The sequence below is a fragment of the Balaenoptera ricei genome, chromosome 11 (genome assembly GCF_028023285.1).
Source record: "Balaenoptera ricei isolate mBalRic1 chromosome 11, mBalRic1.hap2, whole genome shotgun sequence".
NCBI lineage: Eukaryota > Metazoa > Chordata > Mammalia > Artiodactyla > Balaenopteridae > Balaenoptera > Balaenoptera ricei.
Window position 1 is genome coordinate 18,384,712 of NC_082649.1, and position 72,089 is coordinate 18,456,800.

Sequence of the window (72,089 nt, forward strand, 5' to 3'; positions counted from 1 at the left end):
GCAACTTAACTAATATGCAACTTTAACTGAGATTTATAGTAATAAGTTAAATTAATTTTAAGTAAGAGTCAACATGTAGAAAGTGGTCAAAAATACATTACAGAGCACAGTTTGAGGTCAATTTCAGTTAAAACAAACATGGGCAACACACATATTCTACTTGCTTTGAATCGTGTACCGTCTTATTAATTATACAACTATTACTTATAAATTTAACATCTGCTTAAAATTAATGTGAAGAGAGATGCTCAGAAATAATAAACAATTTCAAAATTGTTATTCATGATGACAATCCTCTCCTCCCTTTGCAAAATGTCAGAATGTTTCTTTTGTGATACAAAAACTTTATGCTTTGGAATAAGAATGATTTTGTGATGAGAAGGAGTGTTGGTAAGGGATGTATTGGTGCCATGGGAAATGACTATAAGAAATTTTCTGAAGATAGTATGGTGATTTTTCTACCTAAAAATAATTGAATTTTGATCATGACCTAAAACACTGCACCACTTTGATGAGCTGGATATGAGTCTGGCCAAATCATCATGGTGGTCACACTTGGGACACAGTCCTAAGAAAATCTCTTCACTTAAAATTTCTCCCTCAGATCCTAGGAAGCAGCTGAAAGTTGGCATTGCTCGATTGGGCCCCTCAGCTATTGTCTGGGATTCCAAATGTCCTCAAAGGTACCTTCTGACCCCAGTGACAGGTGTCTTAGTCATATCTACCACATAGATTTAAACAGCAAATTAATTTCATATGTTTGGCTTGTAGCTTGTTTGTTTGTTTAGTTCCCTTGTTATAGCAGGTCTGTACTGCCAAGGCTACAATGATAAATATGTTTTTTGCCCAGCACAATAATCTTTATTACCAACAAAGATGATCATTTATTTCACACTTCATTACAGCTATCATTTAGTGAATTATTCTCAATTCTTATCTTAAAGTATCGGTAGATATTTATAAACACACACAGGGTGTAGAATACCGTCTTTTTTTTCTCAGCAGACTATCTGACATTTCTTAGCTAATGAGATTAAATGAGAAATCTGATCGCTGCATGGATCATCTCTGCTGTAAAGTACTGTTGATACTCTCAATTCCAGCATCATCTCAAAATGACACTAAAGCCCCAGGAGGGGCATAGCATGAATTTACAAACTGTCAATATCACATTTTTTTATCTTACATACACAGGCTTAGTTACCCAGAAGTTTTCTAAAACTCTTTTATGATTATACTGTTCCTTCCCTCCAAAGTCTGCAATGGTTGCCATTGTTTGAATTGAGATGGTGACCATTACTTTCTTTGAACTAGAATAAAACTTAATTTCTGAATCAAGTGCTAACCATCTAGTAAATATTGAAACTAATATTTTTAATTATCATTGCATATATATATATATACACACACACACACATATATATATATTTCCTGTTTCTCCAATTAGATTATAGACTCATTGAAGCTAGGCACTCTACTCTTTAGGCATCTGGAAATAGTTAGAAAGATTAAAATTCCTAGTGCTCATTGGCTACTATTGAATGCATTTGGCAAGATATTGCAGGAAAAAGAAAAGATCATAGGAAAAATCACCATTTTGTAAGCAGAAATAAAAGGGAATGGAGAAAGCCTAGAACTCTGAGACTTTGAAGAATGAGAATATCCTATTGCTCCAAGATGCAGGAAATAAGAGGAAAAAAACATTCTTGAGGGACAAGAGCTCCTTGAATCCCAGTCTTGCAATAAATGTCAAATTGAGGTTATGGTCTTATAAGTCTGTAGCTTCAAAATAGCTACCACTAAGGAGAGAAGGAGATGTGGTGGGGTTGAAGGATACAATAAATAGAGCAGATTTGAGAACTCCTTCTAGGAAAAAACTCTATGTGTGAATATTGGTACATGGAACTAACTGGTTTTTGTGGGATATGTATTGCCTAAAACACCAAAATCTGGCACTAAACATTTTTTTGTTCAAAGTTAAAATACACTTGAGTTCTCACCCTTCTATAAACAGGAACAGGTTCCAAAAACTTTACCATCCTCAGAAGGGGTACATGTCCTGCTGCACATGTAGCCATGGAGGACAGTGAACATAGACCCCTTCCCTGCTGAAGTCAGAACCCAGAACTATACAGATAAATGGAAAACAGAGTCTATTAGAAAGCTTCCCCAGTGCCAGTTTAGGAAGCTTTATAATGCCTGCACCATAGCGATATTGCAAACCAGCAACTGCTGAATGTCTTCCATTTTTTCTTTTTCAAATAAGAGTTTTATGTGGCTGATGTCCCTACTCCCTCACTGAATATTGGTGTATCTGATAAAAAGGGGCAAATAAATGTTAACTCTTTAGTACATGTTTTCCTCTCTAGTACACCTGCGTTATTTTCCACACATCCCTCAAAAATGTTGCTCTACTTTATGATTCCAATATGATTTAATTTAACAATATTCACTGATACTGATAGTATTTCACCAATAGTTCTTAGTTTTTAAAATTTCTCAAAGAGTTCCCCTTCAATCAGTCTTCCAAAATCCACAGGTACTCATTCATATGAATATGCTCATTTAGATGTTTCCAAGACCATACAATCCCAGAAACAAAGTCCAGGTCCAGCAACACAAAAGCAAACTCTACAAAACCCATCAAGCTCACTCAATCCAAAGCAACCACTCATGTGACAGGCAAGCTGTTGGAAGCCCTCATTTTAGACACCATGATATTGGGTTCTCAGTGTCATGCAATCTCATATTTACTTATTAACTTATCATTTAAATGATATTAAGCACTTACTGTGTGTCAGACATTGTGTTCAACACTAAGGACATATTGATGAGTAACACAGATTCCATCCTTTCTAGAAGTCTTTCTAAATGTTGTTGGCAACGCACTGCTGGATAGTAAATACACATTTGGATAGTAAGTCCTCTGCTGGCAGTTTGATAGCTTTCCTGGAAAACACATTAGAATATTTTCTATACCTTTCACAAATATGAAATGTAAATTAATTATGATTTTCACAAATATTCTCTGATGTTACATTTTTAAGGTTTAACATAACTGTAAGGAATGACCTGGTCAGTTTATCTTGACTAACATACTATTAGGGTAGAGTTTGTCCTAACTAAGTGTTATAAATTCAGTGCTATTCTTTTTATTTGCTAAATTTATTATTACTATTGTATTGAATTTTATCACAATGTCATAAAATAAACTAATGTCTAATAAGTTATCCACTAAAGTATAAAAGGCATCAATAACAAATATTTGAAAATAAGATTTTTATTGGAGACTCAATCCATTTTTTCCTAACTCTTCAGAGTATTGTTTATTATGAAGCTTTGTCAATGAGTGACATAAATTCATCAAAGATTTCTTGTCATTTTCGAAGTATAATAACCTTTCTTATATTCCAAAGAGTACTTCCAAAATAGGGCAAAATAATGCTTTCAGCGTGAAAAGCTGTCATGCAAAAGTACAAAACTAGATGCAAGTCATGGTATCGCTAAGAAGTTGTAAAACCTGCACGCTTCATAAAAATTGTTTCAGAGAGAGAGCAGAATGATCAACTGGCAATATTCTCTAATCTGAAGGCACACTTGGATATTGTATCAGTGGCATACAAAGTGGAGGTTTAGTTACTCTCTATGTGCTAGCAGATATTTTTATATTGCAGTTGGATAGAAACAATTGGCTTTTCATTTAAATAATGATTATTTTAAAAAACAATATAAACTGGAAATAACATTTGGTTCCTAATTGACATAGTTTCAGCTATCTGATCAACAAGGAAAGGCATTGTCACATGAACAAAAAAAGCTGCACAAAGATGACAATCCACTTACCACATTAATTAGAGAAAACAGTTGGAAGTCGATAATATGTCTTTGAATTTTGATTCAGTGGTGAGGAAAAGAATTAAAATTGAAAATACAATCAAAATTTGGACTTCTCTGTGGCGCAGTGGTTAAGAATCCACCTGCCAATGCAGGGGACACAGGTTCAAGCTCTGGTCCGGGAAGATGCCACATGCTGCGGAGCAACTAAGCCCGTGCGCCACAACTACTGAGCCTGCACTCTAGAACCCACGAGCTGCAACTACTGAGCCCACATGCTGCAACTACTGAAGCCCGTGCACCTAGAGCCCATGCTCCGCAACAAGAGAAGCCACCACAATGAGAAGCCCACGCACTGCAACGAAGAGTAGCCCCAGCTCGCTGCAACTAGAGAAAGCCTGTGTGCAGCAACGAAGACCCAATGCAGCCATAAATAAATAAATAAATAAGAAAATACAATCAAATTTTGCCTCTAAAGGTATGCTTTTTAAGCATGATATACACATCTATGCTACAGTATGCTGACTATCAATGAAAGGTACACACACATAAGTATCTGATAGGAGGCAAGAGAAGATTTATTTTAAAAAATAACTTCTTTAGGTGACTTATAATGCCAAAGAAATATTCAAGATTCTGAGTAACATGACCTAATACTTTAGAATCAAATGATCATGGCTCTAAGTGCAAGACTATCAGGATTTCTAAGAACTGTACTGTCATCTAAATGACTTCATTGCCAAGAAACTGACTTTTTACTACACTCACTGGAAGAAACAGTCAATCATGTATTACCGGACGTATTTTGGAATATCATCCAATTTCCTCAACAGAACGTAAATGTTTCCCAGCACTGAGTACACTGAAAGACTGATTAAAAAGCAGTTACTATTATCACCCGAGTTAAAACTGTCCAACAACTAGCCTCTGAATGTGATGTAGTCAACATTTGGTCTCAGACACACTGCTGAGTGGTCTTCAGTAAGGGAGAACAGGAACTTCTGGGTTTAATCCAAGTAGCCAGAACTATCTGACAGATACATCAACACTTGCAGCCTTTGTCAAAGGCCTTCAGTTGTGAATTAGTTTTCTAATTTAATGGAAATAGAGAAGCAAGAGAAACTGATTTGGTTTAAGCCATCCATTATCAAATTGAATATAGAACAAACAGTAACAGTTACTAATTTAAAAATAAGGTGCTTATTTATTATTTAATATTACGATAGACTGATTAAAATATGAACAATGAATGTTTTATTTTTGTCAAGCTGTAGTTAAGGAGTCTTTAGATAGATGGCTCCTGACTGCCTCCATCCCAGACCCTAGGGGCCTCTGCAAAAAAAAGTCTTCAGGCCCAGCTGTGGCAGCTGTCTAGCTGACTTTCAGACTCTATATAGCTCTATTTACTTCCTATTCTTTCCCGGTTCCCAGAAGCTTAGATAAGTAACCAAGACTCTAGAGCAGGAAAGAACCAAGTCTACAGTTATCTAATCCAGTTTGCCTTATGTCACATGATCTGTCCTCTTTAGGTAACTTTTTAGTTTTGGACCAGGCTCCTTATTCTCATTTCCCTTAGGCTGGGCCACTTGCTCTAGCCAGAGGGCCATGCCCAGAGGCTAACTGAGGTGCTCCAAAGGGCAAGAGTCTATCAGCCCCGTTCTAGTTATACAGTCATTTGCCAAAATTTTGGGAAAGCTTAGGTGCCAGAGGTTTTGATGACAGATAAAACCACACACCCTTGAGTAAACAAATGCATTCCAATGATTAAGAATGCTCATTAGTTCTTATTCTGATCTAGTACCAATTCTGATTAAAGTGGGTATTTCAGAGGAGGGTCAGAATAGGAAAGAGATAGCATATGCAAAAGGATTTCACGGAAAATAAATTTACTAAATGAATCACATACAGAGGTGTGATCAGGGTTCCAGAAGGTTACATGGTAAGTCATCTAAGGATCAGCTTGTAAATGATGGACACCAGGGATTTCTTCTGGAATTCCTGTTGACTAGTCTTTCGCTCATTCTGATACAGGAAATCACATTTTATGATCTTCTCTTTCTCCGTGAATTCTATTTCCTGGCATTTTCTTTGTGGGATAATATCCAATATAGCTATCCATGTCCATTCACCATTTACCATTGAGAAACTTACATTGTATGGAGTACATTTTCAGAAATGGCAACTTAGATAGTAGAGATCTCTGATGACACTCTGTTGGTGGCATACTTTAAACCTGTGGGTTTGTATTTATGTGAAGTACACAGATGCAGAAGGGATGGGCTCTGTGCAGAAATATGTAAATAAGTAATGCTTAATTTCATTTTGAGAGTCCAAAAACTTATTTGAAGTTAACCACAAATGAGAGGACTTCTTCATAACCTATAAAAGCCTGTTTAAAATCCTAATTATGCACACTTTTAAAGAAATGCCAAATGGTGATTATTTGGAAAGAGCTAGGAAGGAACCAAACCTCGAAAAAGGGCATGTCCTTCCCTAAGTCAAAACTGACTGCACATGCACATATTTAGTTTTAATTGCAAAAAAGTCTCATTTTCTTATTCATAAAATATGAGGCATTCTGACGTTGGTTGTTTTTTTTTTTTCTTCTTTTGACACTGAGAATAAAAAACTAACTATGACTTAAGAAAGTCACAGATATATACCAACCTTAACTCTCCTGCTAATTAATGCTATCAAAAGACCTAGCAGGAGATTCTGCAGCCTTTTTATCTCTGCATGATGAGTAGCTTCAAATAGCTCCCATCTCCCATTACCAGTTGAATGTCATCTAAAAACTGAATAATAGCAGCAACTGTTCTTAGTAAAAATACTGCAGCCTCTTCCTCTAGAGTATAAAGTAAAAGAAAATGGTCAACCACATAATTATCTAATGACCAGTTTTTTTTCCAAGGTAGTTGTGAGGTCAAGATTAGCTGGGAAAGGAGCACCGGAATATTTTTCTGCTTTGACAGTAAGCAAAAAACCTCTTTACTTGAAACTCTTTCCTATAACTATTTTTCTTCTACACACACACACCATCCACACTCACACACAGTTCTTGCCGATCATTTTAATTTTAGAAAGAAACGTTCTCTGCCATGTATATTAGCAATGTCTGAAATGTTTCAAGGTGAATTAGTTTTCAGATTGTATCACACTGTACTATAGGAAAACATGGTAGAGTTTTTGGTAAAATATCTCCAGAATCTTTATAGACTTTGCAGTAAAATTTCTTTGCGAGAATAAGCCAAAGCGTACATGTCACTGTCATACTCTATATGACAGTTTATGCTGTATATCATCAGATGACACACTTAAGTTTGTGCAGATACATAAATGACTCTTATCTTTTCCAAATGTACTTATAAAATCATGTGTTCTGAATGCAGTTCCTGTCGTTTCCAAAGTATTTTATTTTTCCATATTGCTATTAAAAATCAATTTATCCTATAAATGACAGTTTCTAGTCTTAGTAAATTGATGAGTTAAATCTTTTTATTTTAAGAATTAAAGAATAGATTGCATGGTTTTGTTTCCATTATTATAAAAGATAAAGGAATACTATAAGTAAATACATGCAAGAATATTTCTAAATGGCTTGTGAGCTAAAACTTTTCTAGGAATGAAAATGAAAACATACAAAATAATTCCACATGTTCCATAATATTCCAAAGAAGAACTAAAGTGAAAAATTTCTGACCAACTCTAGCAATTAAAGAATATGTATTCCACTATAATTTTCAATAGGATTTAGGGGAAAAAAAAGTCACTGGTATATGATTTCATTCTCATCACAAATCAAGAAACGTAGTACCATGGTTTGAAATAACAGGGTTTTTTTTTTAAATTAAAAAGTCATATTTTAATATGGCTTATAATAGCTATTGAATAAATCATCAGTATTTGGGAAAATATTTTAAAAATCTTTTTCCCTCTTTTCTCACAAGCTACATTGTTTGGTATTTCTGAGAGTAATACCATTGTACTTGTTACATAATTTACAGTAAACACACACCCTCTTAATCACATCACAGAAGCTTAAATAGATTTGTAAAACCATTAAAAAATCAATACTTAGCTTTTAGGTGATGAATTAATTAATAGAGTGTGGATGCTTGAAGTCTGCATTACCCAGCATGCACTATGGCTTTTTATAACATCACTGTGGATGAGAACGGTATACACAGTAACATAATGTAACTAGTTGGGGAAGTGCTGATAAAAATATATCAATCTCTGCTTCCCAATGAGAATATTCCAGTAAAAATTTCCTTTTGGTAAGAAAGGCAATTCAGTATTTTTCTGTTACATACAGTGATAGAAGAAAGAAGCATTGTTGACAAATGAAATCCAGAGAAAGAAATAATCAGGAATGTTCCAACTCTTTTCAATTAATCAGGCAAAAGGTGAAGATACATGCAATGGCAAGATATGAAATTATGGAGGGCTCTAAGATTGGGGAATGCTATTTTACTGTTTCCTCCGTAAGAGTTTTTAAAAAGTCTTTTTCTGAAAAATAGACCATATTTTCCTATTTTGATTTGGTTTTATTCTATCTTATCCCTCTTCCAGTGCTTCTTTCCACTTCTTTTAAATCTTCTTCCTTAAAGATACCAACTGAGATTTCTACAGGAAAGTGTAGTCAAATATTGGTCCCTGCCTTCAAGAACTTACACTCTAGTTGGATAACATTATAAAGTAGACTGATATTAACAACAAAGGAGTAATTGAAACAGAGGGACTTGTATGTTTTCAGGTGGCAAAGTGCATAATTTTGGTGATGATTTTTAAGAATACCAAGTTACAAATATAAAATTAAATTTGAAGGTTTTTAATTGGGCTATAATTTCAGCCAGAGTTAGGCTTTCGCTGAGAACAACCAGTAAAGCTGAGAAAATTTTCTAAAAAATAGTCTATTTAAAGGAACTAGGAAATTATTGTGGCAACCAAGACTTTTGGACAAGTAATTTCTGAGACGAGGAAACCATACAGAGAAGAGAGAATCCACTATTAACTTCAGAACATTGCTGATTCTGGATATAGGGCAAAAGACTTAGGATCCAACGTTTTGGACAGAGGACCTCTACTAAGAGGCAGATTAATAAGTAGAGATTTTGGCAATCTTGCAGGATCAGAGACCAAAATTACAGTCTTGAAGGCCCTAATTAAGCTAAAAATCAGTAAAAAAATATAACCAAAAAGTACTCAACTTTTAGCAAATTAAGTTATACACTTCTAAATAATATACTGGTCAAACAAGAAATCAAAGGGAAGTTAAAAAAATTTTTTTGACTATGTGATAATGAAAATAAGACCTCAGATGATTAGGATGCAGCTAAACCTGAGTTTAAAAGAAAATGTACGTCTTTCATTTATACATTAGAACATTTGAAAGGCTGGAAATTGATGACCTTACTGTTTCAAGAAATTGGAAAAACGAGAGTAAATTAATCTCAAAGAAAAGAAAAGGAAGAAGAATATGTAATAGCAGAAATGAATTAAATAGAAAAATCAACTACCACTTTCTGATTTACATGCTATGTTATTATAAGTATTCAATTCAATATTCCTTTTATTATCCCTACAAAGTAGTTGTTATTGATTTATACAATTAATGTTTATTTATATTTACCCAAATCTTCAACATTTTTTTTCTTCATCGTTTCTTCTGACATACTTTTTTCTTCTTCTTAAACGGGCCTTTGGAAGGAACATTTGTGAGGGATCTTTTTTTGGCATAAAATCCTCTAAATGTCCTTACTTTGCCATAACATTTGAAAGATAACTGGGTATATAATTCTAGGTTGTAAGTTATATCCTCCTAGCACCTTTAAGATATTGTTTCATTGCCTTCTGACTTTTACTGCTGATATTTTAGTCATTTATGACTTTTTTTTTAATGTTTTTTTTTTTTCCTCACTGTGTTATTTCTGAGAAAGTTGTCCTTCAGAATTCTAAGTTTTACGTAGTGTTGGAGGGAAGCTTGTGGTAGAGAGATGACAGGGAGAGGGCTTCCTCTGCTCAGCCATCCACTTTGATTGGTACCATGTTTTTTCTCCTAATTATGTTTCTGTCGCCAGTACAGTTCAGGATCTGGCAGCTCTCAAGGAAAGCACTACTTCCAGAGTTTGTTTGCCTTTCTTGCTTCACATTTTCACATTTTTGCTGGCCTTGAAGATGTCCTTTGCTTTTCTGCCAGTTAAGCAGGGCGTTTGAAGAGAAGTTTACACAAAATAGTTTTGGATCAATTGAAGTGTTTTTTGTTAGGATAAAGTTTCTGGAAATCTAGTCTGCCTTTTTACCAGAAAAGGTAGTATGAAAAGGACTTGTGTATTCTGTTTGTGTATGGGTTTGTTTACCCTCCTAGACTGTGAACTCCATCTAGTTTGAGACTCTTTTAGTTATTTTTGATTCCCTAGACCCAGCATATCATCTGATAATGTAATACACATCAATGGATACTCGAGTTTTTAAAGGACTGTGGCCAAAAAAAAAAACAAGGTTGGTATGACTTTTGAGAAGGAGTGAGGAGGAGTCAGGGACCAGGAGAGGTCATTGGACATAGACATTAGAAGGTAAATTTGAAAGCATAGTTTGTAAGGTGGTAGAGGGAAAAGGTGTAAAGAGATGAGCAGAGGAGTGAGAGTTAAATGGTGAAGTGGCTTCTCCAAGTAGTGTGTAGATGATGGGAAAAAGATGGAGAGGGGGAGCTCGATGGGGAGGGAAGATTCAGAAAATTACATTCTTTTGAGAAATAACATTTTTAATATGAAAGATCTTTAATCAGTGCTTAGAGGGGAAGATCTGATAAAGATTGAAAAATTACAGGAAAGAAAGAGTGAATAATTGATGGAACAACTTCACTGAGAAGGCAGTAAAAATATGTGATTAAGAGTAAGAATGGTTAGCTTCAAAACAGAATAGAGAAAAAAAGAATGGGTGGTAATAAAATTCAGTTAAGAGTAAGAGGCAAGAAAGGTAAAGGGAGATTTTACCTGATGGAAACGGTTTTCTCATTTATTTATAATGTATTTCCCACCTATTACATAAAAAGGATTAAAAGCATGTGGAATGTAGGTAAAAGGGCAAGAAACTGCATCCTGAATAATTTAATTGGGACAGCTGCAAGAAAATTTGTAACAGTAGATAGCTAACATTGAATTCCATATGAAAAGATAAAGAGAAAAGATTTGGGAAATAAGCCCATGTGATTCATAAGAAAGTATCATCTATACATTTATTTTCATTTAGAACTCTCATCTGAGAGGTTCAGGACATGAATCTTTTACTGTGTAATGGTTATCTCACCTACCAGACTAGCATAGATTTGTTTACAGCTAGGATTTGGAATCCCAAGGCAAAAGTTGTGAGTCTCTCCTGAGGCCAGAGTGGAAACATCCCTATCCCTTTAATTAGATGAAGACAAGAGATGAGACTGAATCTGGACTGATTTTTCCTCCATTTTCAGCTTTGGAGACCTGGGGACTCAATGTCGAGTTTCAGTCTATGTGGAAACTTCAAAACATGGTACCATATCTGCTATCAAGGTACTGAATCATGTCATGAAAATAATAACATAAATTTCAGGGTTTCCCTGGTGGCGCAGTGGTTAAGAATCCGCCTGCCAATGCAGGGGACACGGGTTCGAGCCCTGGTCCTGGAAGATCCCACATGCCGCGGAGTAACTAAGCCCGTGCACCACAACTACTGAGCCTGCTCTAGAGCCCACGAGCCACAACTACTGAAGTCCGCACGCCTAGAGCCCATGCTCCGCAACAAGAGAAGCCACCACAATGAGAAGCCTGCACACCACAACGAAGAGTAGCCCCTGCTGGCTGCAAGTAGAGAAAGCCGCATGCAGCAACGAAGACCCAACACAGCCAAAAAAAAAAAAAAAAAAAAAAATATATATATATATATATATATATATATATATAAAACATAAATTTCTATATGGAGCAGACCTAGAGAACATTTTTATAATTAGAATTTGCTACAGTCTTCACTAGCATTCCAGGTATAATTGTGTTACAAAGTTTTTTTCCCAACACAAAATATTGTATAATATTCAAGTTAAGTCATGTCCAAGGCAGGTAGGCCTTCTTTGAATCATTGACAAGAAAGCATATATTTTTGGGACCCCCCTCTCCTACCCTTAGATTTTCACAACTGATTGCTTTAGGTAGAAAAATCCACAGCGCTGAATAACCACTTACTGAGTCACTGAGAGGCAGTGGCCCAATACAAATATCATAATAAAAGATGAAACTAAGAAGGAGCAAAGAAGAAGCAAGGATCAAATGGAAAATGCTCTTTCCAAAATGAAACACTTAGTCCAGGAAAGCCTCGGGTGTTAAACCTTGAACCTGAGAAGAGCTTGGCTCTGACGTCTTGGCCTCCAGTATATGAGTGTATCTGTTACTCTCTGTGTGGCTCCATGTGACATATACTCCTCAAGTGTGGAAAAGGAAAACAAATCCCTGCCCTGAGTGGAGGGCTGTCTAAAGATAACATCTCATTCATCAACCCCGTCGCCCACCCCCTCACAGGGTGCTGTTATGTAACGTCCTCTTTCCAACTCCAGGACCAGCGATCACACTGTTCTCCAGAGGCCATGAAGGGGGCTCTCTCTGCAGTGTCCCTTTGAGACACGCTGCCCTTTACCCCCTTATCAATTGTGATACAAACCTTGTTCCCCATTTGCTCAAAGTATCACCAACTAGTAACTAGGACTCCTGTTAGTAAAGGCCAGTGTAACTAATTCCTCTTACGTAACACGTGTTATTACAGGCATCTTTTAAGGGAAAAAATGCTTTCGTCCAAAAGAGTGGCTGTGATGAAGGTAATGTCAGCAGCTGGGATTAACCAGTGGGAAAGCATGAGTTGAAACCGGTCTTGTGTCTCTTCTCACCCCAGACTTTCAGGTGAGGAAGAAGAATTTCTAATGTTTAAGGATCTCGAGTATGTCCTTTGTGCCAAACACTGTGTCTGTTGCTTTCACATGCATTGTTTCTTTTAAACCTTCCAAGAACAAGTGAAGAAACAAGCCAGAGGGGTTCACAACTTTCCCATGGAGGATTTAAACCCAGGTGTGCTTGAAACTTAAGTCATGTTAATTCCCTGTTCATGATACTCTGATGGTTTCTAATCACACTTAAAGTCCCAAGTCTCTACCATGTTCTACAAGGTCTTACCTTTCTGGCCTCTGTCTACACCTCTGCTTTTATCTCCTATGGTTACCCCCCCTCCCTATCTGTGGTCACGTGGCCTTCTTGCTCTCCTTCTAACACAGCAAGTTTGCTCACATGCAGGATCTTGGCATATCCTGATCCCACTGCTTGGAAAGCTCTTCCCTTGGATGTCTGTATAGTCTGCTCCACTCAAATGCTTCCTCCTCAGAAGAGCCTTCCCTGCTACCCTATAGAAAAGAGCATCTGCCATCCCAAATCGTTCTGCATTCCTTTATCCTACTTCGTTTTCCTTTGCGGCCTTTTTCACTCTGTGTTAGCAATATTCCATGATGTCTTGTCATATATTTTTATTGTGTTTCCCACTAAAATGTAAGTAAACTGTGTGGGTGGAGACATTTTATAACATGAATGCTTAGAACAACATCTGGCACTTAGGAGGTGCTCAATAAATGTCAAATATATGAATGAATTATATGATTAGTTTTCTCTCCACAGCCCTATGCACCGTTTTTGTTTTTGTTTTTGTTTAATTAATTAATTTATTTATTTATTTTGGCTATGTTGGGCCTTCGTTTCTGTGCGCGGGCTTTCTCTAGTTGCGGCGAGCGGGGGCCACTCTTCATCGCGGTGCACGGGCCTCTCACTGTCGCAGCCTCTCTTGTTGCGGAGCACAGGCTCCAGACGCGCAGGCTCAGTAGTTGTGGCTCATGGGCCCAGTTGCTCCGCGGCATGTGGGATCTTCCCAGACCAGGGCTTGAACCCATGTCCCCTGCATTGGCAGGCAGATTCTCAACCACTGCGCCACCAGGGAAGCCCCCTATGCACCGTTTTGATGCAACAGTAATGTTGGCATTTTATAGTTGTTGCTAATGTTTACTGGGTGCTCACTGCATTTGAAGCATGAGCTAAATGCCTTACAGAGTTTATTACATTTAATTTTCACACACTCACATAAAGGCATATGAGTGAGAATTTTTATTATTTTTTTTATTATTACCCTAATTTTGCCCTAATTTACATGAGGACATAATATGCTCAGAAAAATTAATAAGTCACAAAACTAAATAAGTGAACAGCTGGATTTGACTCTTGAATCCATGTCACAGCCACTGTTGACAGACATGCCTGTATTGTCTTATCAGTGATTTTGTTATATCCATCCCCTACTAGAATCAGTGATTTAGCCCTGACCCTTCTTGTACAGATGAGAAAAGTTGAGGCCAAGAGTAATTTAGAGAATAGGAAGGACAGCAAGATCTAGAACCCATATTTCTTCACACTTTCCTGCACATACCAAAGCAGCCTGGGACTAATAAAGAATCTGTTGAAGAATATTAGCTACCAATCAAGAAGGAAAAATGTTTAGGTACTTCCTGACAACACTAATCAAAATAATACATTCAGTGGCAAATTCAGAAGAGAAGTATGTGAAATTGACATTTGGAAGTGTGAACAATATTTGGATGAAATAAGAATCCTTTGGATATAAACTTGAAATTAACCCACAGTATGTGTGAGATTTTAGCACATCCATGTGTGACAGAGTCAGACTTTCAATCCCAAATAGACATCCGATCCAGTTTGTAACCATGTTTAAGATATTTAAGTAAGCATAACCTGGATGACTAAGAAACTCCCTCCAGCACTTATTTCTTCACAGTGTACACATTTGAAGATGATTGTTCTCAGATGTTGGAGAAGATTTCAATATATTTTACTCACAGAGATTGAAAATTACATTAACACTCTATTATATGGAAGGGGGAAATCATCAAAAAAACATAACTACTGAACTTATTTTAAAAATGAATATGGATGGATGGATAGATACCTAGACAGAGAGTGGTACCCGTACATTTTTTTTTTTTAACCTCTGCAGTTTTGTTTTATGTTTCTTTTTACCCCCCCGCCATTGGATCAGGGGTTAAAACAAGATTTTTTTCCCTTCTTTTAATTTTGAACTAATTTTAAACTTACAGAAAAATTACAAGACTAGCACACAGAACTTTTTCTGTCCTGAGCTATTTAAGAGTATGTTGCCAGCAATATGCCCTGTCACCTATATAAATACTTTACGGTGTGTAGTTCCTACAAACCACAGTATTCTCTTGCAAGAAGTACAACACAACCATTAGAACCGGGACATTGACAATGATACTTCACTACAATCTAACCTACAGAGCCCATTCAGGTTTTGACAATTGTCCCAACAATGTCCTTGCAAAAGAATCCAACCCAGGATCATACCTTGCTTCTGATTTTTCATCCCTCTTTAGTTACCTTTAGTCTGGAACATTTCCTCAGTCTTTCCTTGACCTTCATGACCACTTTTGATGATAACAGGCCAGTTATTTTGTAGACTGTCCCTTGATCTGACCCATACATTTTTCGCTCAAGTTGATTGTTTCAAAATATAAGAGCATTTCCATCCAGAAGGCTCCCATTTAGCATTTGTACTGATTACCTACCAGCATGGCAGAAGTTGAACTTCACATTTCTCTCTGTTTTTTCCTGAAACAACACAGAAATGACATGACAAAAATAAAGGAAGCACAGATTCCCAAGGAAGAAGAGAGCTGGAGGGAAGACAGCATCAGAAAAGAAAGTGTTTAAAAAACTTAGGAAAGAATAGACATGTAGTAGCTTATTTACAGAATAGAGAATCCAGCTAAGCCTGCAGAAGGGGAGGGGCATGGTGGGGGAGGGAACCAGAAGGAACAGGTTGCATCGTGGCAGAATTCTGGGCTTGCCCAGGAATCAGAGGCAGCTCCTTCTGCTGAGCGTGGGGATCGTATGGGGCTATAACCAGGCAGAAAGATGAAAGGTTTAAATACAAAAGCATTTGGTCCTCCAGATCATCTGCCTGGACTTCTTCTACTCCAGCGGAGGACTGGACATTTATCGTGTGGACAAGCTGACCCACGTAGACTCTGGGCTTGGGGACATCAGACCCAAGCAAAGGCAGGAGTAAGGATAGGAGTCATCTTTCTGAAAGAAGACTAAATAAATATCTATCTACGAACTGACCTTCAGCTCCTTTCATGGGCTTAGTGTCGCCACTAAGCCCAGTTGGCCCAGTCTAATTATATCCACTTCCAAGCCCCACCACCTCACCCTCTCCTTTCCAAGTGGGAGATTTCTTTTTGGGAAAACTGACCTGTTCAAGAGAAGAGACCGACAGATAACGCCATTGGGGCTTCCCCCAATAAAGTGCCACAGTCGTCAGGATCACGCAGCAGCGAAGACTGCCACAGAACAAGCCTCACTCCCACTCGGAGACTTTCCAACCATCATTCTGAAACAAGGATGGAAAGACATCACCACCAGACACAGAAGAGAAAGAACCCAACATAAAAGATGGAGACCAAAATAAACAGAAAAAGAAATATGCTTGCAGTCAACACAATGCAGAGAGGAGAAAAAAATTCAAAAGAACTATGATTAATATCTCAGAGAAAAAAGAGAATATATCATATCCATTAAAAAAAAAAAGAAGAACCAAACACTATATAAAAGAAGAGTCAGAATTGGAGAGAACTCTCATAAATTAAAAAGTACAGAAAAAATAAATTTAGGGGTAATCAACCCAGAAAGTGGAACAAAGATGTGCTCTTTCTTACATGCTCTTCCCTGTAGGGCCCACTTGCTGGCCAAGAGTCAATGATGAGTGACACCTGCACGTGATCTGGAAGGCTGAGGGGATGCCTAATATTACAGTGGTCAGCAAGTGCTTGGGTTTGGCAGGCTGGGATTGCACAGTGGCCTCTAGATGTCTTACTGGGAATTACCCACTTCAGTGCTGGAGGAGCTGCAGTTTCTCAGACCCCTAGATTCCCAGAAATCTAAGAGGGCTTTCACCTGTCCAGATTCTTCTAGTCCTTCCACTGATTTTTAAACACTTAATTCCTGTATCAAACTGCTCTCTACTTAGAATACCTGGAGCAGTTTCTGTATCCCAAAGAAAAAGAAATTCTCACATAGCGGGAAAACAGGAATGAGGACTTTGATTAGAGTGCACACGTGGGTGTGTGTGTATGTGTGTGTGAGTGTGTGTGAGTGGAGATTTGGAGGCAGTCCAGGTGTTTGTCACTAGGGAAATTAATAAGTGAAACACTGTGGGTATAGTTAGTGGTGCATAGTAATATGTATCAGTTGGAATCACAAACTGTACATGTATCAAATAACGTGGATCAATTGAAGACACAGAAGATAGTATTTACTGGAAACGGGATGAAATGAGATTGAGGACACACTACATTCATGTAAATCAAAACACAGAGGCAAAATAATACTGCACATTTTACATTGGGCTGTGCGTGTTTATGAGAGAAGGAGAAGGGAATTGGAAGCAAGTGTGGATGAAGAGGAGAGCATAATACTGCCCTTCCTGTTGACTAAGGAGCAAGATTAACTCAACTCTCCACACCTCTCTCTCTCTTTCTCTCTCTCTCTCTCTCTCTCTCACTCTCACTCTCACACTCACACTCACACTCACACTCTCACTCTCACAAACACACACACAACTAAAACTGGGCAACCAATTTGGAACTAGTACCCACTGATGCTTAAGTCCAGTAGTGATCTGTGACAAGGGCAGATAAAGGTTAGATAAGAATATTTTTTAGCTGTAAGCTCACTGAAGACAGGGATTTAGTTGAGTTCATCATCGTATTCCCTGTACCTGTAGATGCTCATTAAATTTTTGTGAAACTGACCTGAACTGAAATCAAACTACCTCCTACCACGGAGTCCAGGTTCCAAGGGTAAAATTCCCTGAATTGAAGTAAATCATAAAAATTATCAGATCTTTCTTTTCAGTGCTGCTGCATCAACAGTGTGTAGTAAGCAGTGAGTAGCAGGCTTGCAGTTACCTTAGTTGTGACAATAATAGTATTAAGTGCAGGGACATAAAGTGAGACTTCTGCTTCCTGACCTTCAGCTTTTACGCCAGCTCTCTAGAGAAAGGTTTGGATTGGGGTGGACTGGGGTGAGTTTGGTCAGAATTCTGTCTCTTAGCAATGTTTGGGATCTTAAACAGCCACATCTGGAATGAGAAGACTCAGTCAATGACCATTTAAGAAACAGAATTATTTTTCATGCATTTTAAAAAATCTTTGTTTTGGACTTACAGTGACCCTGAACTTCATATAATTATGGAATCCCCTCATCGTTTAGGAAGATCAAATCACTATGTAGAAGATATCTCGATAAAACTGGTATTCAGTAGCACATGTTGACAATTATAACAAAGTTTAAGAAATATAGTATGTGTATATAGGTATATATATTTACATTTATATTTATACATACATGTACATGTACATGCATATTATACATATACATACATATATATAAATATTTCATGGACTTGACCCAGAGAACATTTGCTCTTATAAACAGCTTTATTGCTTAATTGGTAATTAGGTCCTGCTTGCTTGTATGTGGCATTAACATAAATTGATAGAGAACCTCACCAGGTGCATTCAATTTAAAAAGTTTTAAAGTGAGGTATCATGTTTTACCACTTGGTTGCATTTTGAAAGTATATTTAATAGGTTTATTCCAATGTCAGGGTTGCAATAAATGGAAGTCAAGCTGACTTAAAACAGACCTGTCTTGTGGGTTAATCTTCCTGTCTCCTGATTTCCATCACCTACCTTGAACCTATTTAGTCATCCATTTGCAGACCTTGCCAAAGCCTGTGGCTGAAGCCTACAGTTGCTCTTTTCTATGCACAAGAGCTACATATTTACCTTCACTTGAAATGTTATTAGTCTGAGTCAGGCTAACCATCAGAATTAACAAGGCACAGGGCCAATTATATCCATTATTTCTGTAAAATGGCTGGATGGACATTGGTGCAGTGTGAATAAGAGAGACTTAAACAGAGGCATTAAATAAACTGTGAGCCTATTTTCAAAATGTCCTGCCTCGGGGCTTCCCTGGTGGCGCAGTGGTTGAGAATCTGCCTGCTAATGCAAGGGACATGGGTTTGAGCCCTGGTCTGGGAAGATCCCACATGCCGTGGAGCGACTAGGCCCGTGTGCCACAACTACTGAGCCTGCGCGTCTGGAGCCTGTGCTCCGCAACAAGAGAGGCTGAGACAGTGAGAGGCCCACGCACCGCGATGAAGAGTGGCCCCCGTTTGCCACAACTAGAGAAAGCCCTTGCACAGAAACGAAGACCCAACACAGCCGTAAATAAATAAATAAATAAATTTATTTAAAAAAAAAAAAAAATGTCCTGCCTCTGGTTACCATTCATTTACTGCCTCTTGGCATGTGTGATGAACCCCTAGGTCAGACCCTGACGAGCAGGTGTCAGAGGTATATTAGGGCATTATGCAATGCAATTATTTTTAGGATTTCTGAGGATATGAATAGTTTATGAAGTAGCTTAAAGCTGAAAACTCAGGCAGAGGGAAGTAGGATACACTTAGCTTTAGATACTGGATTTCTCTGGGAAATGAGTGAATACTGATCCAATTAGTTGTTGCTAATGCTTTCCTGGAAGAATGTTCCTCTAAATGCAATAACACAGTAGTTATACTCTTAATATTTCTTAGAGGACATAGATATGTACACACATTTCCACCTCTTGCATCAGCTTCTCCAAAATTGAATGACTGCTGGGACAAGTTTTTATGTGAAACTGCTAGGACGCCTCCTAAAATTCTCTCTCGATATTCCCACTTGACTGTGTACCCAGAGGTCTAAAATTTAACACACTGTCTTTGTAGCCGTCAAAGCCATTAGTGGAAGGTACATAAACCACATCTTCAGGGCACATAATAAAGTGAATCTGTAAAGAATTAAAATTCATATATTTCGTGTCCATTCAAATCTTACTCATTCCTTAAGAAAAATCTCAACTCCTCCTGCCGTGTGCAAAAAGCCTACCCTGATTATTTTTGTATAAATGGCTACAAGTTTTATTTTTATTAGAATCTCTTTTGTATTCTCTAAATGTTTCTTGCTAGAATGTTTCAGGTTAGAATCTTTTCTCCTCAATTAATTTGCAAACTGCTAAGGGGAAGGGTATGCATGACATTTTATAACTTCCTGATACCTAATTAAGATGTTATAAATTCATGCTTTGAGACCTTCCCTTTTTGATCCAACATATGGCAAATAGCAGATAAAATATAAAAGATACAATTAAATAACTTTCACGTACTAAAGGTACTGGTAGACCAGAAATGGAAGGAAATGCAAAATGTTGAGAGAAACTAACACTGCAGGTCTGTTAGGATCTGAGGCTGGAAGCAAGAAGAGGTGGAGTCTGTGGGGTAGAAGGAAATACGGTCCCTCCCTCGTGTGCTGTGGTGAACTAGAGCTGGGCCACTGTGGAGCTTCCTGACCCTGAAAAGGCAGCTGAAAAAAGCCCTGACTTACTCATTTGGGAGGATACAATGTTTATAATGTTGCCTCTTACACAGGCACAAAGAAGCGGACAGCCTCGCAGCCAGGCAACCTTGAGCCAAACCACCACTTGGCAGCAGGAAATGAACTCATGACAGATTAAATGAAAAAAAGAGAAAAACATCAATAGTGGTTTTAAAATAAGTATGTTTAGAATCTCTAAAGGGACAGAGACATGAATAACCACGAAAAGAATGAGAAATTATGAAGCCAAAACAGATATAAATGAAATAATGTAAGGTAAAAATAAAAAAATTAGAAATCCTTAGAATGAAAACTACTGTTTTTGAAATGATCATAATTGGGATAACCTTTAAATGAGACACAAAGAATAAATAAATGGCAATACAGTTTTGGGAAGTTTGACAGAATGGAGCACAGTAGATAGAGACATAAAACATGAATAAGAGGTATGGGCTATAGATTGAGATACTTTAATGTAATTATATGTGTTCCAGAAGAGAACTGAAGAAATGTCTGAGGCTATATTTAAAAATGTAAGAATTTTCTGAACTGAGGACAGAGATGAGTTCAAAGTCTCCACCAAGTATCAGTCATAATATATGAAAATAAGTCCATACTCATACACATCTTAATGAAACCGAAGTATATCAAGGATAACGAAGAGAAAGACATGATACTTGATAAGGAATGACCATCACACTGATGGCAGACTTCTCAGCAGCAATAATAAATGCTAGAAGAACACATTATAATGCCTTCATAATCTTAAAGGAATGAAAGTTTAAATATAAATTATATACCCAGCTAATATACTGTTTAATAATGAGGTTGTAATAAATACATCTTTAGCTATATAAATCTAAGAGAATTTATCTAATACTCCATACCCTCACTAAAACAATTACTAAGTGACATATTTCCTTTAATGAAAGTAAGGGAAGAGTGTGTAAGAAATTAATGATAAAATATCTGAATAATTGTAATAAACTAATTGTAAAAAATAACTATTATGAACTTTTAAAAATATAAAATTTTAGACAATTACAAAGTTGAGTGTTAGGGCTACTAAAAACATGCTCAAGTCTTTAGATTTGGTTAGAAAAATTTATAGTTCTGCATGTTAAATAATAATTACTGAAGGAAGAGTTACCAACCAGCAAAGGGGAACCAGCAAAGGGGAACCAGCAAAGGGGAAAACAATAATAATAATGATGATAATGATTATGATACTAACTTTATCGATCCACTGGAAGGTAGAACAGCAGAGAGGAAAAAAAAAAGAACACTGTGAAGGCATAATAAGTCACAAAATGAGATGGTAGACATAGAATTCATCACCACATATTAAGAAGGTTAGTCTCTTGATAAAACATTAGATTGAAAGCAATCTACCCATACAGTTGGGTTGGCCCTCCACATGGGGTGGAGGGTAGGGCTCGGCATCCACAGATTTGATCCACAGCTGGTTGAATCCACAGATGTGGAACCTGGAATGTGGGGTGGGGTGGGGGGCGGGGGCTACTGTACTGTGCCACTTAATACAACAGACTTGAGCATCTGTGGATTCTGGGTATCAGAGGAGGCAGATGCAGAGTGTCTTGGAACCAATCCCCTGCCTATACGGAGAGACTGTATACTGGTTTCAAGGGTATAATTAAACAAAATGGCATAGAAAAATTAAAGAACTATTGACTATTAACTATTTTGAAATGCTAATCAAAAAAAACTCCTGCAGCATCATTAATACCAAAGTAGAATTTAAAGCAAAAGCCTTCAATAGGGCAGTTATTTCATTCTGATAAAATAAAGATTCTAATAGACGCAAAACAATATAAAAATAAAGAATATGCAGGTACTTAACAATAATAGAGCCTTGAAATGCACAAAGCAGAAACAAACCTAATTTGAAGGAAATTGACTAATCTAGAAATAATCCATGGAAAATCTTTACATATTTTTATCTTAATTAAATAAAATAGACAAAATATTGGCAAGTATATAGAACTATTGAACAAAATAAGACTGCTCATGTATATTGATAATGTATATATTTTAAAAGTGTGTAAATTATAAAAACAGTTCACAAATAATGTTTCAAAATATATCAAAGGATTGATATAACACAGACCACCTAGTATGGTTAAAATATTCTACACTCATCATGTCCTTCCCACAGCACTAGCTTTCTAGTAGCCACATGGTAAGCACTCAGATATGGATTACCTGAACTAGTGTCCTAAAAGATACATTACATTTTAGATTTCAGTTTTTGCTGTTTTCTACATATGTAGCCTACAAACTCCCTGTCAATTCATAGGAGTCCTATAAAGTGAATAGAAGAAAAAACTGAGAAAACTGAGCAAAACCAGTTTAGTCTTTCCCAATATGATAAAGCTATATGCTTTCATTCTTTCATTTTTTTTCCAGTTATATTTAAAGTGTGAAGCAGCTAAAATTAGTGAAGACAAAAGAACCCAATTAATTACTTCAAAATTATAATAGACTGAAGCATCATTAATTAATTAATTAATAATTAGCAGTACATTGTTCAATTTAACAGTTAAGCATTTTGTATTTATCTGTTCAATGAAAACTTTATTGATTTTGCTTTTACTCAAAGAGAAAACAGCTTGGTCAGCCATCATGAAACAAGATGGTAGCTGGTAAAAAGCTCAGAATATATGCCCTTTGAAAACTTAAAAGATTCTCTTACATGGTTAGAGTTTACAGTTACAAATATCTGAGGAGAAAAAGAAAGGCTGGATATTTTAAAAAGTAGATATTTTATCTATAATACTTATATTGGAGTGATATCATGTCTGTACCATTATTGCTTGATGTGTGGTTAACATGGTTTTACCTTTATAAATATCTGCCAATCGTAGATCAGCGGTATAATTACTGTTCTACTTAGATGCATTTCATTGTGAGGAACAGAGGCTCACTCAGACACCCTTAAGATGAAATCTGCACCCTTCATTTCTCCCTCGCCAAACGCCATCATCAAAGAAATACATATTTGATATACTATTTTTAATGTAATGTTTTTAATGTAAGGATGCATGTAAACTGAACTCAAATTGTAACAGGAAAAACCTCAGGGACTGAAATTGCTCTCTGAACTGACAGTTTTCTCTGTCTCACTTTTATGATCCTTCTAGTAACTTACTGTTCATGACATGTCTGCTCTCTTAGCATCTGCTTCACTCTTCTCTCTTATTTTCTCCAAACCAACTTCTCTGGTTGCTTATAGGTTGCATTTCCTCAATGATTGTGCTCACGATGAATAGATGGGCAGGCAAAAAAAAAGGAGAAAGGCAGTAGAGCAAAGTGTTTTAAGAATTGAGAAAATAAAGTGCTTACAACAGGGTGTGGCATATACGTGCTCAATAAATGGTAGTTAAAAATTAGTTCTATTGTGATTTTACTTATGAATATATTCCCGTTATGGTTGTACCTTGACAAGCAGAAAACAGAGTATTGGCTTTTGTTATATCTGATTTTGAAGAGCAAAGATGACAAGACTATATCCTGTTTTATTTAAGTATTTCAATTTTACAAGTATCCAAAATACTGTATTTTGTCTAAGAAGAAATTTATTTTCACCATGAAGAGTGACCAAAGAGAAAAGTGATGATAATATTTGTTCAAAGAGTCATCATTTGTGTTATACAGGACATTTTACTGAGGCATTTAAAAGTGTTTTTATCATCAACTCCGTTTTTAAAGTAAATTCTAAAAAAGAGAGGCGTTGCTTGTTGAAATTTGAGCCCAGATGCTGGTTTAGGAAAGTTATGTTGAATTTCTACTGTTCTGTTTTTCTTTTACTTGACCTCTACTTCGTGCTTTATGAGTTTTTGAATATATGAAAAACCACTAAACTAACTCCTTAGAGTACTTATTTATTTATTCCAACAAATAACATACATGTTCCCTAGTACAGAAAAACCTAATCTGTTTGGAAGGCCAAATATTTCTTTTGCAATGTTTAAAAAGAGAAGGTCATCCACCTCCAATAATCCTCTGGTTAAAGGATAACTACCAACTCAATACAGATATCGCTAAACTAAAATTAAATGAAAAATTAAAGTCATTTTGTAATAATGAAATAGGAAAATCTTGATAAGTCAAAATGATTATCTACCTCCACATACCATTATCATTAATCAAAATTAGACATCTTGGCTTAAAAAAATTTCCTCCTTTTCATTATCATGCACACTGTTGATGATTTCCTTAAATGGAAATTGTATAAATTATTTATTCCCAAAGATTAATATTTTGGTAATTATATCAAAAGCTAGGAAACTATTGGAAGGAAGAGTAAGACAATTGAGGTGAAGACTGAAGTTACATCATCAAAAACTTTAGCATGATTTTCTGAAAACTTTGGTCGTTTTAACCATTTGTATGATATCTTATTATAATGGCAAGAAGTATAAAACTGAAATTGCAATGCCAAGTCCATATTTGCTTACAGAGATGACGTTGTTGATCTTGGATCTTTAAAAATGTATTTTTAGTGCATGAAGAACACACCCCCTCCAAAAAATAAGAAAAAAAATATGATTATAATAAAATTAAAGGAACATTGGCAAGGTGTCAAGCTAAATTTAGAACCAGAAACAATCTGAGGGAGGAAAAAACAATAGTTACAAGAAAAGATATGTATCACATACTGCAAAAAAAAAAAGCCAGACAAACAAAACAAAAACAAAAAAACAAAAACTGCACTTTAATAAAATAAATAAAATAGAGCTAGTACTGGCTATTTTAATAGTAATGGCTAATAGTAATTGAACACTTAATAGGTACCAGGCAACATACTTGACACATTGTTCTGTTTATTTTAAGCAGCCTTTCTCTCAAATGGGTACTAAGATGATCCACATTTTAGATTTAAGGAACTGGGTTTCACATAGGCTAGTAAATTACCTATGTTATATATTTTGTCCTGCCTTTCACTCAACTTCATATTGTAAGCATTTCCAAGTTACTAAATTATACTTTAAAAACTCTAAACACACAGAAGATGGCCATTTAATTATATAATTATTATGTAAATAGACCATGTTATATGTGTCCAATCCCCAGTTATTGAATACTCACCAGCATTGATAACTTGTTTAAACTTTGCTAATTATGTAGATTTAAAAAAACCTCATATATTTTCAAGTGGCAGAGTTTGACTAAGTATCATGCAAGATTCAAATTACAAAAATATTCAGATTATTTAACACATTTTATTTAAGTTTTTTTCCAAAGGGTAGTTTTTAAAAGCTTTAAGTGCTCCCAAATCAGTATAATGAAATATTATTCTTAAGCAGCCACATTTATTCATTTTAGAGTGGCAATTTTCTTTCCATGGCTGCTAAAACAGCAATTTTGCAAACAATTCTGAAATCTCTCCATTTGCCCCCTGCTACACCCTACCCCATAACATTTATGATTAGCCAAGGGGGCCCAAATGACCAGCACACATACAGCACTTGGAAAATCTGCACTCTCATCTCTCCCCCACCCCCAATCCCATCATCAAGTTAGATACAGATTTGACACACTATTCAAATTGATAATGATACAGCTCCTTGGAAACATCCCTTCAATTATCCTTTAGCTGCCGGACATCCCCACTGATACCAAGTTTATCCCCACCCCCAGCAGATCCCTTGGATTTCAGAAATCCCTGAGGCTTTAAAGGTTAGGCTAAGTGTACGCTGATAAAATGTAGAGGTGACAAAATATAGAGGTAGCTCACCTCCTGTGACTTTTAAAGAAAGGAGGGTGGGGAGATTTTCTACCCATGGTCGGATAGGGGATTTACTTTCTGTGTAATTATGTCTGCTAGAACATTTTAGAAAGAAAAGCCTGAACCCAAATACCAACCATGTATAAACACTTCTGTTGTATAAACACAGAGGCGGCTACTATTTTTTAATGAAACAAAAGCACATAGAAAACAATTACATTTATTTTAAATCATAGTTTATACCAAAGTAATTGAATTTAAAACTAATTAAACAAGAAAACATCAATTGGATATCTATTCTCTCTCTTGTACAATTACATTGTTTTATTGCCCATGTTTCATAATTGTTGCCAAGCAGCTTTTAAATCCTATCATTAGTTTTCCAGAAAAGAAAACTGTGATGTGTTACCTGTTCTGGAATCTAAGGTGTTTTGATAGGTTTGCTGCTGCTGCTGAAATTAGGTCCTTTTTACAAACAGATGGTCTTGGTACTTTTGATTTTATTCGAAATATTTGAGCTCAAGGAGATCTAGTTTCTGAAAATTAATAATAATAGTTGCTCCTGAGTACTTTGTTTATATACTAGCCAAATCTAAACCTAACCAAGTTACCATGAACACTACTTACCTACTCTTCTCACTTTGAGCAAAAGAGAGACAATAACTTTAAGAACAAGTTGGTTTCAAGGGTAAAAGAAGCAAAGATCCTACTATTTAATTGCAACATGGAGCATGCAAGTGTAAGAGGAAGGGACTATCTGTGAAAGTGGTATCCAACTCTAAACGCATTAAACTTTTTGCTCAACCTTCCTCTTATTCTCCCCTTTTAGTTTTGTTTGTTTGTTTTTTTAAATATTTATTTATTTATTTATTTTATTTTGGCTGTGCTGGGTCTTAGTTGTGGCATGCGGGCTTCTTAGTTGCGGCATGGGGGCTTCTTAGTTGTGGCATGTGGGATCTAGTTCCCTGACCAGGGATCGAACCCAGGCCCCCTGCATTGGGAGCGTGGAGCCTTACCCACTGCACCACCAGGGAAGTCCCTCTCCCCTTTTTGGAATTAGCTACCATTAGGTGATAAATCTAGTCGAAGAATGCTGTTTTAAAAATAATATTTCCAAAGAACAAGAACTTTTATGTTGTTTCATACAGAAGTTGTGCTGGATATGTAATTCCATATGTAATATGGAATTACATGTGTAGTATAGAATTTGGCTGGCGGATAACTTTTCTTCATTCTTCAGTGTCCTTATTCATGACTCTACTCCTTTTGACATATTTTTCCTTCATTTAACCTAATAATAATAATAGCCTGATCCCATCCATAATGAAATTCTACGTCATACTTGTTAGTACATCATAGAACTTTATACCCATTGTCTGGACTTTCATACCCATAATCTCATTAATATATATAACAATCCTGAGGGAAATTCTAAATATTACTTTAAACATCTTAAGATCATGTAACAGAGGCTCAGAAATATTATCTATTCCCAGCTTTACAAGGCTGGTAAACAAATGAAGGATACTAGGATCCTTTCTATTACCTCTCCTGCTACTCCTCCCAAAAGCCTTGCCCTAATAACCACACTCCCATTGGTTTCTCCTAGAATTCCTTCAATATTTATGTAAGAACACATGATTTAGCACTTGAAGACTAGCTTGCATTTCTCTGTAATGAAGTCCCTGATGCTTTCGCTCTTAAATTATATTTTAAAGTCCTCAAAAATCAGCATCTTTTGTGCCAGCCCTTAGCACCACACACAGAGTATTAGTGGGTAATGGGTAGAGGTACAAAAATGACACTCCTTTGCCTAATAGAATATCTATTACCCTTTGCAGATCTGGATCGTTCTTTACTAGATCCTCTTGCCTCTACTTCCTGACTTTTTGTTTCCGCCTCAGATCCCTACCTGTTCACCTGCAGTGATTCAACTACCCAACAATCTTTGATGTTTGGCTTATACCCATGTGATCCTTTTGCCGAAGATCACTCTCAACGAGAGCAGCTGTAGTCGAGGCCTTCCGACTACAATGGCACAACTAAGTACCCTTTCTGGGCATGTGTCGATGTTACTTAATTGGTAAAGTTGTAGATATTTGTGGGGCAGATAAGCACTCTAAGAAAATGGCTTGACAGAAGAGCTAAAAGAAGTTGTTTAGAATTATCAAAGTCTATCGTACTTGTTTTGCCTTGTTGGGAGAAGAGAACTTCTTCTGCCCAGAACAGGTCTCCACCACCCAGAGGTAAAATGGCTGATCCAACCCAGCAAACCAGAAACAAATTTGAGTTATATTGAAATGGGTTAGTGGTTCTAATTCTCCGCTGGTCACTGTTGGTTACACTAGGAAAAAACATCTATGCAATTAAATACACAATTGATATTGAAAGGTCTTTGTCATAATAGCCAAGAGTACTAGTACGACAAAGCTGGCTAGGTTTCAGAGTGCTCACAGCTAGCTAGCAGGACTCAAAACAGATGCAGACAAATGTGTAATGGCTGCAGTTACAGGGAAACTCCCATAATTATCACTTAAGGAGAACAAGTCTATCCTTAAAATACTCTCTCAGCTGAAATGATTCTTTTTTAGTCTGTAGCCGCCAGGAAGTTCTAGATAATAACAAGATGTTTGATATGAGCAGACCTCTACCTAATTCTTAAGCCCAATTTTCCCCTCTCTATGAGGATACTGAGAGCATTTGACATCCTTTCCATGTTATAACCACCAAGAGATAAGAGTCTTATCTCTTAAAACATGCAAGAATCAATGAAAGGGTAAGGGCCATGTCCAGCATCCCATGTAAAGGAGGAAATTTTGACATGGCTGGTTTGACATGGTCATGAGGCTGCTCTATACATTTTGTGATCCCCCCCGCCAAAGTTTAGGACACCGGTTTCCAAGAGATGTCAGCGTTGCTGACTCTATTCCTTTGCCTCCACTCTATTCTTTTTTTTTTTTTAAGATTTATTAATTGATTGATTGATTGCTATGTTGGGTCTTTGTTTCTGTGCTAGGGCTTTCTCTGGTTGCGGAGAGCGGGGGCCACTCTTCATCGCGGTGCGCGGTCCTCTCACTATCGTGGCCTCTCTTGTTGTAGAGCACAGGCTCCAGACGCGCAGGCTCAGCAGTTGTGTCTCACGGGCCCAGCCGCTCCGCGGCACGCGGGATCCTTCCAGACCAGGGCTCGAACCCGTGTCCCCCGCATTGGCAGGCGGATTCTCAACCACTGCGCCACCAGGGAAGCCCTGCCTCCACTCTATTCTTGAATCCCCTTGCAGGCACCAGTGTTAGCTCTCAAGGAAATCAGAAAAGGGGTGAAACCACGGACCCAGGCATCTCCTGAGGCAAGAGTGGAGTTTTCTGTAATGAGCAGATCGGAGTCCCAACAGATACTGCAAATCTGCGCTAGCCTGTTACTAGTTTCATCGAAATGTGTGCTAATCGTGTCACTGCGTTTTCTTGCCACCCTGCCCCATCTCTCCCTTGCTAGGCCACTCTGGCTGACACAGTAAACGATGCCACCTTCACAGCCGGGTGCCCTAGCGATTGAGCCACAGAGGATCCCCGTCAGCACAACCGCCACCCGGGATACCCAAGCTCTTGGCTCTGTCGTTCTAGAAACCCCGGCGTCGACGGTGGGGCCCAACGAGCTTTGGGTCTCCGAGATAACGCACGCTTCGCACTAGAACCTTCTCAGGGCGCCCGGGTGCTCCCTCGGGGCGGGGCTTGCGCAGCCCGAGCTCAGCGGCCGCTAACCCCGCGCCCCGTCGTGGGTCGCCCTTTCCGGCCGCTGCCGAGGCCGGGTCCGCAGCCATGGCGCTGTTCTGCCGGCGCAAGTACAGGAGCGGGGACTTGGTGTTCGCCAAAATAAAGGGGTACGCCCACTGGCCGGCCAGGATCGAGCAAGCGGCCGAGGTCAACCGCTACCAAGTGTTTTTCTTCGGGACCCACGAGACGGCCTTCCTGGGACCCAAGCGCCTCTTCCCGTACGAGGAGTCCAAGGAGAAGTTCGGCAAACCCAACAAGAGGAGGGGCTTCAGCGAGGGGCTGTGGGAGATCGAGAACAACCCCACCGTCCAGGCTTCCGATTACCAGTTCGCCCAGGGGAAGAGCTGCGCCGAGGGGCCCGAGCCGGAGGCCACCGAGGGCGGTGGGGACCCGGAGAGCCACACCGACGGCGGCGGCGGCGCCGAGCCGGGGGAGCCGGGCGTCGACCCGCCGGCCAAGAAGGAGAACGAAAAGGGGCCGCTGAAGAGGAGCGCCAGGGACCCGCCGAAGGACATCCCCGAGCGTCCCAAGGAGGCTGATTCGGAAGAAGGGGAGGAGATGGAGGAGGCGGCCACCGCGGCGGAGGATGCGAAGCCGCTCCTCGTGGAGCTGGAGAACGACCGCGCCGCGATCGGGCCGGGCCCAGCCTGGCGGCCGCCCCCGGGGGAGCAGGAGCGAGAGGAAGAGCCTGCCGAGAGAGAGGCCGAGGCCCCGGGCGTCGGAGGCCGCGAGAGCCGGTAGTCACCAAAGTTTCCAGAAGAGCCCCCGCCCCATTCCTGCTGCGGCCTGGCTGTTACTGGGGGAATTGGCCACGGCCTGCAAACTGGCACCCCGCCCCCCCCCCCCCCGCTCTCCACCCACTCTCCCTTTCCACCCCCGGCCCTTGGGGACTGAGCTGCATGGGGCAGGCCACCAGGCCCCCACCTCTGTGCCCTCACACCCCTGGGATCTGAGTCGGGGCCTCTGCTCCCTGGGATGAGATGAGACCACCGTGCCCCCTCCCTGCCTGCAACTGTTTGCCAGCGCTTCTGTTGGGGCCTGGACCGGCCGTTTCCCCCTCGCGACATCCCTCTGTCCCTCCCCTCGGGCATTATGGAGCTCCGCTTTGGAATCAGGGGTGGGAGTTTCGGAAGGGGTGGAGGAGGAGCAGGGGGTACTTCCAGGGGCCTGGCAGGGGCAACTCTCAAACTGTGGTGGGGCGGGGGTGGCGTCTCCCTGAGCTCTTGTCTACTCCTCCCAGGCCTATTGTATCGGAGGCCTAGTTGCTGAGAAAGTGGGACAGCTTTTGCGGGAGGGGCCTGCCTTTTGCCGAGCCAGGGAATTATGGGAGTTGTAGTTTACCATCACATAATTTGTGCGCTTCCAAGTTGTTTGTGCAATCATAAGTTTAGCTGTGACTAGCTTCTTGGATTGGAAGGTTGAGGAGCATCTGTCCCCATTTAGATCTTTAGAGCCACACGGGATGTTCTGAGAAGACCCGTGGCCACCCCTCTCCCTCTTCCCACAGTTCAAGGCCACCCTACAGTCATATACATCACCCAGGCATAAAAGAAATGGGCACGCCTCCATCCTGCTCCTAGCTCTAACGTTGCTACCCCCATTTCTGAGATGAACTAGGAGGTTCCCTTTCTACTTGGGGTTTGATGACTTGTTTTGTAGTTAAGGTTCCGTCGGTGTTCCTTTGCAGTGTCACTTCCCATCCACATCCCCCAACCTGGTCCCCTCAGTACACTGTCACCAGATCTGATACGTAACTGACTGAGAAGACAGAGGGAAACAAGGGGCTCCTCCCCACCTCCTCCTAGTGGTCTCTCTATGCCTTCCTTCATCTTTGGTCTCTTTCACCCCTGCCCTTCTCCCTTGGGCTCTGATGAAAAATTGTTGACTGTAGCTTTGGAAGTTTAGATCTGAATTCTTTCAGTTCTAAGGAAATAAAACACGTTGATTACTTCAAACAAATCTCGGGTCTGTTCCTTTGGTTTCTGAAGAATTGGCCCTTAAATGTAATGATCCTCTTGTTTTCTATACATCCTATATTAAAAGCAATTGTTTATAATGTACGGTATCTTTTGGAATCACCCTCGATAAACCTTTTTTATCTTAAGGTCTGTACCCTTCACTCGGTCTGTGATAATCACTGCCACTGATTAGAATGAACAGAAATAAGTCAACTTAAAATGTTTGAATGGTGACACCTGGTTTAAAACTGAGTTTAAAACTTAAAACTGAGTTTCTAATACTCTACATGCTTTGCCAAACAACAGATTTGGTCCTTTTGTTGTTGCTGCTTTCCCAGATCTTCTCACTACTCTTCTCCAACACCTTTTACAGGAAAAAAAGGCAGTTGCTTTTTATTTCCAGTTCTTAAAATAAGGTAGTAGCTGCAGAATATTTTGTGTCTTTTCAATGCTTTGTGCAAATATCTGGGGATATTTAGATCTACTTAATGATAATCACATGCTGCGTTCCAGTTTCTGTATTTGTCAACATTGCACGCATGCAGAGACTTACTAAATACTGGAGTCCTTCTCACAGAACATGCCAGGCCATCGCTAACCATCAGGGTTAGCAACTGAAGACAATCCTATTTTTCTATCCCTGTATAAAATGGTATTATTTTATTCCAACACAGACACATCAGATGAATCCTTGCTTTTCAACTACTGCTGTTACAATAATATTAATACTAAGAGTTACTATTCAATGAACGTTTACCATGTGCTGAGAAGAATGGCCTCATTCAATCATTGTAATAATCTGGCAAGGTAGATATTAGTGTTCAAATTTCCCATTGGAAGCAGCTCTGGTTCAGAGAGGTTAAGTGATTTTTCTTACACTTCACAGAACAGTCAAGATTCAAATACAAACTTTGCTGGTCCAAGCCTAAGCTTTTTCCCCTGGATTGCACATTTAGAAAGCACTAACTGTAAAATCAGAAGTTAAAAAAAAAAAAGTTATTTTAGTATCAATAACAAGTAATCATGAGAGTAGTTTATATTGAGTCTCTCAAGTGAGTCAGGCTGTATACTATATTCTACACATAATGTCTTTATTAATACAACTACTCAATTAGGTACCTACTATTATCTCTCTTTCAAAGCTGAGGGAGCTGCAGTTTAGAGTTGTTAAGTAATTTTCCCAAGGTCAGACAACTAGTAAATGAACCAAAATTCAAAGGCAGGTCTTTCTCATTCTAATCATAAGTGCTTTGTTTTATTATATTTTATTGTTTGCTATTGTATAAAACTTCCTATTGAATAAAATGGGAGTGCTTGCCCTCTACTATTTTGAAGTGAACGTTTAGAAATTTGTGTGGCAAAGACTATATTAGCAAACATTGCTTGTGGCTTGTAAGAAAAATCATTTGGGGCATCTGACAATTGTCATTAAATGACTTCGGGAAATGATGAGGACAACTGCACATTCAATATTTTTCAAGGAGTTTGTGACTGTAGGAAGTTTGAATATGGATTGGTATATTTGCCACAGACAGGCATGTGATTTTGATAAGGTTTTTATGGAGGCACATCTTCCGAAATGATTCAATAACCCGAAAGATAGAAAATGAAATTATCACCATTTGAGTCTCTCTCTTTGTATTATTTCTTTCTTCCTTTTTTTTGTTTCAAATGTTGAAGATAGGAAAATTTAGTGTTTATTAGGGAGCAGCACACACTTGCCTCCTTGGTGACTATAATATTGTAGCTAAAATGGTGATCTAAATAATAGTACATCTAAAGGATGATTCACAGAGTTAGTAAACACAAAGAAGACCCAATAAAGAAAGGGAAACATGGAAAATCTGTATTCTCAGCCCTCTTCTCCTGGGCAGTAGACCCTATGTGTATGCTTTGGTGGTCAAGAAATATTTTGTACAGACTGAAAAAGAAGCTGTTTTCTAAAATTTTCTTTAATTTTAAAATTCTCCGTAATTCCAGTGCTGTTTTTTGTTTTCTTCTGAACAATATATGTCTCAGTGACAAAATGACTGATGAAGAATTAGTTACTTTACCAAACAAAGAGCACCGCCTGGCCTTTTGCTAATGCTGTGTTGGGGGTATTCAGATATGTTCATGAATGTTCTGAAGATCATGTTTAAGCGTTCCATGTAAATGTGTGTTCATCACGTTGTCAGTGATCTGCAGACACATTTAGTGTTCTGGTCTCTGTAAGCCTTTCCAAGTATTTGATATTTCACACAAACATCACAGATAATGTCACTCTGGCAAGGGATTAAGATGCCACTGGGGGTTGTAAGTTTTGTTTCTTTTTTTCAGCTCTCACCCCTCTGCAAATTCTCATCCACGGTGCAGGTGCAGATTCTTCCTTGTGGCTTGTATGTCCATTTTATGTTTCCTGAAAATGTGGTAGATATTCAGGGCACATAGAGCATCTTCACTTCATTGTCAACACTCTTGTCAAAGAAAAGCTTCTGCTACACATGCTAAGCACACATGCTGCTCCTTGTGTTTAGACAGAGCTGCCTCTCTCTTTGAACCTGGCCAACTAAAGGTAAGAGCCACCCCTGTGTGTTCCTGTAGCACTTCATGCACACACTGGTCATATTCTACTTTCTTGTTTATTTTTTGCCCTTTCACTAGACTAGAGGAGAAAGAAAATATGTTTCATTAATGTTTTATCTCCATTCCCAAAACATGTTAGTAAGTGCATAATAGAGATTTTCAAAATGCTTCAAAGCCAAATAGTCCTTATAATCATGGTGATGGAGTAAAAGTCATAGGTGAGGTTGAACATATTCTGACTCTGAAAACAAGGAGGCAGTGTATACTGGCCCATAGACTAATGACACATGCAGGTTGGGTTGATTTTGAGTCCCTGTAAGTAGCTTCCTAAATTAATTAGGTGACTCGAAGAGCATTGACAATTCTCAGAGACCCAGAGAAATCTTTGCTCTCTGATGCCAAAGCAATGCTATTTATTTTATCTAGGTTTTCTCAATATTTGAGTCACTTGTTAAACCACATAAAACAGGGCATCGTTTGCATAATACCTCAGCCCCCAGGTAGGCAAGAGAAGATTCTGGTTGCTGCCTTCTTCAGACAGGAGCCATATATTAACCATTCAGCCCAAAATTTACAACAATAAAATGTGAGTATGCCAAGGAAAACTTGGATCTTCCCTTCCTTCAGCCTCTTATGGTGTAGACACCTCACCCGGTGTAGACATCTCTAAGAATTTAATGTATTTAAAGGAACGGGATCTCTTCACCACTCTCACAAGCCAACTATCTGGCTTATATATAACCACTTATCTTTCCCACTCTTGGTGGAAATATTGATCATATTAGACTTTGAGATCTCTAAAATAGAGACCTCCCAAGTGGTTTTCTAGAGTAACTCTGACATCAGACGATTTTCTCTTTGTGGTCTGATTTTCCACGTAAACTTCAGCTTCACTGAAATGGTCTTAAGAATGCCAGAGGATACACAGAAAAAATCATGGCAAAAGGCTCCAGATGGCCAGAGGCAGCTTGGGGCATCTGTTGCTCAGGGGCAGTCCTAGTCATGGCACGGCCAAGTCTTTGGCACGGGGACCAGTGAGTAACAAACCACCTACCTCCCGTCCTGGTGTGTGGTCAGTGCCTGAGGACTATGGGTCATTCGGTGAGTGCTGTTCTCTCTCTCGTTTTTTATCACTTTGGGACAAGCTCTTCTTTCTGCCCAGAAACTGACAGCTCCACTCCCTTCTTCCCTGATGAGCTTCCCCTAAATTACTGCTTCAGAATTAAGTATCACTCCAGTGTGTGCCAGTCAGATCCTGGCTTCCCTACTTCATTTCCATTTACTCCACTCTCTTACGCTCGGTAAACAAGTAACATTCCTTTACTCGTTTGTATCAACCAATAGGGTGTACCTTCTATATAGACAGGAACTATGATCATTTTGTTTATTCTAAGAACCTAGCAAGGTGCCTAGTTTATATTAGGCACTCAATAAATGGTTTTCATAAAGAAAGGAATGAATGACTAAATCCTTCTGTCTCTCCTCACCCTCATCCCAGCCCTCAGAGGAAAATTTGGGGAATTTTGTCATATAATAATGTCATGTCATGTTTGTAACAAAACACAGGGAGGGTAGTCTAAGGATTTTTTTTAATGGGTGTGTACCATTTTTAAATCAGATTGTTTTGTTTTTATTTATAGGTAGGTGTTGGTCTCATAAAATAACAAACCTTAGCAATACTGAAGCCCAAGGAGGATAAGTCAAATTATCTAAGGTGGACATCTGAATCTGAGTGTGAAGAAGCATATTAAACGCAATATCCAGATCCTTAAGTTATATTTTTCTCTTTAGTAATTTGATGCTTCATTATAAACTTCCTTTAATGCAGGAGGCAGCTGGGTGCCATCCGGCTTTGGAGCTACCCAAACTTAGATGTAATTTCTGGCTCCACTATTCAAGAACTGTGTGATCTCAGTTTCCCTCAACTACAAGTTGTGATCATGACTTTCGTGTGACAGGTTTGTTGTGTGAAGCCAAATAGCTCATATATGTTAAAATGTCAAACAGGACCCAGCACAAAATCAGCATTCTATTCATGTAGATTCACTTGCCTTCCAAGTAGTTCAGAGAACTCACCATACCATTTGAAATAAGTAGAGCCTAATGCATCACTTTTATTTAGGAAAACACTGGCGGCCTCTGTCTGATGCCCAAGCAGCTTCCTGGTTGTGATAATCCTGTGTTTACCCTGTCCATAGACAGAAACTGAAATCCTATCCTCCCATTTACTCATATGGCCCTTCAACTTGTTGCTTTAAATTCCCTCACTGTTAGCTGAATTATTTTGTGCAAACATGTCCCATTTTATATATTTCTCTCTTTTAGCATAACTCATCCAGCCTGTGGCCAGTTTTATTGCTTCTGTTATTTCCCTGGGATCCACTTACTGTTTTCCAGTGGGTATTTCTTCAATGCGTCTCCTCCAGTCTCTCACAGTCCTGGTTTTTTGCATCTGTGGATATAGCCATTGTATTGCTCTGATTCTGTCTTGGCTCCCTCGCCTTTTTGCCAGAGTTATCTGTTCACGCAGAATTTTAATGAGCTGCCCAGTTGGATTACTAAAAGGCATCGGAGTGTTACGAGGGATGGACCGTTCTATCCAGAAGCTCTCTCAGGTTTCATGTCCTCCTGTGATTTACCAAGTGTCACTTAATTTTGCTTTTTTTTTTTTTTTTTTCACACCCTGGCCAACTCTTCAGCACAGCCATTACCCACCTCTCTGGGTGATCTACTTAACACTTCATTAAAAAATATGTTCAGCTCAGCTACTTTCTCACCGCTCGTCACTTGTCAACAAGACCTGCTTTTTCCCTTCCACTCATGATTCTCCTGGTGCTCAGAATTTGTCAATCATTCCTTCTGCCCTTGGTGCAGTTTCTTCACACATTCTCCTCGGTGGCATTTGTATTTCAGCCTGTGCCTACCATCAACATCTATTCTTTTCTTTTCATCCTTGTTTTTCCCCTTGGAGGTTGAGATAAAAGCACTAATTTGAGTCAGTGAATACTTTGATGACTACACCTCAAATATCCATTAAAATCAAAAATAGAAAAAGACAAGAGTCACTGTTCCATGGTATGAGAATCACTGTTTTTTTTTCTTTTAAAAATTTCAATCTGCAGAATTATCAGAAATGGAGTAACAGCTTGGCTTTCACAGTTTTGGGTTTGTTAGAGGTGGGTGCTGAAGGGGAAAGCATTCTTACTACAAATAAGTGGGTGTGGCTGCATTGCCCCAGGGCCTGTGGAGAGCCCTGGGGACGGAGCAGCCAGTAAGACAGACAAGCTGTCTACCCTCAGGAAGCTTATGTTCTATGGGAAAAATGGAGAAATAGATAAGGAATAAATACAGTGGTAACTTCAAAATGCAATAATACTGGAGTGTAAACAGAGGATGACTGCGTGAGGAACATATATTTTCAATTCTCTTAAAGTTAAACTTGGTATATTGTAAGGCTCTTAGGAAGTCTATGGCTCATTTCAAATTAAACTGTTTTAACAAAACTAAATATTTCTGTCCTACTGTGAGTTCACAGCACCAGTGCTTGTACTTACTAAGGATGCTCAGTCTTTCTAATGCATAGAAAGAGATCCCAGAGACGTTCATGCAGTACACATTCCTATACGTGTTCAGTAACAACAAAAACAAAATAGCACCCATTTATTGAGTGCTTACTATGTGTTAGGGCTGGAGATATATCACCAAACAATATAAAAAGAGCACCTGGCTTCTTGGTGCTTCCATTTTATCAGGTAGAGAAAGGCAATTAAGACTATACGTAACAAATAAGGAAACTATATTGTATGTTAGAAAGATAAATACCACTGGAAACACAAAGCAAGGTAAGAAGGGCTGCACAAGGGAAATTATGTAATATAAGTAGGGCAGTGAGGGTGGTGGCCAGGTTTAGATGTGCACCTGGGGCTTTCACTTTCCCTGCCCTTCCATTTGTCACATCAGAATGTAAGTGTATAGAGTGGCATCCTTATGTAGATGACCTTGAATTGATATAATTATGAAAATATAAATAATCCACAAACTCAAATACTCATTATTTATAGTAAATTACTAGTGGCACACCTCACAGCAGAGAAGACACACAAATCCTATAATATTTGAAATGAGAATTGTTGCCCAAGAGCACGTTTTGTGTATTTATCGTACATATCCATGTGGCATCTTTTGCACTGTGGTATAGACCAAGATTTTATCTTTATGCCATTTAACATTTTATGTGTTTTTTTTTTTCTCCCCAAATACAAAATACTCAACCACAGGGGCCATGAAATGTTCTGTATCTTCTGCAATACCTAGGAGAGCACTTCACAAAGAATCATCCATTTTTATCAATTAATTTAAATGAATGGAGTCAAAAGTAGGTAGACGTTAGCAACACACCTCAGTATCCTGAGAGTTCTGTGCACATGTGAGATAAGTTTCATGTGCAATGCCAGTTACCGTAGAGGTTGGATGCCAATGTAACCTGATGGAGTATTCATGAGGCACGTGGTGACTGCATGCCTATAGATTAAGGTTTGCAGGGTGGGTATGTTTGTCAGAACAGATCCCTATCCCGGTCTTTACTAGCTAAGATCCCTGAGTAATTCACACTGGAGTCTGCATAGGGAGGGAAGTATGTGTGCAGGTGGGGAATATTCTAGAGACAAATTTTTATTGTTAACTCTCAAGGTCAAATTTTTACTTAGATTGCATAAGGATAGTTTGAATTGGTAGTGTTAAGTCATCTTAGGTTTTGAAAGCCATTTTTTTTTTTTCTGGCCCAGAATCTGAATTGTTGTTTCATGGCAGAACAGAGTTAGGAATTGATATAATAGATATAAATCAAATATGTTTCCAGGGTCCTATTTTCTATTCAGTCTCCCAAGGAGAGGCTTGTAGTATCCTGGGTTTTTGTAAAACATAACTTGAAATGCCAATCTTTTAGATGAACAATATAAGCCTGGGTTGGGTGATGGTGCAGAGTGTGCAGAGATAGATTTAGGAAAAGTTAAAAGCCTCCTTTCACACTAGAGAGAAAACCAATAGTTTTGCTCTTTCCACTTGATTGGCATTTGTAACAACTACTCACCTGTTAGCAGGCATTGCTTTGGGTCTGAATGTCAGAGCCTTGGAAACAATCCACAGTAAGGTTCCTTGGTGAGGCCGAAAAGGGCTGCTAGGCCACATCAATTAATAAGACAGCTGAGTATCCACCTTCTCATATTTCTTATGACTGTCATGAGAAATGGACACTCTAACTATATTTTAATCACATTGATATATGTGTTTGAATGCCAAGCAGATGTCATTTAGTGCAGGTACTCTGTAATATTTCTCACTCTGTGGGTTAAAAAGAGGGAGAGAGAATGAGGAAAAGGATATTTTACATCCCAAGTGCGAAGTGTGGAACAAAAAAAAAACCCAAAAACAAAACACAGCCCACTTTCTCCCTCTCAGCCCTCCTCGCCTCCCCCAGACAACATCACCTATGTTGGTTCCCAGAAACAAATATTACACCGGGCAAGAGAACGATCCTCTGGCCCTTTGATTGTACTCACCCTAGGAACTGGTTAAGGAGATTACCTCAAAGCCGAATATAAATAATAACGAACACGTTAAAAATGGTGGACAACAAATGGCCCCCAAACCTTCACGCTGACAGCATTGCCATGTGTGTTATCACGGAGAATCGAAGAGAAACTTCCTTCATAGAAGCTGCATATTTAATCTTTTTTTTTTTTTTCCTGATCTCGTGGGACCAGAATGGATACCACATATTTATCAAATTTGAAAAACAAACAAACAAACCTCAAGCCACAGATGGTTCTTGGCAAGGTGCCTCCTGCTACACTTGAAGGGCTGTCTTCGCTGTTCAAATGAAGAGATGCCCCCAAGAATTCTATCGCAAAAATAATTAGCATAGCGTATATGTGCAGGGCTGCTCTTTCTGCATTTTCCGTCTGTGGCTCAGGAGGACAGACAGCGGTGCATTCCTCCTGCTGCCCCCACCTCCCTCTAATAATGGCCATTATTCATAGCAGGGCACTTGAGGTCACTGGTGTGGTCTTTGTGCACAGGACCCTGCTATTCATCCTGTACCATCCCCTAGGTTGTGAGCTATGGCAAACGGATTCGAAAACCAGTTTGTTCTTTGTATACGAGATGTAGATTTGACCTTGTGTTGTCCTTCTGCGTCTTCTATGATCTCGCAAACACTAGACACAAGACTTTCAAGCAGCCTTGTAAAAAAATCTCCAACTGTGCTTTGGTTTTGAGTTTAAATCACAGTATTCCAATCATTTGTTGGTTTTGCTCTAAAGATGCCTGGGGCATCCAGCTGCAGCTGAGAGGGCAGACTCGTCATTGTTAGTAATTAGAAACAGCCTGCTAGTGATTCAAGGTAGCTCAGAATTCATGCTTTTTTTTTTTAAACCAAATGTGTTAGTGAGATGTAGTTTGCTGAATTCATTGTAGCTGTCTGGCTGCCTTTTTAACCTTGCTGCCCTGCTCACTATACATGCGGTCAGTCACCAGAGACCCTGGTTCCCTGTTGTGTTCCTGAAGCCTGATAAAATGCATCAAATATTAGCTGAACCTCCTGGTCTTCCTCTCTGTTGGTCACCATCTCTGAGATTTCAGCTACGCTGACATAGCTATACATTGAAATAACTTTCTAACATTTAATATGTACGCTAGGGTTCAGTAGGCACAGAATAAATGCCTAATGAATTAATAAATGATTGAATGAAAGGATGTTGCTTATGGTATTTTGAAGAATTATTATTTTTTCTAAAGAAATTGAACGATAGAAGATTGCCGAATCTTGCACACCCAAGGACCACTTCTCAGGGAGGCAAAATTCTATGGCTGCTTTTCCGTTTTTGCTTACTTACTGTGTTAAGGGGCCCCTAGATACATAAAAGAGTTTCACTGTACCTAAGGTCTCATTTCAGGAGTTATTTTATTGTCACTAAAGAAGGTATTAATAGTCATTAGCAATTGGACTCTGCTTTGAACACTGACTCTCTGAAAATAGACAGGGATGCTATTTCAGGGAAAAAAAATCATTTTAGCAGTATAACCAGGAAACATTGGGTGGCATAGCAAATTAATGGATGTCTCACATTGAACAGAATGATAAGGTAATTTGTGATCATCTGAATTAGGAACTTCATTACATAAATTCCAGAGCTTAAGATTAAGGTAGACAAGTTAGAATCATTGAAACATTTATGAATTGTTTACATTTTCATTTGGGTAACATCTATATATATTATGAGCTCTTCTATTAAAAATAAAACTTTATTCAGCTTTCTTGATCTAGATATGCTGGCATAATTTATCTAGAATTCAAATTTGGGTGGAATGGAACCAAATTACATTTTAATGTGAATATGCACAGAAATGAAAATAAATTTCCTAATTAAGCTTTACTCTCAGGCCCTTTGGGTTTTTTTTCTTGTGTCATTAACCTTTTGAAGCCTTATTGGGATGATGAACAGTTATTATAAATCATAAACAAAAATTGAAGCTTGGTGCTTCCCTGGTGGCGCAGTGGTTGGGAATCTGCCTGCCAATGCAGGGGACACGGGTTTGAGCCCTGGTCTGGGAAGATCCCACATGCCGCGGAGCAACTAGGCCCGTGAGCCACAGTTACTGAGCCAGCGCGTCTGGAGCCTGTGCTCCGCAATAAGAGAGGCCGCAATAATGAAAGGCCCGCGCACAGCGACGAAGAGTGGCCCCCACTTGCCGCAACTAGAGAAAGCCCTCGCACAGAAACGAAGACCCAACACAGCCATAAATAAATAAATAAATAAATAAATAAATAAATAAATAAATAAATAAAAATTGTATAACTTTAAAAAAAAAAATTGAAGCTAAAGATAAAGAGAATGAAAGTAGAATTGTCATAAGAGAAAAGTGGGAAAGGGAATTTGGGGAAATTTTTTGGAACCAAGCAAAATGATCAGATTTCGTATAGTCTGGACATGCCTGTGATGCCAGGGCAGGTCCTGTTCTCACTGGTGAACCCTGGTGAGCCACTCAGCGCTCGCTGGGCTGTGCCTCATGCCTTATCCAGGGCTTCTGTTAGCATTTTCAGGTAAACTCACCAGAGACGCTTATTGAGAAATTTGGGGGGAAATCAACCACAGAAGTATTTTAATGTAAAATTATGCCATGTCCCTCAAGAAGAACAAATTTCTCTACACACGCATAGCAGCCAGCATTTACATACAGTTTCAAAAAATATTTTTTTCAGAGCCCCAGCTTTCTTTATGATAAAATACTTCCACCTCCCTTTCTAAGGTGATAATAGTCAAAAGTTGTGGGTTTTTCCCCCTCATGGTAGCAAGTTATAAATTTACATTGGAAATTTATAAGAAAGAATTTCTGAAAGCTGTAGATTAGCATTTATAACTTCACGGAAAATTTTTAAACTGCTCAACATTTGAATATTTTTGCATTAATAAGGAAGAGGGCTATTTAGTGAGATCTAAGGATGGATTATGAGTGTTAATTTAATGTTCTTTGAAAAATGCAGAAAGTGCAAAGATTTAAACCAAATTCTAAAGCACTTATCCACAGTCTATCTGTTACTTGCCTCCTGGTCAATATTATTTACAATGTATAGTTGAAGAGGCGTTAAGTTTCTTTAAACATGTGTGAAAGAAGCATGCGATTTATGAAGGCTATAGGTGATTTATTTAAAACCCTTCCTATTCAAACAGGGAGGTAAGGGCTCATTGTTGTGATGGTAGAAAACACCCATCTTTAAACTAAATCTCCTAATGTTCCCTCTGTACTTAAAATATTTGGCAGACTTGTTTAATGTAACTGTTTCTTTTCTGGCACATAGAACTTTATTTAGTGACTGGGATAACTCATTAACCAAATCCCAGAAATAGAGTTTTCCGTGAGAGTCAGCGTTTCTAGTTTCTGATTATGAACTTTAAAAAGTGATGAGATTCTCATGAGCTTAAAGCTAGTGAGAAGAAAACCACCCACTGTCAGGGCAATGTGACTTTGCTTTCCTTACAGGGTTTAGCAAGTGCCCCTAAGAAACAATGGAAAATGTAAAACATTTTAACAGAGATATTTCATTCTGCTACAAATGAGGTCAGAACCTAGTTCCTAAGTTTGAGAATTGGAACCAATCGCTGCCACTTACCATCACAAATTTCTGTCAAGGAAACGGGAAATGTGAGAATAGTGAAAATATATGTATTTGACAGCTCTTGACAGCATTATCATAGACAGTCAACTTGACTAATGTCTTTTGTGCCATGTGCAAATGAAAGCACACTAGATACCCTGTAAGCTCAGCCCCAAGAGTGGCTCACATCCAGACAGATGAGGCTGTAATGGTGGGTTCTGCACTCCGGCATAAATCAGGGTGGGTGTTTGACCACTGGTTTAAATGGGTCTGTGATACTGACCCGTAAACATGGGTGATCGTCTATTGCTTAGATAAACATATAATACTGACCTCATTTCACATCTGAGTTTTTATTAAATACATCATAATTCAGAGTAAAATTGTGAAGCCAAGAATATGTAAGAGGACAATCTTCAAGCAGCCAAAATAGATGTCAATAAAGCTCATGCTTGAGAGAACCTGTCCCTGGGACTTTGGGGATATCGTGGAGAGCTATGAAGGCAGGTGGTCAGTCTGCCTTATGAGAAGACCCCAACGTTAAGACGCTGAGGGTGTATCGTGGCGGGCCAGAGCCAAGGAGGCAGGCAAGGGAGGTTATGCTAAGTCACATGGCTCATGGGGAGTGGTGCCTCTGCAGGGCCTCTGGAAGGACCAGCATTCTCCCCCTGCCATAGCAGGTATTCATGACCTGCGACACAGGGCTTGGGCAAGAGCCTAAAGATGACACATAGCAGCACCATATAGGGCCTTTTTGCCTTTTTTGTCCCACCCATCCTCCTGGTGGGACAAGGCAGAGGTGGGAGACCTCAGAAGAGAGAGGAGAGATAGGAGAGGCAGCGGCAGGTGGTGGCCAGCAGGGCTGAGGGCCGCACTGGACTTGGGGAAGCAAAAGCATTACAGCGGCTGGAGACGGAAATTATAAACTGAGTTAGATTAGCTTGAACTTTTAAGCAACCGATAATAGTTAAAAAATGATAGAATCTGATCCAGATGACATTAAAGGACACAGAAGGGGGATTTTACGGAGCAGGTCTGAAAATAGTGGTTAGAGGGGAAAGGAAGAATCACGTTTTCATCCTGTTGAGTAAATTTTTCAGTTTAACTTCATATTCAACGCCTTTTTCTTTTCCTCAGTTGTTATGTTGAATGAATGAAGAGATGAATGAGTGAATTTGGGCCTCTGGATCATTCATCGCAGAGTTAAATGCATGTTTTTCTACATTTAAAACAAAACCAAAGCCCCAGTGAGCAAATGGTAGAAGCTTTTCTTCTCCAGGAGACAAGGAACCTATCCACAGCCTTTAACTCACAGCAGTGGGAGTGCATTCAACCCCACCCCAACCCTGTCCCCACTACAGTGAGCCCCCAAGAAATCAGGGAGTTGCAAATTGTGAGGGAAGACAGCTACAGCTTTCACATTTATTTCATTTAAATTGTCAAAAAAACTTGTGTTTCAGAGAGCTATTTGATTTTTGAGAAAATTAATACTCATATTGGTGTTTTCACTTTTATTAAAATTGAAAAAAAAAAAACCCCACACATTCAAAAGAGAGCAATCAATTTCCCCAATAGGGAAACCAAGATTTCCAAGAGTAGAAATTTAAAATCCCAATACTTGGTATTAGCCCTGACGTTGCTTAAATTCCAGAAGGATTTAAATTTGACAACGTGAACTAAAATATGCCAGCTCCTTCCATGTCACAGTTGCTTAAAGTGTTACTCCAAGAAAAGCAACTGAAACTACGCATGTTGTTTGTTATTTCATGACATAGGATATTTGCTCTTATCAGAGTCTTATTGTTTGAAAGAGACTCCTTTTTCCTAGTGTGAATGTGAAATATCTCCTTCGGGGTCTGAGGCATGCATAAAGATGTATCATTTGCCTTTTAATGGGGGCTTTCTGGTGACCCTACAGTTCTAAATTGTTCTGTATGCATCAGGTATTCCTTACCGAATGTTCTTGCTGTGTGCTCTACAAATATGGATGGAAATCATTATAGTGAGGTTGGCTTCATATGATGACGTCACTCCAGAGAAAGCCTGCACCGCAGGGAGCATTTCCAGTAAAGTATGGCAGACACTGCAGGGTAATCAAAGTGCAAATTCCAATTTATTGAAGCAATATTGTTCTTGCTCCTGCATTTCACAAAGCTGTCCTTTCTCATTAAATTTTTGAAAGAGAAGGAATGAATTTTACCAGCATAAATCTGAATGCTAGTTGACCTTTTTGAAAACTCTGCATGGAGCACTGACATCAGCTGTCTTTTCCCACATGTGGTGACAAAGGGGAGAAATTGAGGCTTATAAGGACTAAGCTGAATATGTGTGAGACTTGATGCCATCTAACTCAGCTTCTATTCGAAGAGAAGTTCATGTACGTTGAGGGGAGTGCATTTGTTGATGACCCTGTGAAGGGCTGGTTCTGGATGGACATCCCAGGGATTGGCTTTGATTAGACCATGTTTTGCTCTCTGGCAGCAAACAAATGAATGAATATAAATAGAGTTGATATCATCTGTACACTGGTGACAATTCAACTGTTAAGTGTCTTAATTTATTTAATAGCTTATTTTTTATCAGATGTTTATTAAGCATCCATGATGTATCAATTGATGACGTGGAGGGATTATATAATCAAATTAAATGCAGTTCTTGCCCTTAACATGAAAGTAATTAGGAGGGGTCTTCTTATTAGAAGATTATAATACGGTGTGGCCAGTTTTATGATGGAAGGAGACCCAGGGTGCTGTAGGAGTGCCTAGAAGGGACCCTCACCCAGATAGGTGTGGGAAGGAAGCTTCCCAGAAACGGTGATATCTGATGTTTGATTTGAGTCTTTAATGACCAGTCAATCAGGAAGGGGTGAAGTGAAAGGGTTTGAAAGCAAAAGGACTAGAGTTTTTCAAAGCACCCAACATTAAAAATAATAATAAGAAGAATGGGGAATAAAGTTCCTTTCCTTTGGCTGGGGAGGAGAACACGGAAGAATGAGGAAAGCATCTAGTGGAAAAAAGAAAACAGGAGCTTGCCCATAAAGAGTCCTGTTTTCTCTACTGTGTTTAAAATACATGAATTTTGGTGTAAAGTCCAGAGTAGTTATTGACATAACTGCTCATAGTCTCAGGCTAGAGGGGCCCTTGCTCCGGAACCCATGCTTTAGGAGGCTTTTCTTTAACAATCACACACGCAAAATAAAGTCATTAAAGCATGCAAGACCACCTCTGTGCTCCGGATTTAGCAGTCATTGCTGGCCCAGTTCAACAGATAATCCAAAACAGCAGCTCTTGTGATGAATGTTCAGGGCCCAGGGAAGCACCCCTCCACAGCTGGCCCTGTGTCCACTTGAGAGGAGAAAAAATGGAAGCAATTTTCTTTTATTAATTTCTGCTAATTGACTTAAAACTTCTCAGATAATATGTATGCAATAGATTCTTGCCTAACAAAGGATAGTTTTCAAATCGGACCAAAGGAGCATCCATTTCCTTGCTTATCTTTAATGTTCTAATTTGTAGACAAAGAGCAAACTAGAATGAATTCCTAATTCCTAATTTGGGAATTAAGGTTTGTATTCCCAAAATTTGCACAATGAAGGCTAAGGAATATTGTACGGTATTAAATATTATATTACTAGAAAACAATTCTCTCTCTCTCCCCCCCCTTTTTCTCTTTCTCTATATATACACACTCACACACAATATATACACAAAAATATATACATGAAAACACATAAAGCATGATAATTTTACATTGAATGCTAAAATTTGAAAGGCTTTATTTATATGAAAATATTAAATTCTTTAAAATTGCATAAAAATTTCAGCTTTATGTTAAAACATTTTACTCACTCTTTTGATAGTCTTTTATTAGAATTTGTCTTTTAGTTTTATAGATAACTGAATATTTTGGAAGAAAAGACTTTTTGAAAATATGAAAAAATATTCATTTTTCATTTGTACTTATAACTTACATCTTTAATGAGTGAAACTATATTAAACTTTTGTATACTTGGAATATTTTTTAATCCTTTAGATCACTAGAACATAAATTATATAAAAATATTGATTAAAATAACATAATTAGTAATTTTGCTAAAATGAATATTATAGACATACATAAAATCTATATTATTGTGTGCTTTTATTACCCGTTCTAAACTCACCAGATTCTAAACAGAATGCTCAAATATGCACAACAGTGATTCAATTCAGTTGTTTTTACTATTTTCCTGACTTCATATAAAAAACCCATAGCTTTACATGTTATGTTGATATTTTATCAATATAAAGGCATATTTTTCACAGGACATATTCTATTTATCAGTTTGTTAAATTGAATAGTTTTTGTATATTTAGCTATATGTATGTGGGATTCCATTTGTGTGCTTGCCCCAAGCCCTGGTTATTGAAATGTCTTAAGCAAGGGAGTAGCATAACCAACACTTGAGAAAGATTACTCCAGTGGAGACAATAAGACCAGTTAGGAAGCTGGTCTCCTTCTTTGTGGGTAATGTTTCGACCTCTAGCCTGAACATCTGAGTCAACCCCACTCACTTCTTTCCATATTGTATCTTCAGAGAGGGTTTTGCACCCTGCCACTATAGGTTTCCTGGCCAGTAAGTTCCCAGCTACAGGCCTATCCATTTTCAGACCAGGCATTTTTGACAGCTCAGTCACAGAGATAGACGGACTGGAAGGTCTTCTGTCCTTAAGTAAAAAGAAAGCTGAGAGTCCACAGGAGCCTGTCTTGAGTTTCAAAACCCAAGCAAAAGCATACAGAGTGAAGTAAGTCAGAAAGAGCAAAACAAATATCGTATATTAATGCATATATGTGGAACCTAGAAAAATGGTACAGATGAACCGGTTTGCAGGGCAGAAATTGAGACACAGATGTAGAGAACAAACGTATGGACACCAAGGGGGGAAAGCCGTGGGGGGGTGGGGGTGGTGGTGTGATGAATTGGGTGATTGGGATTGACATGTATACACTGATGTGTATAAAATTGATGACTAATAAGGACCTGCTGTATAAAAATAAAATAAAATAAAATTTAAAAAACAAAAAACAACAAAAAAAACTTTGACCCAAAAGATAGAGATACAAAAAACAAACAAAAAAACAAAAAAAAAAAACGTTGGTGGGAAAGCCCTGCAGATATGAGTGGCAAAATAAATGAACTTCTTTAAGAGTCCTTGAACCCTCCAGCTGACCACTGCCCCAGTGAGTCTGCAAGGTTTCCCCGGATCCTCTCAGGTTGCAGCCTTCCAATCTGATCCACCATGGACCCCTCAGGACTCAGCCCTCCAATGTCTTTAATGACAAATAGACAAGAGCTGGGTGTATTTGAGATGCTATTTCAAATATTCCACATAGGTTCATTTCATGGGGAGAAGGGAATTATGAGGATAGAAACCAGAGGTTATTTTTTTTTTCCAAAACACTTTTCATTTTGGCTTCAACTTCAGATTGAATGAGAAATCTGCTTACTGTCAAGCTGAAGTAAGATGTAGAATTCATCCTAAGCAAGAGCCAGGGATTCTAATTATAGTTCTTCTTGGACTTACAGATTTGAAAGCTTTCTTCTCTATTTTTATCTTAAAGTAAAATACAGGAGTTAAATTTGATGGTAATGCCTTGGTGACATCAAGTTTCTAAAATGGGAAGCAAATTTTGTTTAGAAAATACACTCTGTAATGCTTGTATGTTTTATCATCATTGATAGGAGAATATATCTTGATGGGGATATTGAAGGTTAATAAGTACTAAATTATTAACTGGGAGATGAAATTGAGTAGTCCTGATAAATTAAAGTTTATACATGTAAATGTATAATTTATGTATATGTGCATAAATTTACATATATGATAACGTAGAGACAGTATTTTAATAAGCCATATAATTTCTGTTTTCAATTTGTATAGAATTTGTGAATTTCTCATCACATCAGTAGGACTTCTGAAATGGACTTATGTAATTAATACTAGATTTTAAATAATTTTTGGATCTATTACTGTGATTATTCTTATTAGCAGTTTAACTTGGCCCTAATACATTTTATTCTATTTTATGCACGTCATCTCTCCATTTCCCATAGGAGTGGGTTGTGGCAGCATCATCAACTCCAAAGATAGCTTTGTACAAGATTAGCATCTTCAACAAGAGTGTCGGAGGCATGTAGATGGGGAAAATGTAATCACAGTCACTCACCATGAATTTCCTGGGACAAAATTGTACTTACACAGCAACAACAAAAGGTGAACTTGCTTAAGATGATTGATGGCCAGTTCTCCCTTGCTAAGTTTCATTCAGAAGAGCACAGGTCATACCTGAGAATGTTCTCATCAAACAGTTGATTACCGTTCTGGTTTTCATCTGGGATCTGCTACTTATTACATGTGGGGCCCTAGTCAAGTTAACTTTTCCCTTCCTCAGTGTACTCATCTGTAAAATGGGGAGAAGAATGGTACTTGTTGGGATGTAATATAATAGAAATAATACCTCTTTGTTGTAAGGATTAAATTACATGCTGCAGATGAAACACTTAGCACAGAGACTGGCACTTAGTAAACTCACAGCATATGTTAGCCATTATTGTAGTATCTGAAAAGCGTACTCTACTAATAATTGAACAGCTGATTTTTCTTGTTATTTGTCCACAATAATTGACCACCTTGGATATTTGTTTTGAGCCATAATGAGGATGGAGTCAAAAAATCAACCAGTCATCCCTCATATTATAATTGTAAAGAATCACCTTTAATGAACTTCAATTAGAAACTTCCAGGAAAGAATATTCTTTATGAGGAAAAAGATAAAGAGAGCCGAGGCCATAAAGAATTGGGCCCCACTTAAACATTCTCTCCCAAACCCAGGACAAAATAATACTGATTGGCGTCAAGTAACAATTCTATCATTTTGGCTACCTGGATCATGTCTGGCTAAGATAGAAGGACACGGTTCTTGTCTCACTAAATGAGTTTTTAAAGCATTGCTCCCGGTCTCTCTGTGGGTGTGTTTCGACTCAGTAGAGGGCTCAGCCTGAAGTACAAGAAATCAGGGGTTAGTCTAGAGCAGGACAGGGCAGCTCTCTGAGATGTCTGAAGACAGTCCAGACCTATAGCCTTGATGGAGAGCCCAACTCAGTAAGCCCATGCAGGCACAAGCCACAGAATGGAAAACTCACAGGTTAGCACTTTGGAATATTTATTTTGTCTACTTCTAAAATATTTAGTTTGGGCCGTTTAAACTGATACTTTATTGGTGTACACACTTGTCCAAATTTATAGCAGCTGACACTGCATGGAACTTTGGGGACTCTGGTTCATGGCTAGCTGATTGTTTAAAAAACTCATATGTGAAAAGCCAGATCTCTCTGTGAATGTAGATAAAAAGTGGGTCAAGCCAAGTGTATGGAAAATGAGATAATGGGAGATTCAAAGCATATTCCCATGGGGGGCCACTTTCTCTGATGTCCAACTGAACTCCATATTAATGAAGGATGAAAACTTCTCACAACTGATAAGCAGGCTGTCTCCTGGCAATTATCACAGCTCCTGTTGCAAAATAGGTACTTTATTTGGACTTTATCCATTCCTTGACTTGCTCTCCGTGAGGAAGCACAGCCTCAAATAATTGCGGGTCTATTAGCACATCAATTATCTAAAGACCTTGTTTTTAGCAAGGAGTGGATTTTAATCAATCACTGTAAATGTTATCGAGAGATTAGTTTGTCCCAGAGAATAAAATAAAATTAACTACAATTAGACTGTAATAACTTGCAAGTGCCACGAGCATATATTTTCTAGTTCCTTTAGAATGAACGCATTTGCCTCTACCTCGTGTAGAAAAAAGATGTTTAGACTTTTGCAATAATAACGGGAATAATGTGACCTCTTATCATCCTTCCTTGTAAGAAACTGAAAGTACACGACTAAACTAATAAATGAATAGATCACCCTTTAATATATCCGAGATCTTACTAAACAAGACAATGTGAGGTAATTAATAGAAACTAAAGAGCTTGTTAAAGAAGGGTCTCCTTTCAATCCTAGGTTTTTAAAGCTTTGGTCATTGGAAAGAAGAGGGGATGATGAGGAGTGAAAAGGGAAGATGCAGAAAGGTTCAGTGATGGTCAGCTGAGGTACCAAGTGACAGCGTGGCAGATCTGGGGACATGTGAGCATCCTGTCAGGCATCCAGAGATACTTGGTGAGAGAACTTATTAAAATATCACACTTGCTATTTTCAAGCTGAATGGGGGACTATTACAGTGTCTGTAATGATTTACTTTAAAACACTTTGGCACACACTGTACAATATTATGTGTGTGCTAGTTAGTTTAAGCTTCAACTCTGGGGCCATTCAGTTTCTTTAATCTAGAATCCACACACCAAGGATAGCGCTTAACATGATATGAAAACGGCTAATTGCAAGGGTGGCTACTAAAAGCCCTTTAACTATCTATAGCTCAGTCAACACCTGAGGATGTTCTAATCAGCATAAGGAAGGTCAGACAAGGGTTTGCTCAGTGAAATTCGTGACTTGTTTTTTGGCATGATCTCTAGTAGAACTGTACTCTGGTTAGATAAAATGAAAACTGTTCTGGAGATGTGGCTTGGCTAAAATATTTTAGTGACGTTGCGCGTACTTGCATGAACAGAATGTGGGGATTCAGGGAGGCCCAAAGTCTGTGTTCTCAGGGATGGCCCCTGATGCTTGATCCCTTAATGGCTTTGTGCCTGGTCCTTGATTGCCTGATGCTGACTATAAATGTCACACTTTTACACCTCTGGAATGTTATAACATCTACCTGGAGTGGAAGTTTCATGCAAGGTGGTGGGCAGGGCATCTACAAAGGCAGAAAGGTGAGATTTCAAGCTTACAGAGTAGGGATTTGATTGCACATAAATATTTGTTTAATATATTCATATTTATAACAGCAGAATTTGATCTAAAACTTACTTTATTACCTGGTAAATGAAGTTCTATAGCTAACTTCCGCTCACCTCAAACTATTCCGTGATTAACTTTCTCCACCAAAAAGTTGTTCTTGTCCGAACTGTCTTAGGCCACTTTGCAGCAGGTCATCCGTGGAAGTATCACTTTTGAAGACTGGAAAAGTCAGAGATATTTGAGTTCCACTTAATTTATGATCTTCCTAGTATTCTGACTCTAAAACAGGGATTCTTAACCTAAATTTAAGGGGCCCATAACCCGGAGGAGGAAACACTACATTTTTAGTTTCACTAACCACTAACAGAATTTATTTCCCTTCATCTTTGAATGTAGACAGACTACATTTTAGCAGATCCATGATTTGGTTACTAATAGGAATCACAGCTATTTCTTGTATCAATTTATATTGGTTGCAGATAGCGCTAAATATCATTTAGGATCATCACCACTTAAAAATTATGGTAGTTATTAGATCAACTGCTAGATCTTTTTATTTAATGTATCAGTGAAGAGTTATATAAAGAACTATATCAAAAACCTGTTTTCTTAATATTTTGAAACTTTTTTCAATATAATTGGCTTTCTTTTGAATCCTATGTATTTTATCTTACGCATTTAAAAACATTATTTGGAGAAGGGGTCGACAGGAATCACCAGACTGTGAAAGGGTTTCATGGCACAAAAAAGGTTAAGAACCCCTGTCCTAGAAGGTTCCTTCAATGCCAAGTTTTCCTGTTGCCAAAATTAAACCTAGATACTTGAACTCTTTCCTTGTTTATGTGATGTCTCAGAAGTAAGCAAATGGTGAGTATGTGTGGAGAAGAAGTTGGGTCTGAGGTGTGAAACAGAGTTTAAAGGATAAGGGCAGCTCGTAGCACACTTCCAGGAGAGGAAGGGAATGAGTAAGAATGGAGTTGTTGGTATGATTTGCTTGAAAATCTCTTTTCCAGTCTGTACAGTGGAAGAAGCGAATTTCATGGGGAATGATTTGCTATGACTCTTTCTCCTACCTCAGCATCTCCTGTGGGCCAAGAGGCTCATGAACAAAAACAGGCACTTGGGAGGGGGGGAGTTAGGCAAACCACTGTAGCTTTCAGAGCTATGATCCTGGGCCATAGACTTTAAGGCTTCGGGCTGGCCATCTCAACATTCTGGGTTTAATTTGAGTGGGGAAAAAATTCTCACATACTACATTCATTGGATTCAGCTTTCTTACCTCCAGATGTGTGTTGCCCAAATAAGAAAGGGGGTTCCAGATCCTTGACTGCCCTGAACTAGACGTGTCTGTGCTTGGCAGGTCTTCCCAGAGAATGCTTGCACTGCTCATCTGTGAAACCTGGGGAGAAGTGACCTCTGAGTGCCAGTGAACTTGTGGATAGGTCTCTCCTAGGTCTCCACTGACCTCTCAGAGACAAGTCTTATTGGTATCTGCCCGTGGAACCCTCAGGGGTGAAAAAGCAAAAACTATGAGCACCGACTGGCCTGGTTTGACTCCTGACTATACATCTTGTTGTTAAATGACCTTATACAAGTCATTTTCTCTTTGAGAGGCTCAGTTTCCACATCTATAAAATGGGAAGAATAATAATAACGATAATAACAATAATAAAATCATCTCCCTTCTGTGTTTCTGTAAGGTCTAAATCACATCCAAATGATATCTGACATACACAGAGTACTTACTGAATGTGCATCCATCCCACATCCATCTCTCCTGGCGTCAAATAACTCCAGATGCTGAATAGCATCTACAGGGACAAATTTGCTCTCTCTGAAAAGCCTGTTTTAAGATATTTTCCTTTATTTTACATGTTTCTTTCTTAAAAGTATAGGGAAGAGCTACAACTTGTTTTTATTGATATTTTAGTGTTGTAAGGACCAAGTACCCCATGACAGACATTAATACTCTAGGAGAACACAGTAAAATCAAGCAGTAGAAAAACAAGGCATGACAGTAGCTGCCTCATCTTACACTTGAGGACATGTTCTCTCATTTACTCATTCATTCAAAAAGCACTCCTTGTTTTCAGACTGCCATATCAGAGACCACTGGAAAAAATAGGGGTAGGAAGAGGAAACCATTTATGGTAGGAACTATGGTCTTTCTCCTCAAGTAATTTACATTGTACTTGGAAAAACAACAAAACATTATCAAATATGAGAGTCTGTGAAGAAGTCAAAGATCCCGACCTCCTCTTTTTTTTTTTGCATCTCAGTGATTGGCATACCCTCCACCCTTACTCCCCCAAACTAGGAGTTATCCTTGTTCCTCTCTTTCCTTCGTTTTCCTACGTTTAATTCATCAGCAAGTCCATTCTTGCTACTCTCAGAAAATAAACCAAATCCAATCACATTTAGACCAAGCCATTATCATCTCTTGCCTGGATGCCTGAAATAGTCTCCTGAAGCATCTCCCAGCTTTCACTCTTCCTCTTTCAAAATCAGTTCTCCACGAAACAGCCAGAGTAATATCTTTAAAAATTATAAGTTGCGTCAAGTCACTCTCTGGCTTAAAACCCTCTAACCATTTCCCCTCCCATTTAGGCTAACATTCAAATGCGTTAACCAGGCTTTCAGAGCCCAACTTGAGATCCTTGAGTGCACACTCTCCCATCTCAGCGTCTTCGCCTTAGCCATTCCCTCTGCCTCTCATTGTTCTCCCTGATCTTCACATGGACGACTTTTTATCTGTTAATGTCATTCAGTTCTCAGAGTTCTTTAATGGCCATTGGATCACTTGGCTGCCCTTGATTGTATTTTAATTCTCTGATTTGCAATGATCGCTGTTGATTTTTGCTTATTTGTTTAGTAGTTAACATTTATAGAATATGTGCCACTCATCATCTCAGTCTTTACCAGTTGTAACCACACCTCCATCTGGGATGATCTCTTGCACTCCTAGGGTTTCAATAAACATCCACATGCAGGGTCCATGAAGGTGGGGACCCTGTCTCCTCCTTTCACTATTGTTTTTCTAGATTGAGCACAAAGTGTAGCAAAGAGGAAGTGCTCAGTTAATATTTGTCCAATCAGTGATTTGTGACTCACTTCCCCCCTGGATTTTAGAACCATTCATTGCAACTAGATGGTAATATGGAGATCTCAAAATTGTGTTCAAAATGGAATCTCGCACCTTCCCCCAAAACTCCTTTTTCCTTCTGTGCTCTGTACTTCCACAAATATTAATGGCACCTACACCATTGCTCAAGCCACAAACATCCTAACGGTGACCCTGAGCAAATTTCTCCTCTGCTAATTGCTATTGAAAAAGTCTGAACTCTGTGAAACAGTCAAAGCCCTCCAAGGTCCTGAATGAGCTAGAGCTTACGTCACTAGTTTTATTTCTTTCAACTGTGTCCATACACCTGCCTCGCGACACACTGTATGCTAGGATGTGATCGTAACAAACGCTTGCTCACATTTAAGGTGCTATGTGGGCTGCTCCCTCAGATTGTAACACACTTCTCCCACTCCCATCTTATTCAGTGTGCCCCACCAGCCCTGCCCCAGACCCGCCTGAGAGCAGCCTCACACAAGCCTCTCCCTGATCATTTCCCATCCTTTTTTGAGACTCATTTCCTCTGGGAAATGAGCTGTCTCTCCTGACTTCCCTGACTTGCCAAAACATAGTTCCGATTCAGAGGACTGGAGTGGAGTCCTAAGAATGTGTATTTTGTTTTTTAATATCTTCATTAGAGTATAATTGCTTTACAATGGTGTGTTACTTCCTGCTTTATAACAAAGTGAATCAGCTATACATATACATATATCCCCATATCTTCTCCCTCTTGCATCTCCCTCCCACCTCCCTATCCCACCCCTCTAGGTGGTCACAAAGCACCGAGCTGATCTCCCTGTGCTATGCGGCTGCTTCCCACTATCTATCTATTTTGGTAGTATATATAAGTCCATGCCACTTTCTCACTTCATCCCAACTTACCCTTCCCCCTCCCCATGTCCTCAAGTCCATTCTCTACATCTGCGTCTTTCTTCCTGTCCTGCCCCACATTCTTCAGAACCATATATATATATATTTTTTTTTTTTTTTTAGATTCCGTATATATGTATTAGCATACAGTATTTGTTTTTCTCTTTCTGACTTACTTCACTCTGTATGACAGACTCTTGGTCCATCCACCTCACTACAAATAACTCAATATCATTCCCTTTTATGGCTGAGTAATATTCCATTGTATATATGGGCCACACCTTCTTTATCCATTCATCTGTCGATGGACACTTAGATTGCTTCCATGTCCTGGCTATTGTAAATAGTGCTGCAATGAACATTATGGTACATGACTCTTTTTGAATTATGGTTTTCTCAGGGTATATGCCCAGTAGTGGGATTGCTGGGTCATATGGTAGTTCTATTTTTAGTTTTTTAAGGAACCTCCATACTGTTCTCCATAGTGGCTGTATCAATTTACATTCACACCAACAGTGCAAGAGGGTTCTCTTTTCTCCACACCCTCTGCAGCATTTATTGTTTGTAGATTTTTTGATGATGGCCATTCGGACCCGTCTGAGGTGATACCTCATTGTAGTTTTGATTTGCATTTCTCTAATGATTAGTGTTATTGAGCATTCTTTCATGTGTTTGTTGGCAATCTGTATATCTTCTTTGGAGAAATGTCTATTTAGATCTTCTGCCCATTTTTGGATTGGGCTGTTTGTTTTTTTGATATTGAGCTGCGTGAGCTGCTTGTATATTGTGTAAATTAATCCTTTGTCAGTTGCTTTGTCTGGAAATATTTTCTCCCATTCTGAGGGTTGTCTTTTCATCTTGTTTATGGTTTCATTTGCTGTGTAAAAGATTTTAAGTTTCATTAGGTGCCATTTGTCTATTTTTGTTTTTATTTCCATTTCTCTAGGAGGTGGGTCAAAAAGGATCTTGCTGTGATTTATGTCATAGAGTGTTCTGCCTATGTTGTCCTCTAAGAGTTTTATAGTGTCTGGCCTTACATTTAGGTCTTTAATCCATTTTGAGTTTATTTATGTGTATGGTGTTAGGGAGGGTCCTAATTTCATTGTTTTACATGTAGCTGTCCAGTTTTCCCAGCACCACTTACTGAAGAGGCCATCTTTTCTCCATCGTATATTCTTGCCTCCTTTATCAAAAATAAGGTGACCATATGTGTGTGGGTTTATCTCTGGGCTTTCTATCCTGTTCCATTGATCTATATGTCTGTTTTTGTGCCAGTACCATACTGTCTTGATTACTGTAGCCTTGTAGTATAGTCTGAAGTCCAAGAGCCTGATTCCTCCAGCTCCGTTTTTCTTTCTCAAGATTGCTTTGGCTATTCGGGGTCTTTTGTGTTTCCATACCAATTGGGAAATTTTTTGTTCTAGTTCTGTGAAAAATGCCAGTGGTAGTTTTATAGGCATGGCATTGAAACTGTAGATTGCTTTGGGTAGTAGAGTCACTTTCACAATGTTGATTCTTCCAATCCAAGAACATGATCTATCTCTCCATCTATTTGTATCATCTTTAATTTCTTTCATCAGTGTCTTATAGTTTTCTGCATACAGGTCTTTTGTCTCCTTAGGTACGTTTATTCCTAGGTATTTTATTCTTTTTTTTGCAGTGGTAAATGGGAGTGTTTCCTGAATTTCTCTTTCAGATTTTTCATCATCAGTGTATAGGAATGCAATAGATTTCTGTGCATTAATTTTGTACCCTGCTACTTTACCAAATTCATTGATTAGCTCTAGTAGTTTTCTGGTAGCATCTTTAAGATTCTCTATATGTAGTATCATGTCATCTGCAAACAGTGACAGCTTTACTTCTTCTTTTCCAAGTTAGATTCCTTTTATTTCTTTTTCTTCTCTGATTGCTATGGCTGAAACTTACAAAACTATGTTGAATAATAGTGGTGAGAGTGGGCAACCTTGTCTTAGTGGAAATGGTTTCAGTTGTTCACCATTGAGGATGATGTTGGCTGTGGGTTTGTCATATATGGCCTTTATTATGTTGAGGTGAGTTCCCTCTATGCCTGCTTTGTGGAGGGTTTTTATCATAAATGGGTGTTGAATTTTGTCGAAAGCTTTCTCTGCATCTATTGAGATGATCATATGGTTTTTCTCCTTCAGTTTGTTAATATGGTGTATCACATTGATTGATTTGCATATATTGAAGAATCCTTGCATTCCTGGGATAAACCCCACTTGATCATGGTGTATGATCCTTTTAATGTGCTGTTGGATTCTGTTTGCTAGTATTTTGTTGAGGATTTTTGCATCTATGTTCATCAGTGATATTGGCCTGTAGTTTCTTTCTTTGTGACATCTTTGTCTGGTTTTGGTATCAGGGTGATGGTGGCCTCGTAGAATGAGTTGGGTAGTGTTCCTCCGTCTGCTATATTTTGGAAGAGTTTGAGAAGGATAGGTGTTAGCTCTTCTCTAAATGTTTGATAGAATTCACCTGTGAAGCCATCTGGTCCTGGACTTTTGTTTGTTGGAAGATTTTTATTCACAGTTTCAATTTCAGTGCTTTTGATTGGTCTGTTTATATTTTCTATTTCTTCCTGGTTCTGTCTCAGAAGGTTGTGCTTTTCTAAGAATTTGTCCATTTCTTCCAGGTTGTCCATTTTATTGGCATATAGTTGCTTGTAGTAATCGCTCATGATCTTTTGTATTTCTGCAGTGTCTGTTGTAACTTCTCCTTTTTCATTTCTAATTGTGTTGATTTGAGTCTTCTCTTTTTTTCTTGATGAGTCTGACTAATGGTTTATCATTTTGTTTATCTTCTCAAAGAACCAGCTTTTAGTTTTATTGATCTTTGCTATTGTTTCCTTCATTTCTTTTTCATTTATTTCTGATCTGGTCTTTCTGATTTCTTTCTTTCTGCTAACTTTGGGGTTGTTTGTTCATTCTCTAATTGCTTTAGGTGTAAGTTTAGGTTGTTTAGTTGAGATTTTTCGTGTTTCTTGAGGTAGGATTGTATTGCTATAAACTTCCCTCTTAGGACTGCTTTTGCTGCTTCCCATAGGTTTTGGGTCATCATGTTTTCATTGTCATTTGTTTCTAGGTATTTTTTGATTTCCTCTTTGATTTCTTCAGTGATCTTTTGGTTATTTAATATTGTATTGTTTAACCCCCATGTGTTTGTATTTTTTACAGTTTTTTTCCTGTAACTGATATTTAGTCTCATAGTGTTATAGTCAGAAAAGATACTTGATACGATTTCAATTTTTAAAAATTTACCAAGGCTTGATTTGTGACCTAAGATATGATCTATCCTGGAGAATGTTCCATGAGCACTTGAGAAGAAAGTGTATTCTGTTGTTTTTGGATGGAATGTCCTATAAATATCAATTAAGTCCATCTTGTTTAATGTATCATTTAAAGCTTGTGTTTCCTTATTTATTTTCATTTTGGATGATCAGTCCATGGGTGAAAGTGGGGTGTTAAAGTCCCCTACTATGATTGTGTTACTGTCGATTTCCCCTCTTATGGCTGTTAGCATTTGCCTTATGTACTGAGGTGCTTCTATGTTGGGTGCATAAATATTTACAATTGTTATATCTTCTTCTTTATTGATCCCTTGATCATTATATAGTGTCCTTCTTTGTCTCTTGTAATAGTCTTTATTTTAAAGTGTATTTTGTCTGATACGAGAATTGCTACTCCATCTTTCTTTTGATTTCCATTTGCATGAAATACCTTTTTCCATCCCTTCACTTTCAGTCTGTATGTTTCCCTAGGTCTGAAGTGGGTCTCTTGTAGACAGCATATATACGGGTCTTGTTTTTGTATCCATTCAGCCAGTCTATGTCTTTTGGTGGGAGCATTTAATCCATTTACATTTAAGGTAATTATCGATATGTATGTTCCTATTACCATTTTCTTAATTGTTTTGGGTTTATTATTGTAGGTCTTTTCCTTCTCTTGTGTTTCCTGCCAAGAGAAGTTCCTTTAGCGTTTGTTGTAAAGCTGGTTTGGTGGTGCTGAATTCTCTTAGCTTTTGCTTGTCTGTAAAGATTTTAATTTCTCCTTCAAATGTGAATGAGATCCTTGCTGGGTAGAGTAGTCTTGGTTGTAGGTTTTTCCCTTTCGTCACTTTAAATATGTCCTGCCTCTCCCTTCTGGCTTGCAGAGTTTCTGCTGAAAGATCAGCTGTTAAACTTATGGGGATTCTCTTGTATGTTATTTGTTGTTTTTCCCTTGCTGCAATTAATATTTTTTCTTTGTGTTTAATTTTTGATAGTTTGATTAATATGTGTCTTGGTGTGTTTCTCCTTGGATTTATCCTGTATGGGACTCTCTGTGCTTCCTGGACTTGATTGACTATTTCCTTTCCCATATTAGGGAAGTTTTCACCTAAAATCTCTTCAAATATTTTCTCAGTCCATTTATTTTTCTCTTTTTCTTCTGGGACCCCTATAATTCAAATGTTGGTGTGTTTAATGTTGTCCCTGAGGTCTCTGGGACTGTCCTCAATTCTTTTCATTCTTTTTTCTTTATTCTGTTCTGTGGTAGTTATTTCCACCATTTTATCTTCCAGGTCACTTATCTGTTCTTCTGCCTCAGTTATTCTGCTATTGATTACTTCTAGAGAATTTTTAATTTCATTTATTGTGTTGTTCATCACTGTTTGTTTGCTCTTTAGTTCTTTTAGGTCCTTGTTAAACGTTTCTTGTATTTTCTCCATTCTATTTCCAAGATTTTGGATCCTCTTTACTATCACTACTCTGAATTCTTTTTTAGGTAGACTGCCTATTTCCTCATTTATTTGGTCTGGTGGGTTTTTACCTTGCTCCTTCATTTGCTGTGTGTTTTTCTGTCTTCTCATTTTGCTTAACTTACTGTGTTTGGGGGCTCCTTTTCGCTGCCTGCAGGTTCGTAGTTCCCGTTGTTTTTGGTGTCTGTCCCCAGTGGCTAAGATTGGTTCAGTGGGTTGTTTAGGATTCCTGTTGGAGGGGACTGGTGCCTGTGTTCTGGTAGTTGAGGCTGGATCTTGTCTTTCTGGTGGGCAGGACCGCATCCAGTGGTGTGTTTTGGGGTGTCTGTGACCTTATTATGATTTTAGGCTGCCTCTCTGCTAATGGGTGGGGTTGTGTGCCTGTCTTGCTGGTTGTTTGGCATAGGGTGTCCAGCACTGTAGCTTGCTGGTTGTTGAGTGGAGCTGAGTCTTAGCATTGAGATGGAGATCTCTGGGAGAGCTTTTGCTGTTTGATATTACATGGAGCCAGGAGATCTCTGGTGTATCAATGTCCTGAACTCGGCTGTCCCACCTCAGAGGCACAGGCCTGACACCCGGCCGGAGCACCAAGACCCTGTCAGCCATACGGCTCTGTCTGGGCTTCTATTACAACGGCAACACTGTGACTCTGGATGGTGTGGGCCACTTTTTTCACCAATGCAAAAATGTGTATTTTTAAAAAGCCCTCCAGGTGATATTAATGCAGCATGATCATGAATCATCATTTAGTAAATATGGACACACCATATTGTAGTTGGCCATTTATTTGTCTGTATTCTTCACTAACCTGTGAGCTCTATGAGGCAGTGGACATATCTATCTTGTTCACTTTCTAAGAAACACACGATCTAACAATTAGAGACACTCAATACTTTTTTGTCAAATAAATGCATAACTCTCTGACTTTTTGGGGGCTATCCAGGGCTCCATCCTATAATTTTTAGGGTTGCTGAGTAGGAGTATCTGGTATGTGAAATGTAGCTATGTCATTTTAGTAAGTCATGTCTCACACCAAAGTATAATAATATTATTCAAATTTTCCCCATAGCTTTGATGTCATTCCCAGGATTGTTCATAAGATGTATACTAGAGCTTAAATCTGGAAGGCTAATGGTTTCTGATTTCTTTTTTATATAGAAATGAGAAAAGTTTGTTAAAAGTCAAAACCATATTAGCTTCCCTGGTAGATTCCTTATCCTTGACCAATATTTACTAAGAGCCTCCTTTGAGAATAACATTGTAGGATATGTGTTAAGAATAAATTGTTAGGTATAAATGTCATTACCAAAGTCCAGGTAAATGTCAAGGTAAATGTAAGTAATGGTGAAATAGACAGAAGTTTACATACATATGTACACACACACACACACACACACAAACACACACTTTAAACTGGGGTAATATTTTTACCTGTGAATGTTAACATTTTTCCAAGTGTTATACTGAAACTAATTTGAAGGTTTATCAATTGAAATAGAAATGAAACGCTTTTCCCCTTGAGGACAATTCTTTCTTTGGAGCCTGTTGTGCTTGACTTGCAAGTTACCGCTAATCATCACAGGCAGCTTGTTTTGTCATTCCCCTTCCCTTCTTGCCCCCATACAGATAATAAAAAGTCTTAAACTATGTTTGAAAAATCAATCCCGGTCTTTATGTCTTTAAAATGACATAATTAAATATGATTATCTTGGGCTGTTTATAATACTTAGAGAACTAGGTAAGATAAAAAGAATTGCTCAGATAATTTACATGACTTTCCACTTTGGTACTGTCAGAATGAAATCTATGTGTTGGTAACTCTGTCTTTAAATTATATAGGATAGTCAATTTCTTAATGAAAACTGAATTTGTATCTGATTAATAATATAACGTATAATGATAGCACGTTTTGATAATTTAGAAAAGTATAAAAAAACACAAATACTGCCATATATGGAGATGACTAATATCTCATGGTTAATATCTCGTGCCTAAACTTCTTTTACAAGGATAGAAAATAGATTTCTCCTTCAGTGGGGTCCTCTATCAGTTTCCTTTAACTGGTGAAAGCTGCCTGGATTAGTGTTTTGAGAAAGGCAGAAGCTGCTTCTGAGCCCAAATGGAAAAATAATAGTGAACGATTAGTAAAGACTAACATGGGCATTGGGGAGTGGGGAGTGTGGAGACTATGCCATGCATTTGCTATCCTTAATTTTGAATAAAATACCCATGTGGACAAGGATGTGTAAAATTTATTTTTTAGTATGGATAAGGCTAATTTTTGAGGACGTTAGATAGTGAATTTGTGCAAAAAGCTTTTAAACCCTCCTGCTCAGTTGTGTGCAACCTATAATGTCATTCCTTATATGTGGAGAATTAAACACTTTCTATCAGATATATAGCATGAACATTTACGCATTTTATTTTGTATACCTTCTGCCATGGACATGGCCCTTTCTATTAGTGCCTTCTTTCTTTAAAAATATACATTTCCACTACAGGCTAAACATATAGGGTTCACCCCTTAATTATCACCTTTTAAAATGTGTTTACCATTATTTGCTTACCATTTTTCTCAGAGAAGAACAAAATGAATGGTTGGATGGAGGAAGGAATAAAAGGAAGAAGAAAGAAAGGAAGGAAGGGAGGAAGGAAATGAGACAGTTAAGGAGGAAGAGAGAAGTTGGAAGGGGGGAACACACAGGTTTAGAGAGATTAATTGCAACAGCAAATCCCAAGAGAAAAGAAAAATGAATCCTTAAAGGAAAGTGGAAAAGCCTAAACTCTCTCAGACAGCCTTCTCTGAGGATGCTGACTGGACACTCTGCCCTCTGGTAATCGATACAGTCATTTGCAATTAAGCTAAGGGAAAGGTTAACGGGTAACAGGGATCCCCCCCCCCCACACCCACTCCTGTGACCTGAGCTGTGGGAGCAGCAGAGGAAGTCTGCAAATGGATAAATGATGTCATGGAACCAAGGTAGAGATGGGAGCAGGGAGGGAGTGGAAAGGCAGCATGCTCAAGGAACTTCTCCACTTGCAGCTGGGGACCTGGCGAGCTGAGTTGAAATTAGCCAACCCAGAGGAAAGTCAGACACAGGAGGGAGGAAGTGGCAGGAAGAGAGGAGCTGTGGGAACTGAACTGCAGGAGGTTCTCCGTGTCCCACAATCACAGAGCCAAGGGAGAGGGATGTGGGGCCGTGGCTGCTCACTAATGCTTCAGGGGACAACTGAGAACCCTTCAGCCAGACTAACCATTTGTTGATGGAAATATTAGGAAAAAAGGTAGAAAAGCATTTGTGCTGGATGTTTGTACTTTGGCTAATATGCCAGAAGGGAAATTGTGTTCAAAACCTGTGGCTTCATTAATGGGCCATGCAAACAGCCATGTGGGGACCCAGCCCTGTCCTCCAGCAGGCTGGCAGCAGCACCCCAGGTCACAGTCAACTGCGCAGGAAACGTATTCTGCCCTCCAATGGGCCTGCAGCCACTACACAAGGCATGGCCTCACAGCCAGCCAGGCCAGGGAGCCAGCCCTGCCTACCAGCACACCCTCAATAGTTGGCCCTGCCACAGCAGGATACACCCAGCCCACATAGGGGGCACCCCTAGAGCATATAGCTCTGATGAACAGAGGGAGCATGTTGCTGGGCCCCATAGGATGTCTTCTACACAAGGCCACTTCCCCAAGATTGGGAAACATAACCAACCTACCTAACACAAGAAAGAAACACAGAGAATTGGGCAAAATGAGGAGACAGAGGAGTGTGTTCCAAACGAAGGAACAAGACATAATGTCAGAAAAAGAACTAAGTGAAGTGGAGATAAGTAATCTACCCAAGAAAGAGTTCAATGCAATAATTATAAAGATGCTCACTGAACTCAGTAGAAGAATGGATGAACACAGTGTGAATTTCAATAAAGAGCTAGAAAACATAAAGAAGAACTATAAAGAGGAATCAAGCAAAGCTTAAGAACACAACAACTGAAATAAAAAATACACTAGACGGAATCAACAGTGGAATAGATGATACAGAGGAACAAATCAGCGATCTGGAAGATAGAGAAGTAGAAATCACCCAGTTGAACAGAGAAAAGGAAAAAAAAATTTAAAAATGAGGACAGTTGAAGAGACCTCTGGAACCACATCAAGCATACTAATATTCTCACTATAGGGTCCCAGAAGGAGAAGAGAGAGAAAAAGGGACAGAGAATTTATTTGAAGAAATAATAGCTGACAACTTTCTTAGCCTGGGGAAGGAAACAGGCATCCAGGTCCAGGAAGTACAGAGAGTCCCAAACAAGATGAACCCAAGTGGCCCACATCAAGACATTATAATTAAAGTGGCAAAAATTAGGGATAAAAGGAGAATCTTAAAATTAGTAAGAGAAAAGCAATTAGTGGCAAAAAAAAAATGAACTCTCTTTCATAAGACCATGAGCTAACTTTTCAGCAAAAACTGCAGACCAGCAGGGAGTGACACCATATATTCAATGTGATGAAAGGAAAAAACCTACAACCAAGAATACTTGGACTTTATTTAGGCACAGATACCCAGCAAGCTTATCATTCACGTTTGAAAGAGAGAAGAAGAGTTTTATAGATAAGCAAGAGCTCAAAGAGTTCAGCACCACCAAACCAGCTTTACAAGAACTGTTAAAGGGATATTTCTAAGCAAAAAGAAAAGACCACAACTAGAAATATAAAAATTAGGAAAGGAAAAATCTCACTGGTAAAGGCAAACATACAATAAAGGTAGTAGATCCACCACTTATAGAGCTGGTAGGAAAATTAAAAGACAAAAGTAGAACAATTATCTCTATCTATAATGAGTAGTTAAGGGATACACAAAACAAAATGATGTAAAATATGATGTTAAAAACATTAAACCTGGGGTGGGGGGTAAAAATGTAGGGTGGTTAGAATGTGTTTGAACTTAAGAGATCATCAACTTAAAATAATTATATATATACACACACACATATATATCCAAAAAACCGATTATAGATACCCACAAAAAAAAAAAAAGAAAGAAAAAAGAAAAAGGAATCCAAACATAACACTAAAGATAGTCATCAAATCACAAGGGACACTATTCCAAAAAACTGAACAGGAAGTAACACTTCTGAACGCAGCAAAACCAAAGATAGTACATCAACTATATTTCAGTAATAAAAAAAAAATCCTATGGCTTCATTGAGATACTACATGTACTCTACATTCTGCTTGTATAAGGAATAATATTTTCACTGATACACAGAACCAGTGGCTTCAAGTTAACAAGATAGAGGCTCTAGAAAGGACTGTGGAGAGAAGACCACTGCTGTAGCCTGTGGAGCTAATCTCCTCCTCCTCAACCTCATGGAAGTGGTCTATCTCAGGCACTTCAGAAGGATTAGGCTGAGAAGCTGATACCTAACTTCAGTGGAGCTGGTTGGGATTGAGAAGGTTGCCTCTAGGATAGAGGTTGCTATAACAAAATACCACAGACTCAGTAGCATGTGCACAACAGAATTTATTTCTCACAGTTCTCAGATGGATGTCCAATATCAGAATGCCAGTATGATGAGGTGAGGACCTTTTGTGGGGTGGTAGATTTCTCCTTGTATCCTCACAGGTGGAAGAGGCTAGGGGTCACTCTGGAGAAAGGGAGGCCCTACTTCCATTCATGAGGGTCCACCTTCATGCCTTAAGCATTTCCCAAAGCCTCCAACTACCCATACCATCACCTTTGGGGGTTAGGATTTCAACATATCAATTTTAGGGGGACACAAACTTTCAGACCATAGAGCTCCCAAAGAGAATACTTTGAGACAGCAGTGACTACAGTGTTCGCTGAATTTTCATAAATTCCTCTTTATTCTGACTTCTCATATCTTTGGATAGCAAATAATGAAAATAGAAAGTATGTATTAACCCATTTGAATGGCAACAGCATGAATAAGGGGGAAATATCTCAGGATGATACCAGCTTTTTAATATTTTCTCTGATTTTTACTAACTCTAATTCATATAGTTGTTATAATGATTAAAGGGTACAGTGTATAAATTCTCTAGTACACAGAGGACTTGCAATAAATGTTAGCTCTCATCTTCTGTTTACTTTAAAAGTTTAACCTTAGTTTATTGGCTAATGCCTGCTAAAGCACATTTTCACCAGTTGACTGTTTTCAGAATCATATAGAACTGTTTTTTGCAATTAATTCCAATGAAATATCTTAGATTGATTATATTGTATCCTTGATCTTCTATAGTAAAATAATATTAATATTGATAGTATATACCATAGAAAATTTAATCCCCGTATAATATTTTTGAAATCAAATTTTGTAAGTAAAGCCTGGTATAGCAAGGCAGGAAAGAGATGGTGCGCTCAAACAAAAAGAAATTAATGTAGGGACTTTTCATGGAGGCATTTGAAGGTTAAGAGAACTAGGGAGACTGGAAGCTGTCGGAGAGAGCAACGTGATGGGACTGTGGCCTTCTGTGGAGAAATGCAGCCCCTGCCATCCAGTAGCTGAGCCCGGGAAGAACTTGGGACATACATACCCTGACCTCATTCTGCTCCTGCCCTCTGTTCTACCAGAGCCTTCCATCAGCTGAATTCAATGAGAAACCAGAGTGAATCTGGGAAAGGAAGCAAAGATTACCCAGGATAGTTGTGTATGTGTGTGTATATACACATATATAAAATCAAAAGAGGTTCAATCCAGTACCTTCACCAAGAGTTCCCCAGCCTTCCCAGCATAAGGTTACATGCTATAACCTGATTATTTGGACTTGGAAGATAAATAACTTAGGTAGTCAACTATATTGGGGCAGAAGGTCAGAGCAGGGATTCATCATACAATTTTCAAGTTCTTGTTGTACACCGATAGTGTTACCCAAAAACTGGGTTCGCCTCTTGGCTGTCAAACCAAAACACAAACACGCCGAAGATCAGAAGGAAGGATTTTTTACTACTTGCAGCAAGTAAGAACGCTGAGGATCTTTCCCAAAACAGTGTCCCCCCCGAACAGGAAAATTGGGGAAGTTTTAACCTAAAGGTACATGCATATTCATGAAACGGCTTGAGTGGTTGATAGAGTCCAAGCTTTAGTTGATTGAAGTTACAAGGGTCAGAAAAGGTCACCATCATCACCGCTTAGGTTCCTGTAGATCTGGAGGTTGAGAACTTAAGGCTAATCTTTACTATTGAAACAGAACTGGGAGTCTTTACAACTGATATATTACTTTTGCTATCGTTACTTCTCTTGCCTGATAACAGGCAATGTTCTGCACTCTTTTGTTCCCTTAAGATCATTAATTACCAAGGCCTGTTTAAGGGCAACCATTGTGGTCAGGCTTAGATCACAGAATGACTTAGGCCAAAAATGGCTTCTCTTCTGTCAAGAAAGCCATTCCTGGTTCTCTTTCTCCAGGGACCCCGTACCTTATCAGGTTACAATAGGATAGCTGGGAAATGATTTAACTAACTTGAAATTCAGTCTCTGTTCTTTGGAGGAGAAGAAAGATGGCTCCAAACTGAGATCAGATGTGAGTGGGTTAAAATTTCCATCTGCTTCTCGAGAAGGGCTGAAATCAATTCCCCAATGAACAGACCATCTATTATTTCCCTCACTTAACCTAGTACTCATGGCACGAGAATTATCACCACTGGGACTCTAGTTTGCCCTTTTGACTAATAACTTTCTTGGGAGGGACCTGTTTTGCAATGAGAGGAGCACGGGCTGTTCTATCGGTTGAAAGCTTTCAGATGTTAATGAAATTGGATGCATCCGTGACCCATTTCCTAGTCCTTGGTGTTTCACCTGAGGGTGACCTCAAGAGATAGCCAACTGGGAGATAATGTTCTAACATGCTTCTAACATTTGTTTTACAGGGGAAACTAAGCAACTTGTGACTTCATGTCTCACAAAGATGATAAGCCACATTTCATATTTTCAAATGAATTGAGAGCAAATATGAAACCTGTAATTAGTGAGCTGACAACCTAGTCAGTGCTTTTGATTTGCAGGGATCGGGGTTAACAGAGAAAACAATCTCTGAGTTTGGGGAGGACTAGAGATGGTAATCTTCACCAAACCTAGAAATCATACCCAAGTAGTTCCTTCTCTCCCTCAGCTAGAGGTATGCAGAGCTGTGAGGGAGGCAAACCATAAACATGGTTACAAATTCTGGCAACCTAAGGAATTTTTTATATTGTATATTGACAATACTAAGTCATATGTTATTTCTTTATAATTAAGTTTCTCTTTAGACAACTTTGAGATAAGACTGTCCTTTATTTCTAATCTTCCTTAGATTTCTATGAATGTGATGGTAGTACTATCAACCATAAAATTCCTAGAAATCAACAGCCTGAAAAAGGTAAAGGAGAGGGCACTGAGCTGGGTGTTACTATAAAACATTTTAGAGAATGTTTTGTCCATTGGAAAGTAAGTCTGTCAGTGCTTAAAAGGTATTTCATTTCCAAATTTTCTCAGTATGGAAGAAGGCTTCTACACAATGTGCCCGAGTAGTCTTTTCAAAGTGTAGACATTGTGTTTGTTTTGCTTAAAGCCCTACAAATGTGTTCCCATTTTCTTTAAAATAAAACCCAAGCCACTCATCATGGTTTTGAAGGCCCAACATGTTCTGGTTCCCATCTTCCTTTTCCATCTCATTTACTACCATTTCTTTGCACTGTACTCTAGCCGTACTGAGCCCCTTGTTGGCCCTTGAATGTGCCAACCTTGTTCTTGCCCTCAGGGTCCCCTCTTCGTGGATGACTCTCCCCTCAGCTGTCATTAGACCCCCTCCATTTGATCTTTCCGTGGCGTGTGCACACATGACTTCCGTGGAGAGGCAGTCCCTGAAGACTTTTTTGAAACCAGTGCCTCATCCCAGCCAGCCTTTATCTCTAATCTCGATTTGTGTTTTCTTCAGAGCATGTCCATTAAAGGAAATATTCTTACTTGTTTATCTATAGACAGACCTCGGAGATGTTGCTTGTTCAGTTCCAGACCACCGCGATAAAGTGAATATCGCAATAAAGCCAGTCTCACGAATGTTTTGGTTTCCCAGTGCATATAAAAGTTATGTTTACTATACTGGAGTCTGTTGAGTGTGCAATAGCATTATGTCTAAAAAAATGTACATACCTTAATTAAAAAATACTTTATTGCTAAAAAATGCTAACTATCATCTAAGCCTTCAGTCAGCAGTAGTAGCAACATCAAAGGTCACTGATCACAGATCACCACGGCAAATATAATAATAAAGAAAAAGTGTGAAATATTGCGAATTACCAAAATGTGACACAGAGACTTTAAGTGAACGAATATGCTGTTGGAAAAAAAGGCACCGATAGACTTGTTGAGGCAGGGTTGTCACGAACATTCAATTTGTCAAAAAAGCGGTATCTGCGAAGTGCGATAAAGTGAAGCATGATAAAACGAGGTCTGCCTGTAGGTACATATGGTTTGTCTGTCTTCTTTTTATTTTTTTTTAAAGGAACTCCTTTATTTATTTATTTATTTATTTATTTTTGGCTGTGTTGGGTCTTCGTTTCTGCACGAGGGCTTTCTCTAGTTGCGGCAAGTGGGGGCCGCTCTTCATCGCGGTGCGCGGGCCTCTCACTATCGCGGCCTCTCTTGTTGCGGAGCACAGGCTCCAGACGCGCTGGCTCAGTAGTTGTGGCTCACGGGCCCAGTTGCTCCGCGGCACGTGGGATCTTCCCAGACCAGGGCTTGAACCCGTGTTCCCTGCATTGGCAGGCAGATTCTCAACCACTGCGCCACCAGGGAAGCCCTGTCTGTCTTCTTTGTGGAATGTAATCACTTTGAGGGCAAAGACTTGTCTGAAGACCACTTTATCTCTAGCACATAAGGCTATGATTGGCCAAAAATAGCTGTTTCACAATAAATAGCTCTTGAGTGAATGAGTGCTTACATCTCTGGATTGAAGCCCTGCATCCTAATTCCTCTTCTGATTTTATCTTTAACCTCAAAGCAAACATGACTTGGATTAAGTTTTAATGTCTTTAAACTTTAGATTACCACTAATAACTTTCTCTGAGGGTCACACTATCCCTAAGTGGCTTGAAATTCTTCCATGAGAGCTGCTTTACGTGTCAAAATTATATCTGCAGCCATATGAGAGCTGGGAGATGAGGTTGATAAAGTATTTGGGTGTTTGAGTAGTAAACTTTAACCAGTGTCATTGAATATAACTGAATGCCTCTTGAATTATATTCACCCTTCATACTTAGCATGGCCAAGGTTCTGTGCATTGTGCAGTAAAAGGACATTTATTAGTCCATATTTATTGTTCTTGTGTTTGTATAATATTGCTTTCCATGAGGGTTTGTTTTCATGGATAAATATGTCCAGCCTATTGAAACAGCTATATTTACTAATTTAAACTGATGAAGTGACAATTTGTTTTTCCACCTCTTTTTTTTTTGTTTTAATTAAAATGTTTTTAATTTTAAAAAGATGTTATATTATTATTATTATTTTGCCACTAACATTTTAGAAAGAATGTATGTCGTTCAGTAGGTTTTTTGTTTTTTTTTTTTTTAACCACCTAACTCTTATGTGCCTGGGTAATGTGAGTCAATCCCTGAGCGATGAATCACTGTTTCTGATGTGGACAAAATTGCATGGGTTTTGTTTGTTTGTTTGTTTGCTATGGCATTCCAGTGCTGCCTTATGAGGGATCAGAGTAGGCAGCCAGCCAACTTTTACAAAATGAGCACCCCTATCTAACTGCCACTCAGATCTAGAGCCTCCTTCAGTCATTTATCTCCAAAGGTAATCATAGATTAATTTTGTCTGTTCTCTAACTTCATATAAGTTGAAT

The 72,089-nt window shown here is 38.7% G+C and overlaps 1 protein-coding gene across 1 annotated transcript; it reads left to right on the top strand.

The window, feature by feature from the left end:
* The first annotated feature begins 29,974 nt into the window (after nt 1-29,974).
* On the top strand, nt 29,975-30,670 carry HDGFL1 (HDGF like 1). The gene has a single exon (XM_059940695.1). The coding sequence runs from the start codon at nt 29,975-29,977 to the stop codon at nt 30,668-30,670; it is 696 nt and encodes a 231-aa protein (XP_059796678.1).
* Nucleotides 30,671-72,089: the final 41,419 nt, after the last annotated feature.

What these genes read in the sequence shown, in the direction of transcription:
- HDGFL1 (XM_059940695.1), top strand. Translation starts at nt 29,975, where the DNA reads ATGGCGCTGTTCTGCCGGCGCAAGTACAGGAGCGGGGACTTGGTGTTC.